The sequence below is a fragment of the Tenrec ecaudatus genome, chromosome 2, assembly GCF_050624435.1.
Source record: "Tenrec ecaudatus isolate mTenEca1 chromosome 2, mTenEca1.hap1, whole genome shotgun sequence".
Lineage (NCBI taxonomy): Eukaryota > Metazoa > Chordata > Mammalia > Afrosoricida > Tenrecidae > Tenrec > Tenrec ecaudatus.
The window spans coordinates 185,592,017-185,664,105 of NC_134531.1; the positions used below are offsets into that span (position 1 = coordinate 185,592,017).

A 72,089-nucleotide genomic window follows, 5' to 3' on the forward strand; every position below is an offset into this window, starting at 1 on the left:
AAGCACACAGAGGCAGTTCTACCCTGTCTTATAGGGTCCCTATGAGTTAGCATCAACTCCCTGACAGTGAATATGAGTTTGAGTTCTGTTATCATTCTGTCTGAATCTGGATTCTCTAGGGAAGGAAAATTAGTGAAGTTTATATGTATGTGTGTAGACAGACATATACGGATGTATTTCTCTAAAGGAAATGGCTCACATGCACAGAGATACTGGCAAGCTTTAAGTTTATGGGTCAGTTATCCATCTGGATGCTTCTCCTGACTCACATAGCTACAAAGGCTGAAACACCCGAGATTGGCAAGTCAGACACAGATTGTGGAGGCAAATGAATCCAGGGTGAGCAGGTAAGACATCAGGTTGCTGACTCACAGGCTATAGAAGCTAATGCTTCCCAGAATCAGCAGGCAGCATGGCAGGCTGTTGGCTCAAGCCAAAGAGGCAGAGGTCTGAGTGGGAGCCCGATGCAGGTTCCATATCCAGCAGAAATCAACAGAGCATCCACATATATTGGAAACATGTCACACCCTTGAGGAATCTCCCCTTCAGTTGATTGTCTGCTCATAGCAGATCTCATCCTGGAAGTGGTTACATTATATCAGATCTCATCATAGGAGATGACTACATCCCAAATACCAAACCAGTCCCAGTCAGGTTGACATACAACCCTAGTCATTAGCTATCATTTCCATTTTCTAGCTACATAACTTTGGAAAGTGACTGTGGCAGTTACATCTCCTGTCAACTTGAGTGAAGGGGTGGAGTTAAGCCTATCAATCAGATCTTGGCTTGATTGTGCCTCCTGGTGGGTGTGACCTTCTCATACAAATTCTGGGACTTCTTTTCTTCCTCCCTGGAGGTGTGACACACTCTCTTTCTCTGCTTTGAGTTCCTGTTAATGAGCCACATGGAGCTATGCTGATGGCAGCCAGAGCCCTGGAGCTGGAGAAGCCACGTGGAGACCCACACCAGTGCTGAGATGCTCCCACCACCATTGGATCCTCAAGACTTTCCAACCACTGGTATGTGATCTTCCTGCTTTCTGCATCATTGCAGGTGCTGTGTGAGTCTGTAGAAGAAATTAGACTACAGTTGGACCTATGGGCTAATATCGGACTTATGGGCTAATACCAAACTTAAGAACTTGATCTGGACTGGGCTGGGATGTTTTCTTAATATAGAATTACCCATTGATATAAAACTCTCTCCTACACGCATGTGTCTCTGGATTTGTTTCTCTAGTCTACCCACACTAACACAGTGACTTAACCATTTAAATTCTCACTCTCTCATTGGTAAAATTGAAATAATATCGTACAAAGTTCCTACTACAGTTTCCAGTATTCTGAAATAAGTTAGCTATAGATAATAGTAATTAGGACACAGAGAACAAAGGAACCGAAAGAAATTAGAGATTGTATTAAATTCCTGTGTAGCAAACTCGGTATACAGGGGAAAGCATAAATATAGCTACTTTTAGTATTTCAAGAAGCTGACTGGAATTCCACATCTACTTTCCCCTAAGAACACCAGCAGGTGTCAAGACCTTCCTTGTTAGTAGTCCTGGACATTCCTTGGCTCATTACCATTGGCTTATAGACAATCCTCACACCCTCATAAGGTATCTACCTTTTCCTGTGATAAAAGATCAGAATAGACACAGACACACACATACACAGGAGAAGGTATACATGAACCAAAACAACACTAAAACTGAGTTACCAAGAAATTTGAAGGACAACTACCTGGCATACTAACTGGAAGAGAATCACATTTATGTCTCTTCCAAAAAGGTGACTTAACAAAATGTGGAAATTATTGAAAGATAAATTTTGCTGAAGAATGGTTGCAGCAATGCGTTGAAAGGGAGCTGCCAGGAAAATCATGCAAGATTCAGAAGAGAATGTGGAACAAAGGTGTCATTACTGATGCAAGGTGGATCCGCCGAAAGCAGAAAATACCAGAAAGTTTTTTACTTCTGTTTTAGTAACTGTGCAAAGACATTCAATTGTGTGGATAACTCTGTAAAGAACGGGAATTTGAAAACACATAATCGCGGCAATATAGAACTGGTACCTGGATCAAGAGGCAATCGTTCAAACAGAACAAGGGGATAGTGCATGGTTTAAAAATCAGGAGAGACGGGTGTCAGGATTGTATCATTTCATCCTCTTTATTCAATTCATAGGATGAGCAAATAATTTGAGAAGCTGGCCCCTGTGAAGAAGAATGAGACATCAGGATTGGAGGGAGGGTCATTATCAACCGGCAGCATGCCTGTTGAAAGAGAAGAGGATTTGAGATGCTTGCCGATGAAGGGCGAAGGCTGCAGCTGTCCTTGTGGATTACAACAAAGAAAAAAAATCTAGACCAATAGACAACGTCATGATAAAAGAAAAAGACTGAAGTAAGAGTTTTCATTTTGCTTGGTTCTATTTGTTGCATTAGGTAAATCTGCTGCACAAGACCTCTCCAGAGTATTGAAAAGCAAAGATGTTACACAAAGGTGTGCCTGGCCCAAGCCATGATATTCCCTATGGCATCATATGCGTGTGAAAGCTGGACATTGAGCAAGGAAGACCGAAGGAGACCTGAGGCATTTGAAGTGTGGTGCTGGAGAAGAACATGGAAAGTTCGTGGACTGCTGAAAGGACAAACTGATGCGTGCTGGAAGAAGTGAGGCCAGAGTACTCCTTAGCGACAAGGATAACAAGACTTCATCTTAAACGCTCTGTGCATATTGTCAGGAGAGACCAGTCCCTAGAGAAGGACATCATGTGTGGTCAAGTGGAAGGGCCTCGATGTGACGACGGATTGATTCGGTGGCTGCAACAATGGGCTCGGTGTGGGAACAGCTGGAGGATGGCAGAGGACCCCACGATGCTTCCTTCAGTTGTGCATAGGGTCCCTCTGGCTTGGAATTGGCTTGACAGCACCTCACAACCACGACCGGTGCTTACGGAAGTAACAGTAAAAAAAAATCAAATGATACATTGCATTGGGCAAATCTGCTGCAAAAGGCCTTTTTAGCGTGTTAAAAAGCAAAGATGTCACTTTAAAGACTCAGTTGTGCTTGAGTCGAGCCATGGTATTTTCCAATTATCTCCTGTGTCTGCAAAATCTAAACAATGAATAAGGAAGACTAGAGAAAAATTGAAGCACGTAAATTATGGGATTGGCAAAGACTATTAAAAGTATCGGGTACTTCCAGAAGGACAAACAAATCTATCTTGGCAGAAGTAATCCAGAATGCTCGTTGGAAGCATGGATGGAAAGGCTTTGCTTCATGGACTTTGGACATGTGATCAGGAGGGACTTACTCATTGAGGAGGACATGGTGACTAGTATAGAGTTGACCCCCCAAAGGGAAAACCCCCAACGAAGTGGGTTGACACAATGGCTACAACCATGGGCGCCAACATAACAGCTGTGAGAGGGCACCAAACGAGGAAAAACACTCACTGCCATGGCGTCAACGCGGACTCCTAACAACCCTGTAGGACCGTGTAGAACCACCCCTGTGCGTTTCTGACTGGGACTTTATGGAAGTAGAAAGCCTTCTCTTTCTCCCACAGAGCGACCGGCGCTTTCAGGTTGCTGACCTTGCAGCCCCTCTTGTTAAGCACTGTGCTATCAGGATGCTGAGGATGGTGCAGGACCCATCAATACTTCATTCTGTTATACATAGGGTTGTCATGAATCAGAACTGACTCCATGGTAACTAACAACAACAACAAGCTATATTTTGTGCCGTTAGGAAAAAAATCTTGAAGCCAAGCTTAATAGCAAAGTTTTAACAAAACTTAAGTGGACATCCCAAATCATTGACATAAGTTCATGCAATGCTTCCCCACATGGAACAATATCATATATATGTAGCATATATATTATATATATTATAAAGCATATATATGTTAAGCAATATCACATATATAAAGCATTTTAATGTGGAGAAGTCCTCAAAGATGAGCCAAGAGAGGGGAAATCATCAACCTCAATGGATGAAGGCGTTGTGACTGAAGGCTATGCACCAATGGAAGAGAAGACCACAGAATCACCACTGACATGATACCTACTGGCGTTTACAAATCACACCTGGTTTGGCATTTTCGATTTTAAGGGCGCATCTTGGACTCAGTAGGCTTTCAGCGGACTGGGTGCAAAACTTTGACACAAAGATCAGCAAACTCAAAGACCTCAGCTTTCCATCAGTCTTCCAGGCAGCATCAAAGTTAATAAAGACAGTTTTATGGAACGAATCATCACCAGGGGCAAGTCTTGGATGACCAATGTTCCACAGAAAAAGGTCCAGTCCACACAGCATCTTCAGGGGGATCTAATGGGCCAGTTAAAGTTAAGGCAGACAGATCAGCTCAGTTACGGCAACTGGGTTGGGAGATCCCAAGGGGCAATGTTGATAGCTTCCCCAGAGAACAAGGACAATCACTGGAAGAAGTTTTCAAAAGCTGCCTTGGTGAAGAAAAGGCCAACTTTTTATTTTGCCATTCACCCACCTGCTCACACTTGAAAAACTTCAATGGAAACCTTACCAAACCCACCATACAACCCTGTTCTTCTCCCTTCAAACTTCTTTTAGTTCCCAAATTGCTTTCTTTTTTTAAAAAAATCATTTTATTGGGGGCTCTTGCAGATCTTATAACAATCCACACATCCATTGTGTCTGTGTCAAGTACATTTGTACATTTGTTGCCACCATCCTTGTCAAAACATTTTCTTTCTACTTCAGCCCTTGGTATCAACTTCTCTCTCCCCACCTTCTCTACCCTCTCACCCTAATGAACCTTTGATAAGTTATTAATTATTATTGTTTTTACATCTTACCCTGCCCACTGTCTCTCTTCACCCATATTTCTGTTGTTGTCACCACGAGTGGGATGAGTGGGGTGGGTTATACATAAATCCTAAAAATCAATCCCTCCTCTCTCCCCACACCTTCCCCCTACCCTCATGATATCACTATTCCCATTATTGTTCCTGAGGAGTTTATCTGTCCTGGAATTCCGTGTGTTGAGAGCTCTTATTTGTACCAGTGTACATGCTCTGGTCTAGCAACATTTACAAGGTAGAATTGGGGTCATGATGGGGTATGGGGAGGAAGCATTAAAGAACTAGAGGAATGTTATGTGTTTCATTGGTGCTATGCTGAACCCCCACTGACTCTTTCCTTCCGTGTGACCCTTCTGTGAGGTGATGTCTAATTATCTACAGATGGACTTTGGGTCTCCACCCGCATCCCCTTGTCACATCAACATGATTGTTTGCTTTGGGACTTCTGATGCCTGATACCTGATCCCATCAACACCTCATGATCACACAGGCTAGTGTGCTACTTCCATGTGGACTTTGTTTCCCTGTTACATGACTGCTTTGGGGGATTATAAAGAGACTTTTCCCCAACTTTGTCTCCCCCAAAGACATGACAAACATTAGAGGCTATTTGCCAGCTTATGGTGGGAGGTCAGATATTTAGAGACATCCTCCTGAAGGCAGTCAGTTGCCAGACTACTGTTGGGGCCCACCACAGGTAGGGCCTACTCCTTGCTGTTAAGGACAATGGGCTACTTCTCCCTAAAGGCTTGTTGTCATCAGTTTGGTCCCTGTAGGTGGGGTTTACACCCTACTGATAATGGTTTCTATAGTGAGCCAGAGTACAGGTCACCTGCTCAGTGACATTCAAAGTTAGGCAGCCATCCTGAATCTAGGATCTGCCCTTCTTGTCATATGTGTTCCTTCAATCCCTCCCATTCCTATTGTGTGTATATCCCTAGATTGTCCCCCTGTCATTGCTGTATAACCTACAGTGCAACCCCTTCCTGTGCCGTACGTCTTTACCTGTAATTAGTGGGCTTGCATGCCCCCCCCAAAGATATATCAGCCTTGGTTAGCAATGAAGAGCCCAGTTCGCCTCTAGTCGGCCCCTTCCTCTCTCCTCTGGTCCTCACTCCCCTGTTTCCCTTCCCCTTGTCCTCCTTCCCCTGCCCTTCTCTCCTGCCTCTGGTCTCCCATCTCCACGTGGGCCACCGAGTGGGGCTGAGGTGAGCATGCTACCATGAAATGTGTCTGATTCCATTATTTCAATCACTCTTTTCTCTCTCATGCTCTCTATGACTTTATTATATATATAATTTCAACCGTACAATTGTGCCTATCAAACTCATGATTAGTTGTGGGGGGCTGGCCTTTCCCCAACGCTGCTTGTTTATCTTCAAGCCTTTAAGACCCCGGAAGCTATATCTCTTAACAGCTGTGCACCATCAGCTTTCTTCACCACACTTGCTTATGCACCATTTTGCCTTCAGCGATCATGTCAGGAAGGTGAACATCACTGAATGCCAGGTTATTAGAAAACCGTGTTCTTGCATTGAGGGAATACTTGAGTAAAGTACTCAATGTCCATCTGCTACCTTAATACTTAACATACACGTATATGTACATAGACCCATGCCCCTATTATTATGTATAAATATATTTACATATGTGCGTGCCTATGTTTATACCTCTATAAATGTCCTTTGCCTCCTAGTTCCTGAAAGCACATTTCAAAGGCACTTGAATGGAGTCCCGTGACATGCTACTCAGACTGCCACTTTGATGTGGTGCAAATGGAAGAGCACAGAGTTCTTTGGAGTAGGGGTGTCGCTGTTAGGTGTTGAGACCGTTCAGGTTCACAGAGACCCTTGGGAAAGTCGAATGAAAACCACCTAGTGCGAGTCCATCCTCACAATTTTGGGTATATTTGAGCCCATGGTGGCAGTCATCGCGTGTATCCATTTTGTTAAGCGTCCTCTTCTCTTTTGTTGACCTTCTGTCCTTCCACAGAGATGAGCTGCTCCTGCCCAAAGTATGAGAAAGTCTTTCCATTGTCCATTCTAAGGCGCATGCTGGGTGTATTTCTCCCAAGGCAGATTTGTGTGTTCTTCTAGCAATCTGTGTTACCGTCAGTATTCTTCATAACCCCATAATTCAAAGGCATGAGTTCTTCTGCAGTCCTTCTGAGATGACAGAACATAGTGTGGGTGGGGCATGAGCACCTTGGCCCTTTAACAGATAGCCTCAATACAATAGATCCTTGGACTGATTGACTGTCCGTAACATTGATTGTGGATACAAGTAAAATGGAATACGGGCAAGTTATGAAGCTTTTTATTTTCTTTACATTGAGATGTAACCCTTTCCTAACCCGCTAGTCCTTGGTTTTTGTCAGTCAGTACTTTAAATCTTTCTCGCTTTTAGCAAGCAAGATGGTGTCATGTACCTATCTCTCTCCCATTGTCATCAAGTCAATGCTGACTCATAGTAACCCCATAGGGCAGGCTAGAACTGACCCTGTGAGTTGAGACTGTAACTGTTTCCTGGAATAGAAAGTGCATCTTTCTCCCGAGGAGCAGCTCAGGGTTTCAACCTGATGACCTTACAGATGGCAGCCCAACATGGAACCATTATCCCACTGGGGCTCCTTTGAAAACCAAACTCACTGCCATCGAGTCAATGCCAAGTCATAGTGACACTATAAAATTACCTCTGTAATTTTCCAAGACTGTTACTGTTTATGGGAGTGGACAGCCCAGTCTTTCTCCCAAGCAGCAGCAGATGTAGTTGTGCAAATAGCAAGTTGTAGATGAGCCTTCATCCTATCCTAACCCTCCAATTGTCCTCTTGTGGTTGTTCTGAAGTGCCATTAAGTCGTTTCTGAGCCATACCAACTCTATGCACACCGAAGGAAACACTGCCTGGTCCTGCCCATCCTCACATATGTTCTCATGTGTGAGCCCGTGTTGCAGCCACGGTGTCCATCTATCTTGTCAAGGGCCTTCCTTTTTTCACTGCCCTTCTACTACCAAGCATGATGAACTCCTCTCGGGACTGGGTTCTCTTGAAAGTATGTCCAAAGTATGCAAGACAAAGAGGGGCCATCCTTGCCTCTCAGGAGCACAAACTCTGGCCATACTTCTTCTAAGACAAACCTGATTGTCCTTCTTTTGACAATCCACAATACTTTTCAATATTCTTCACCAGCACCACAATGCAAACATGCCGATTCTACTTCAGCGTTTTTTAATCTATGCATATGAACTGGGGGAAATGCCACGGCTTGGGTCAGGCACACCTCTGTCCTCAAAAATTAACATCCTTGCTTTTGGACACTCTAAGGAGATTTTGTACCACCGATTTTGATCTCTTCACTGCTGCTTCCATCAGCATTAATTGTGGATCCAATCAACATGAAATTCTTGGAGACTTCAATCTTTTCTCCATATATCAGCATCTTACCTATTGGCCCATTTGGGAGGATTTGGGTTTCCTTTACCTTGAGTTGTAATCCATATTGAGAGCTACAATCCTTGATCTTCATCGGCAAGCACTTCAAGTCCTCCTCATTGTCAGTAAGCCAAGGTTGTGTCATCTGCATATTGCAAGCTGTTAATAAATCTTCCTCCAATCCTGATGCTGCATTCTTCTGCATATAATCTAGTTTCTCTGATGGTTTGTTCCACATACAGACTGAATAAGAATGGTGAGCTCTGACACACACCTTTCCTGATTTTAAATCACGTAGTATGCCTTGATTCATGTACAGGTTCTGGATGAACACAATGAAGTCGGTCTTCTTGGATTCCGATTATTCTCAAGGCCGCCCATAGTTTGTTAAGATCCCCATAGTAGAATGCCTTGGCATAATCAATGAAACACAAGTAAACATCTTTCTGGTATTCTCTATTTTGAGGAAAAATCCATCTGACATCAGACTCTTCTGAATCTGGCCTGAACCTCTGACAGCTCCCTATCCATCTAAATGCTACAACTGTTGTTGCATGATCTTCAGCAAAAATTTACTTGTATGTAATTTCCATGATACTGTTCTATAACTTGAGCATTCTACTGGGTCACCTTTCTTTCGAACAGGTACAAATATGGATCCTTTGCAGCCAGTTGGCTAAGTAGCTGTCTTCCAAATGTCCTAACAGAGATGAGTGTTTCCAGGGTGCTGAAACATTTCAGTTGGTATTCCATCAATCCTGGAACATAGTTTTTGGCTAATGCAGCTTGAACACTTTCCTTCAGTACAATTGGTTCTTACTCATATGCTACCTCCTGCAAGGGTGGGAGGTCAACTAATGATTTTTGGTACCGTGACTCTGTGTATTATTTCCATCTTCTTCTGCGGCTTCCTGCATCCGTCAATATTTTGTCCATATGATTTTTCAATATTGTAACTCAAGGCTTGAAATTTTTCTTGAGTGCTTTCATTTTAAGATGTGCTGTGTGCTTCCTCTTTGGTTTTCCAGTGCCAGGACTGGGCTCTTGTCATTATAATGCTGGACGTTGTCTTCTCAAGAAATTTTCTATTCTTCTCTTTTACTTCATCCTTTCTTTCATGTTTCCTAGCTTAGCATTTTTCCTATGATTAGCAGCAAGTTTCAGAGTATCCACCTCTGGTACCCACTATGATCCTTTCTTTACTTCTTGTCTTTTTATGACCCTCTGCTTTCTTCATGAATAATGTTCTTGATGCCATCTGATAGCTCATCAGGTCTTGTCTCATCGGTGTTCAACACAGCAAATCTGTTCTTGAGATGTTCTTGAAATTCAGGTAGAATATACTCAAGGTTGTATTTTGGCTCTTGTGGACCTGTTTTAATTTTCTTCACCTTCAGCCCGAACTTACATATACACATTCGATGGTACAAGTTCCAGGCAAGTTTCAAGTCTGTGGGTCAGATGTTTGACTGGGGTTTCATAGCTGCAGGGTAATGAAGCCACGATCTGCCTCGCACAGTCCAGTTCCTTAGCTTACCTGTACAGCACACAGATTGAATAAGTATGGTGAGAGAGTACAACACTGATGCACACCTTTCCAGATTTTAAGACACACAGTATGCTCTTGCTCTCTTCAAGCTGATGTTATCATTGCCAGGAACTGAGTACAGGATATACTAAGGGGTACTCCCCCAAAAAAACTTCAGAATTCCCAACCCCCACCAAAACTATGTACTTGAATTTTTTTACAAAAACAACCTTATTACCCTCAAAATACTCTCCATTACACTTAATGCATTTGTGAAATGTGTGATTCCATTCTTGGAAACATTTTTCAAACTCATCTGTTTGGATGGCTGACAGCACCTCCCTCATTTTTTTCTTCACCTCTTTTACATTGTCAAATTGCTGTTCTTTCATATGCTCTGCATTCACTGAAACAAAAAAAAAAAAGGTTGCATGGAGCAAGGTCGGGTGTGTAAGATGTGTGGGGCATGGGAGGCATGCTGTTTTTTGCCCAAAACTGGCGTGCTGAGATGGCTGTGTGAGCAGGTGCATTATCATGGTGACAAAACCAGTCCCCAGTCTGCCCCAAATCAGGCCTTTTTTGGCACACATTGTTACTCAATCTTTTCAGAACCTCTAAATAGAGAGCTTGATTAACAGTCTGACCTGGTGGAATGAACACCAAATGCACTGTCCCCATCACATCATATAAACCAAATGAGCATTGTCTGGTTCTTTGATTTCACTTGCCAAGCTTTTTTTTTGGAGGGGGGGGGTCACGATGATGATGGCATCTTCCCCTGCCTTAGTTAATGTTTGCTTTGGGGGTCATAAGAATAACACCATGTCTCCTCACCAGTAATGAACTTGGGGGAAATGTCTGAGTCTCTTTGGAGCTGTTCTTTCAGAGCACAACATGTTTGCACTCAGTGATCTTTTTCCTGGTCAGTCAGATCCTGAGACACAATTTTCACAGCAACCATTCTCATTCCCAAATCTTGTATTACAATTCGCTGAACTGAACCCAAGATAGTCTAAATAACTCCCTATCTCTTCAATGGTCCTTCATCGATCTTTGAGCACAAGTGCACGGATTTTGTTGGTGTTTTCACCCATTCAGGAAGTTGGTGGACATCCAGAATGAGGTTTGTGATCCAGTGACACGTCACCTCTTTTGTAACACGTAACCCACTCATACACTTGAGGTGTTTCCCATGGCGCTGTCCTTGTAAGCTGTGTTCAACATCACAACAGTTTCTGCCGTATTTTTCCTGAGTAGGAAACAAAGTTTCACAGCCACATGCTGTTATATTAAATCAATTATCACAAAAAATGAGGTTAAAGCAAAAGTACTTTTACAAAAAATTCACTGTGACCAGAGAGAAACTTCCCAGGTGATGCTAATGGGTGCACCAACTCAGAGTGAGTTGTTCAATGCTTGCTTGGCTAGCAGGAAAAATGCATACTACGAAAGTTCCGCCTAGCGGAGCTGTTCCCTGATTTGGGGGGGAGGATAACCCCTCATATTATTTCTTACTACTGCATGTGATGCTACAATGATCTTAAAAGTTCTAACTGAAAATAATTTCCACTGTTTTGTGTGTAGAAATTAGCATTTCACTAAGAATTTTAGAATGAACCAGAAAAGAGGTAAGAAAAACCATCTGCCTAAAATATAATATTTTGATGCATAGTTTGCTTGTCTTTGTTTTCAACATTTATCTAGAGGGAAAATGTAAGGGAGGGGACTAAAAATCAGAGTGGTGAGAAGGCGGAGCCTTGCTGTCCCACACCTCTGTGACATCAGAAGCCATGCTGGAGGGATGCTTGGTGACCGCAGGTAGAGGAAGAGAAGGCCACCCCTCAGCCTACAAGGTGGGGGTGCCCCATTTGCCCCAAGGCAGCCTAAGTAAGGCCATGGTGATCCAACAGGTGGGCAGCAGGACACGGCTGGCAGCCAACCTGCTAGAAAGGAGAAGAGATAGCCACTGTGAGGACAAAAAGCAGGTGAGGCTCCCTTAGCTCCTCCCAGTCTGGGCTCCCTTAGCTCCTCCCAGTCTGGGCTCCCTTGCCTCCTCCCAGTCTGGGCTCCCTTGCCTCCTCCCAGTCTGGGCTCCCTTGCCTCCTCCCAGTCTGGGCTCCCTTAGCTCCTCCCAGTCTGGGCTCCCTTGCCTCCTCCCAGTCTGGGCTCTCTTAGCTCCTCCCAGTCTGGGCTCCCTTAGCTCCTCCCAGTCTGGGCTTCCTTAACTCCTCCAGACAGAAGGGGAAGCTCCACCTCAGTGATGGGCCTTCAACCCAACTCTCCCTGCAACCCAGCTGTGAAGGCCAGTAGAGAGGCTGAAACAATGACTAGTAGTTCTGTCTCATTGTTGCCAGTGAATAGACATGCTCCAGAAGGGCAGGCTTTTTTGCTCCATTTCCTGTTCTCAGATGGTATTGGTACATAATGTTCAATGCAAGAATAAACTTTAAAAAAAAACAGGAGAATATGCCCAAATGGCAGAACTCGCGTCAAAGAGGAAACTATGAATACTTATGTGCACAGCATGGTACTTTCCATCCAACCCCTCTTCTACCACTGACAACATTCCTGAGAGGCAGCTACTATCAACCTCTTTCACATGTGGGTAAACTGAGGTTCAGGAAGGCAAAAATGGCTTGTTGAAGGCCATGTAGCTGGGAGGATTTGCCAGAGGCAGGATTGGAAAATAGGGCCATCGGATTCCAGAACCTTTAGCCAGGGTCAGTTACTGACTGCCCTCATCTGCCTCCCGGGGGAGAGTGAGAGAGTGATGAATACAAGGCTGTGAAGACCACTACCCTTGCTCATGTGGAAAAGGGGGTGATTTTCAACTGAGAACAATAAGAAGCCATTGAAGCAGTTTAGCCTGGGTAGCAAATGGCATATCTACAGATGCTTTTTTTAAAGATCTGTTGACTTGTTCATTCTGACGTGTTGGGCCTATAGCACAGTAGGAGCTTTGAGGGCCAGACATCACACTGCAGCTTTTCCTAAAAAGGGTCACATGGCTATCTAACTCCATAAATTTTAGGGGGAAATATATTTAAATGGTTCCATGGTCCTTCCATTTGGAAAACAATGCATATCCTAGCCCCTTCTTGGAGACTGACATTCACATTTATACAACAAAGGCTCTGAGAAGTCTTGTAGCAAGGAAACCCATTTATCTTTGTACCACTGAATCTCTGTCTTAGGCTGGGTTCTCTAGAGAAGCAAAACCAGTGAAGCATATTATGTGTATATATAGGAAGAAAATTATATCAAGAAAATGGGCCACATAGTTGTTGAAGTGGGCAAGTTCACATGCAGGCAGGTTCCAAGTCTGAGGGTCATATATTTGACTGGATATTTTTCCAGACGCATATAGCTGCAGGGGCTGATGAACCCAAGATTGTCAGGAATACCACAAGCTGGTGGCTGCAAAGGCAATTTAACTCAAGATCAATAGTTCAGGCTTCTGATTGCAGAGGGAATTAATCTAAGGAAGGAATCAATCCAATGGCTGGCTGCTGACAATTCCCAAGACTGGTAGGCCATATGCAGGCCATTGGCTCAAGTCCACAGAACCAAAGGTTGATGAGCCAAATACAGGATACAGACCCAGCCAAAAGCAAGCCAACTTTGCCACAGGGTCCACTTATACTGTAACAAGCCAAACCCCCCAGGAAAGTTCTTTTCAATTGATTATAGCAGGCCTGTGATCTGAGTAAGGGCATTTCCTCCCCTCTAGTCTCTTTGCAACTGATAGGCTGTTCATCTCATAGGCTGTTCATCATTACGGATGCAATTGCATTGTGCTCAGTCACATCATGGGGAATTACTAAATCCCAACTGCCAGATCCCTGAGAATCCTAACCCAGTCGAGCTAACACAAAACCTATTATAATCTCCCAAATTATTCAGCCACAGAGCCCCTATTTTCCCTTTTCAAAAGATCTCTCAAGATATTTCAAAATTTATTTCACAGATGAAGAAACTGAGGCTTAGAGAAAGAAAAAGAATGATCCTCCCACAAGTCACAAGATAGCACCAGCAATGGTCAAAAATCTAATTCACATTCTTCCTTTCATCGCACATAGCGCATAGCACAGAATGGGCATGGAGCCCAAAATGAAAACTCAGTGATATTACTGATGAAAAGAAAACAAAAAGCTAGGCAGTACGTTGATAGACAAGGGATTAAATAATTGAAGACAAACCAGACTTCGGAATATTCATCAGTCATTAGAAGGAACAAACTGGCCCTGTGTCTCTGACATGAAAAGGTTGTCAGGAGACAGTGGTTTTCAAAGTCCTTATCCTCAGTTGATCTTTGACAAAGGGTCACGACATATGAAATGGAGACGAGATAGTCTCTTTAACAAACAGTGCTGCCAAAACTGGATATCCATCTGCAGAATAATGAAACAGGACTAAGATCTCACATCAGATACAAAAACAAACTCAAGGTGAATTAAACACCTGTTGTTGCTAGATGCCATCCAGTTAATTCCAACTCAGTAACTCGATGCACCGCAGAATGGAACACTGCCCAGCCCTGTGCGGGCTCCCAATTGTTCTTCCCTTTGAGCCCGTTGCTGCTGCCACTGTCCCAATCCTTCTTCGCTGCCCTTCAACATGTCCAAAGGATATGAGGTGAAATATCACCAACCATGTCTCGAAGGAGCACTCTTGCCACCCTTCTTCCAAGACAGATTTGTTTATCCATTTGGCATCCCATGATACTTTCAATATTCTCCTCCAACATCATCATTCAAACACTCGGATTCTTCTTCAGTCTTCCTGATCCCATATCCAACTTTCACGTGCATATGAGGTGACTGAAACTGTGTCTTGAGTCCAGCGCACCTTATTCCTCAAAGCAACCTCCTTACTTTTCAGATAGGAGCTGGAAACACAGGGAATTCAGGACAGATAAATCCCTCAGGACCAGTGGCAAGAGTGGTGATACCGGGAGGGTGGAGCGAAGGTTGGGTAGCAAGGGGAACCGATGACAAGGATCTACATATAACCTTCTCTCTGGGGGACGGACAACAGAAAAAAATGAGTGAAGGGAGATGTCGGGCAATGTAAGATATGACAAAATAATAATTTATAAATTATCAAGGGTTCATGAGGGAGAGGAAAGTGGGGAGGGAGGGGGGAAAATGAGGAACTGATACCAAGGACTTAAGTAGAAAGCAAATGTTCTGAGAATGATGATGGCAACAAATGTGCAAACGTGCAGGACACAATGGATGTATGTATGGATTGTGAGAAGCATTGTACGAGCCCCCAATAAAATGATTTTAATAAAAAACAACTTTAACGAAGTCTTGCATAGCAGTTTTACCCAATGCAATGAGTCACTTTATCTCTTGACTTTCACGAGCATTGATTGGGATCCAAGCCAGACAAAATTCTTGACAACTTCAATCTTTTCTCCATTTCTCATGATGTTCCCCAATAGTTCAGTCGTGAAGATTTTCGTCTTCTTTACATTGAGCTGTAGTCCAAACTGAAGGCTGCGGGCTTTTATCTTCAGCAGTAAGTGCTTTAAGTCCTCTTCGCTTTCAGTGGACAAAGTTGGGTTATCTACATGTGGCAGGTTAAGTCTTCCTGCTATCCTGATGCCACTTCGTCTTCATTTTATTCAGCTTCTCTGATTATGTTTGTTGCACAGATTGTGTAAGTATGCTGAAAGGATACAACCCTGATGCACACCTTCTCGATTTTAAACCATGTAGTAGTATTCCCTCGTTCTACTTGCACAATTGCTTCCTGATCTAAGTACAAGGTCCACATGAGCACAATGTCTTGTTCTGGAATTACCGTTCTTCTCAAGTCTATCCACAGTTTGTTATGATCTACACAGTTAAATGTGTTGGCATAGTCAATGAGACACAAGTAAACATCTTTCTGGTGTTCCCTGATTTAAAACCCATTTGACATCAGCAATGACACCCCTAGCTTCACATCCTCCTCTGAATACAGCGTGGACCTCTGGGAGCTTGCTGCCCCTGTAGCGCTACAACCATTGTGGGATGATCTTCAGCAAAATCTTACTTGTATATGATATTAATGATATTGCTCTATAATTTGAGCATTCTGTGGGGTTACCTTTCTTTGGAATGGTAAAAATATGTATCTCTGCCATCGGTTAGCCAAACAACTGTCTTCCAAATTTCTGGACATAGATGAGTAAATGCACCCAGTGCTTCATCAGCTTGTTGAAATGTTTCATTTGATATCCCATCGATTTATGAAAGCTTGTTTTTGGCTAATACTTTCAATGCAGTTTGAACTTATTACTTGGTTCTTACTCATAAGTTATCTCCTGAAATAGTAGAGTGTTGACTGATTCTTCTGGTACAGGGGCTCTGTATATTCATTCCATCTTCTTTTTATGCTTCTTGCATCATTCAATATTTTGCCCATAGAATCCTTCAGTAGTGCAACTTGAGGCTTGATTTTTTTTTTCAATTAATTCTTTTGGTTTAAGATATGCTGACTGTGTTTTTCCTTTTTGGTTTTCTAACTTTAGGCTGTTAACATTCCATTATAATGTTTTTACTTTGTCTTCTGAAAATCACTTTGCCCTTTTCTTTCTTATCATTTTAATGACCTTTGGCTTTCTTCATGAATAATGTTCTTGACATCATCCCACAGTTCATCAGGTCTTCTGTCATAAGTGTTCAATGTAGCATTGTAAAACCTAGGGCTGTGGAAATTATCAATGGAAAAATAATGACAAATATAGAATCCCTGCTACATGGCAAAAATACACTACCAATGATAACTGAAAACAAATAAACACCAGAAGACAAGCTACATAATGGAGACCTGCTAAAAATTAGACACTACGTGCATCGAAATATTTCACCAAAAGAGTACAAAAAGAACCTATAGATTGGGAAGAAAATTTTGGCAATGGCATATTGTACGAGCCACTAATCTCTAAAATGTATAGAAAATGTCAACACCTTAAGAAAAAGACAAGACTCTAACAAGATGGCAAACTAAGCAGACACACTCCACAGACTCTACAACAAAGACACAAAGACCAACTGAAACACATTTAGATGATAATCTTAGAAACCTGAATTTTACTGGAAAGGATAGAAAAGTAGATTGAATGTTGTGGTAGTTGGATGATTTCATGTCAAAGAGACTCTTCTTGCTTAGGTTGTAATCAAACCCGCCAATCAAGTAAAAGCTTGATGACAACTTTTTGGGAGTGTAGCCTTATTATGAGAGTGAGGGATTCTGGGAACAGCCTCTTTCTCTGCCACTTTGTCTTCCTCCTTGCTGGGACTTCACTGGGACTCTGTATGGCCCCATGTGGGTCACCCCACCCTGAGAGCAGTCGACACCCTGCTTTGTTTAAACCAAAGTTAGACCCACGTAGCTCTGCACCCACCAGTCAGTGATCTTCCTGCATTCTACATCACCAGCCTGCAGCTCTGTGAGTCTGAAGCCCAACTACCACTGGATCTATGGACGTGAGTTGGACTGGGCTGGAGTGCCTTCTTGATGCAAAATTGCTTTTTAATATAAAGTTCTTTCTTCTACATGGATGAGTGTCCTTGGATTTATTTCTCTAGACAAGTCAGCCTAAGCCAAGAAGTTTAACAAAAGTGGTAAACAAATGGGTGCATTTTCAGCTAGTCTATATTTTGATCAGTATTGTTCAAGACAGCTGTCTGATAACACAAATGGCTTGCAAAGATGTAAGGAGAAAGCAACTGTGCTCGCACAGGTAAGTCATACCCATACCTCCTACAGCCCCACCTACTGGTCAAGGGCAACTATCCACTCTTTATTACCTGATTGGTAGACAATCAGCAGACAATATCAGCAAAACCCAGCCACATGTGCTGCATACCAGAGAACAATTCTGCCACACCCACAAGGAGATAGGTGGTGAGTGGCTAAGAACACACCAACATACAGCCATACAGTCATCAAATAAATACAACAACACTACAATGCCGTGAACATAGATCACTTTAGTTCACACAGGGAAACAAAACAAAGTACCTCAAACAGGTGACCAAAAGACAAAGCCAGAAGAGTTTCCTGAGGAAGAAATGGTGTTCAAACGAAGTGGCAAAGAGTTCAAAAGAATGATACTTAAGTACTTTCAATGGATAGGGATAAGGTTGAGAAAATTACAGATTCAACCAAGGAAAGGACAAGGGGGACATGTTAGAAGAATTCAGGAAAGCACTACAAGAACAGTATGTCAAAATAAATGAAAACTTAGAAACTATACAAGAATAGCACATAAAAATCCAGAAGATTAATACCATGATTTCTGAGAGATATAATATAATTAGAGGATTGGAAAGGTACCTTAGGGAGTTTGAAAACAAACCTCTCAATGCTAATCTACTTGAGGTATGATTTTTAAAAATCCAAAGAAAGTCTAAGAATTAATGTGGGACATCATCAAGAAGCATAACACATGCAATTGGAATACTAGAACAGTAAGAGACCAAAAAAGCACAGCTAAAATTGTCAAAAATTCGTGGAAGAAAATTTCCCTGGTATCCTGGAATGCATCCCCTAATATGTATTCAAGAGGCTAAACAAGCCCAAACAGGAAATGTAGCAAAAGAAAATCACCAAGACATATTACAATCAAACTTTCCAAAACGAAAGACAAGAAAATAATCCTGAGTAAAGAGAAATCAATAATACTAGCTTCTAATTTTCAGCAGAAACCGCACAGGCAAGAAGACAATGGGATGCCATATATAAAACTCTGAAAGGGAAAAAGAATTCCAATTAAAAATTACACATTCAGAAAAATCATTCTCCAAATGTGATGGCAAAATTAGGACACTCCCAGATAAGCATAAATTTGTAAAAGCCAGACCAACGTCATACTAAAGGGACTTCTTCAAGCAGAAAACAAACAACAGCAGATAACAACTTGATATTAATATACATGACATCGCCCAGTAGTCAACTCAGATATGAACGTATCTAAAGTAAAGCAAACCTCACTACCATCACGTCAGTATTGACTCATATTGACCCTATGGGAAAGCTGTATCTTCCTCCCTCAGAGTAGCTGGTGGTTTTGAACTGGTGACCTTGTGGTAGCAACTCAACACATATGCCACCAGGTCTTCAAAACAAACCTACAATATTGAAAATATGAAACCAGAGATATAATTTTGTAACAAAACAATTACAAAGTAAAAATAATTACAAAGTAAAAAACACTACTTCTCTATCAGTTTGCTGTACTGTGGTGGCTTGTGTATTGAAGACACATTGAAACAACTAAGCCGATGGACCATACAAACACCAGTCTCAAGGCTAAGACCAGAAGAACTAGATGGTGCCCAGCTACCTTTACCTACTAAAAGGGATCATATAGAAGATCCTGGATTAAGTGAAAGAAAATCTTTAACAAAATCCAAAATCATGCTTTGAAACTGATTTGGGTAGCAATTGTACAATACTGCTTGACATGATTGAACAACGTGAATAGTATGATGTCTAGATTAGCTTCTAATAAAATGGTTTGTGGATAAAAATCAAAATCATAAAAAATACTAAACTTAATTATCAGCTAGAAACTGGTGAAACCCCTAAGACTAGGCCCCTTAGGCAATCAATGTTCAGCCCAACAACAGACAAGTTTATAAAGGTAACATTAACGCTAGAGAAGGATGCATCAATTAGAATATTCAACCCTTGTAGCTCAAAGGGGCAACATTCACACAAGGACAAAGTCAAGAAAGAAGCAGGAATTAAAACAAGAAGGTTGGGGAGGAAGTGGAATAAGTGATGGTGCATTGAGGAAACTGCAATGGAGTTGAAACGAAACCTGGACAAACTGTTGAATGCAAAACTGATAGTCTGCTCTGTAAAGTTTCATGTAATTCACAATAAAAGTTTTTCAATTAAAAATGTGGGTGACATGAACAGGCACTTCACCAAAGAACACCCTCGGGAAGCCAATAAACACATGAAAAATGTGAATGATCATTAGTCATTGAAGAGAAGTGCAGATCAAAACAGCAATGAGACAGCTCACTGCAGCACTAATCAGAGCTCTTTCTTCTTGTTTGTTTTAATGTTGGTGAGGGTATGGAGAGACTATAACCTCCTTACGCTATTAGTGGACTATAAATAGTGTAACCACTGTGGAAAATCCCTAAATTATTGGAAGTACAAATGCTATATAAACTAGCAATCGCACTACTAAGTATGTATGTTAGAGAAATAAGAGCTATGACATGAACAGATACATGCACACCCATGTTCACCTCTTCTGACATCCACTTTGATTTTTTCCTTCTTTCCTGGCCCTTTGCTTTCTTCAGGAGTGGTGTTCGCCATGGCCTCCCACAGCTCATCAGGTCTTCTGTCCTTACTCTTCAATGCATCAAATCTGTTCTTGAAATGTTTTCCAAATTCAGGGGGGATATTTTGACTCTCGTGGACTTGTTTTAATTTTCTTCGCCTTCAACCTGAACTTAATATGAGAAATTGATGGTCTGTTCCACGATCTGCCCCTGGCCTTCATTTAGCTGCTGATATTGAACTTCTCCATTATCTCTTCCCACATATTAGTCTATCTGATTTCTGTATCTCCTATCTGGAGATAGTCCCTTTTTATGTTGTTAGAAAAAGGTATTTGCTATAAACAAGCCACTGGTGTTACAAAATTCTTTTTTGTTTGAGATGAACTTGTTTGTCACTAAAGATTCCAAATCCATTTCAATCTTCCCTTTCTTCTTCATTTTTTTTAAGCCATTTAAACCACTCTTTAGGTCTGAGGGATAAGAAATCTGGAGGGAATTTGGGGGGGCGTTTAAACAAGCATAATGTGTAGATATGTGTGGATATAGAAATGTGTGTATAGATATGTGTATCTGTTGCAACACAGCCATCTCAATAAATGAAATCAACAAAATCCTGTTAAACATTCTGTTTTGTTTTATTTTCCACCACCCCTTCCCTCCTCTCTCCCTATTCTCACTCTCTTCCCTGGCCTCCTTATAGTATTTAAAATCGTGTCTATTGGTGTATAAACCACATCTCTTCTTTGTTTTTCCCTATAACAATAGTGACATTAAATATTTATCTTTGTAAGAGTGGTTGAGTTTGCTAAGCATAACGTTCTCAAGTTTTGTCCATGTCTTGCAGTGCTTAAGAGTTGTCATTGATTTTTACTGTCTAGCAAAATTCGATCAAGTGATCTCCAGCTTCGTTTCTATCCCCCAAAACCTATTTTCCAATTATTGCCCTTTCTCTTTGTTCCAACTTTTGCATTCCAATCACCAATAATTATCAATGCTTCTTGATTACATGTTTGATCAATTTCAGACTGAAGAGGTTGGTAAAATTCTTCACTTTCTGCATCATTGGTTTCACTGGTTGGGGCATAACTTTGAAGAATAATTACATTGATGGGATTTCCTTGCATGCAGACAGATATTATCCTATCATGGGCAGCATTGTGCTTCAAGGTCTATCTTGATATGCTTGTTTTGATGATGAATGCCATGCCATTCCTCTTTAATCTGTCGGTTCTGACATAGTAAAGCATGTGGTTGTCTGATTCAAATGGTCATACCAGTCCATGTCAGCTCACTAATACCTAGGATTTGTATCTTGTACATTCCATTTCATGTTTGACAACTTTCAATTTTCCCACATTCATACTTCATTCATTCCAACTTCCAATTATTAATTGACTTTTTCAGCTCTTTGTTCTAATTATGAGTCATGCTCCATGAGCAAATGAAAGTCTCACAGGCTTTGCTCCATCCACATCATGATGGTCAACTACTTTGAGAAGGCAGCGCTTCCTCAATCATACTTTGAGTGCCTTCAGACCTGAGGGGCCTACGTCAGGCACTCTCTAACAGTGTGGTGTTTCTGGTCATTAATATTTCAGCAATTGACCAGTTTTCAGTGGCTAATTCCTCTTAAGTGGACAACCTATTTCTTCTTTGTAGTTGCTTCTTAATCTGAAGCTCTGAATTCACTTTGGTTGACCCTGCTGGTATATGAAACATCAGTGATGTAGCTTCCAGTATCACAGCCCCACAAGCCACCACGGTACAACAAACTGACAGACATGTAGTGGTTCTTACACACACACACACACACACACACACACACACACACGAGACCTGGTGGCATAGTTACTTGCAACTTGGGCTGCTAGTCTCAAGGTCAGCAGTTTGAAACCACCAGCCACTCCTCAAGAGAAAAAGGAGGTGTTCTACTCCAGGAAAGAGTTGTGATCTCGGAAACCACGGGGCACAGTTCTACTGTGTCCTATAGGATCTCTATATGTTGGAACCGACTCAATGGAGTTGAGTATGAATGAGATGTGTGTGTGTGTGTGTGTGTTTATCTTGTGAAAGAAGCAAGTTTTTAAAAAATAATTGTCTTAATTTCAATATTAGGAAGCAAAAATAGAACAAAGGAAAAACAGCTAAAAAGATTGATAGTACCAGCATTAATAAAGATGTGAAACAGCTAGACCTCTCTTGCATTGTTGGCAGAAATTTAAAAAATGGTAGAAACGCTTTGGAAAAGAATTAAGAAGTTTCTTATAAAGCTAAACCAACCTTTACCACATGACCTATCAGTTCATTTCTGGATATTAACCTAAGAGAAGTGAGACTATTCATCTGCAGGTACTTTGGACATGTTATCAGAAGACTAGTCCCTGGAGAAAGACATCACACATAGTAAAGTAGAAAGGCAGCCAAAAAGAGGGTGGCCCTGGACAAGACAGACGGACACAAAGGCTGTGACCATGGCCTCAAGCATAACAGTTTTGAGGATGGCACAGTACTGGGCGGTGTTTTGTTCGGTTGTACATAAGGTCACTGTGAGCTGGAAACGACTAGGCAATACCTACCAGCAACAACAGCCACATAAAGACTTTTATTAAAAACTTTCGTGGTAACAAAATATTTATATTTTAACAATCTTCATGTGTACAGTTTTGTGGCATTGAATATGTTCATCATGTTTCAACCACCGCCACTCCTCAGTTTTCCCTGCACTCTTATCGCCCAGAGCTTGCCCCGCATGTGCTCAAGGCAGCTGTATTCACAATAGCCAAGTTCATCCTGGAGGCTGGAGGCAACCCAAAAGCCCATCAACAGGTAAACAGATGAATGGTGGTACACTCCCGCAATAATAAAGCTGTTCTGCAGTACAAACGAGCGCACCAAAGTATAGAGTCAGCTTAAAAACATTTTGTGGAGAAAAAAGAAGCCAAACATAAAAGGGTATATACTGCTGATTCAATTCCTATAATGTTACACAAGAGGCAGGACACCCCATAGTAAGAGACAGCGGCTCTGTAGGTCCCTCTACTGGGGTGGGCAGGCGGGGAATGGACTGCAATGTGCAAAGACGGTCTAGGTCTTGACTGGCGTGGAACTCCTCCAGTGAGGACGTACACATATGCAAAAACTCATCAAGCCACGCTTCCACTGTGCGTTTCCTGTCTGTCAATCATACTGCAGTGAGGCTGAGGCTCTAAAACATGAGTTCCCACCACAAGGTGTCAATGCAAGGCGAGAAGCGAGAACACAAGAGGCTCTTCCTTCTTGTGCGGGTGGAAGGAGGAAATCGCACCCTACATGGCAGCGGATTGATTGCTGTGCTATCTATGTGTGCCCGGAGGTGGGGGGGGAGTATGCAGATGTGATTTTAAAGAGCCCTGGTAGCGTAGTGGTTACACACTGGCTGCTACCCACAAGGTGGGCAGTTTGAAACCACTGGCAGCTCCATGGGAGAAAGCCTTATCTTTCTGCTCCCGTTAAGAACCCTACTCTCAGAAACCCACGGGGCAGGTCTATCCTACCCTCCAGGAGCTGGCATCAACTTGATGACAGGTTTGTTTGTCTTTTTCACACGTGATTCTGAGGACTACAAAAAGTGAATCTCTAAAAAACCACCTTACAGCCTGCTCTGCTTGTCCCCAGGTGAGGTGAGCAGAGAGAGTCTGCCCTCCAGGACTTCACTCTGTTCCCCCTCTCTCTCTCTCTGCCCCCAGTCGCTGTTGGCATTGCTGGCGTTGGTGCTGTACTTGGGCACATGGATATCAGGTGAACATTCTGGAGTCCCTGAGAGGGAGGGACTGAGGCCACACCGAGCGGGGAAGGGTATTTTAGAGATGGCTGAAAGCCAAGGCAGCCTCCATACACTGCCTTCTCCTTCTCCTCTTCATTCCATTGGGATGATCCCCCACGCTTATTACTGCGCTCACTCATATTCCCTGATTGAGAGGAGATGCTTGTGCCTCTTTCAGGAAGAAGCTGGGAGGTGTCAGAAAGGATCAGCGAATGTCACTACTCTCCGAATGCTGTGGCTACCAAGGTAACATGGACAGGAAGGTGCTAGAGGGGACAAGTATGGGCTGAGGAAATCTGAGATGGCTTCCCAGAGGAGGTGTCATTGGTGAGCCGGGTCTTGAAGGATAAGTAGGAGCTGGTCAGTTAGAGAAAGTGGATGAATACATGTACAGAGGCCCAGGGGACTCCTCAAGGCTAGTGGCACTGTTCACTCCTGAGGAAGCTCAAAATGCACCTTCGATGTCTGCCTTTCAGGGGCTTGAATACCAGGCAAATGACAGCTCAGAAGTGCCGGCCAAGTTCATCAAGCACTGGCTGAAGGATAACTTGCATATTCTCTTGGAGAAGCTGGAGGAAGAGCTGCGTGAGCTAGAGCAGTGGGTCCGGGACCTGGAGGGGTGGCTGGATGTGCTGCTGGGAGAGGCTTACCTGGAGGAGTCCTGCTCCACCCTCAAACGGCACTTGTAAGGGCCTGGAGCTGGGCCCTGGAGCAGAGGCGACAAGAGACAGGAGCTCCTCTAATTAGGTAGGCAATCAGATATGGTTGTGCCAATCAGGAAAATAAAGTCGCTGGGAAAGTACGGTAGGTCTGCTGTCGGTACCACTGCTGATTCTTAAACATGATTCACACAGCTGCAGGAGGCCCAAGTCCTGCCCGCACCGACCCTCGAACAAAACTTCCTGCCTCACCTTGGGAAAAGCACAGTTTCAAGGTCCATCTTCACCAGTTACCAGCTCTGAAACTACGGGCAAATTTCCTGAACTGCTCTGGGACTCGATACCCTCATTGGAAAACATCCGAGAAGTAAACTTTGCCTCCTAGGGCGCAGCTGTGCACATTCACACCCTGTGTCAGGCATCCACCCAAAACGCACTGCCATCTCACAGCGACCCGACAGGACAGGATGGTTTCAAACTGCTGACCTTGAGATTAACAGCCCGACACAGCTCACTGCACCTCCAGGGCTCTGTCTGGCACATAGAACCAACAAAAGCCCCGTGCCTTCAGGTTGACCCCATGATGTCAGAGTAGCACTGTGCTCCACAGTTTGCAGTGGCTGATTTTCCAGAGGGAGATCACCAGGCCTTTCTTCCAGGGTGCTGTTGGGGGGACCCAAACCTCCAACAGTTCAGTTAGCAGCTGAGCACATAAGCTGCTCGTATCTCTCAGGGGTTCCATCTAGTAGGTCCCTAATAAGAGACCTAATAATAATAATAATTCCTTTTCTCTCTTCCCTGGAAGTTAACAGGACCCTGGTTGTAAACAGGAGGGTTATTCATGGGCCTGATAACCAACAGGTCATCAGTTCAAAATCCCCAGCCTCTCCCTGGGAGAAAGACGAGACTTTCTACTCCCATAAAGAGTTACAGTCTCAGAAACCCACCTGGGAAGTTCTACGCTGTCCAATGGAGACAGAGTGTGTGGCAACTCAGCATTCTGACATTGCTGGCGGAAGTAAGCTGGGAAGACTCCTGAGCAGGAAGCTTTGGCAAGAGTTAGCAAACTCACAAAGGCATTTACCCTTTGACCCAGAATGCACTTCAGGGAATTTAGCCCACATGGGCTTACACGTGTATGAAATTACACAGGTGCAAGGTCACTCTCCCTAGCTCCTTCTGAATAGCAGAAGAGTGGAAACAACTCAAATGGTATCCCTAGGTCATTGGTTAAATAAATGGGGGTGCATCTAAACAATGGGGGCTCACGCAGCTATCTGTAAAAGAGAATGAAGAAAGCTTCCATCTGCTGGTAGGAAACTCTGAAAGACACGTTGCCAAATGTAAACAGCAGGGGGTGGAGAGAAAGGGGAAACGGAATAAAAGTCTGTCATTTGTTGTTGTTGTTGTTGTTGTTGTTGTTGTTGTTGATACCACAATGACGATGATGATGATGACAAACAAGCCTGAAAACAAACTGTGGGCACATGCAACACTGGAATGACAGGGTTGAGAGTGGGCAGGTGAGGGACAAGAGGAGAGGGAAACAGTTCACTGTTTATTTTATCTATTTTCTTGCCTTTAAACTATGTAACAACGTCATGCCTTCTAATACTTTAAAAAAATAAATCTATTTTTGAACAAGCAAAAATAGCAAAGTTTCTATAACAGAACCATGATGACTTTAACTTTTTCAAAAATTATGCCCAGAGAAAACTCCTCTTCCAATTAATTTGTTCGGAATCAACAACAATGATTTTATCTACACAGTGTCCCCTTTGTCCTTTCTCTCCGGGAAACTTGGAGTTCAGTGGTTCTGATTATAGAAATTACACAACCTTCCGATTTTTTTATTATTTATTCTCCCCTTTCTATGATCTTTTCGCTTTAATAACATTATCATACATGGACCATTTATTAGAGTCACTTCCTGGCTTTGCAAAATTCCAGTTAAAATAAACTCTGAGATGATCTGATTTACAGGAGCGGCACAGTGATCAGCTTGCAGGAAAGAAGTTTCCTATTGTGAAGGTTTGTCGAGAGGTTAGAACCAGAATTTTTTTTTTTCTGTCTTGCAATGACGTCGAGAAGAGTTCTATAAGATGCAGCTGAGTGCAATGTTCTTGTATTTATATTTACATGTTACACACATTGTAGCTGCACACGTGAAACCACGTAATACGTATGTGCTCTGAGGTGTTTTTTAAGAGATTTCAGGGGTAACTTTTGTGGGAAATTGAGGACCTGGAAGAGAGTTATGAGGCCAATTCTCTATGCGCATAATTAAGAGTCTGGAAGGCCGACTCTGGAGGAGGAAGGCCTTCACAGTCGTAAGTTAGAGATGACTCCCAGTCACAGTCTGACTACTAATCATCCCCACAATATCCCCCCATAATAGTGCTACTACGTTTGGGTTTTGTTTTTGTTTTTAATTAAAAGATCATTTTATTGCAGACTCTCACAGCTGTTATAACAATCCATACTTCAATCGTATCAAGCATATTTGTACATATATTGCCATCATCATTTTCTAAACATTTACTTTGTATTGAGCCCCTGGTATCAGAATCGTGCTACTTTAAAGATGCCCCTCACAAGCATACGGCTGCTCTCCATGCACCTCAATCTACCTGCCTCTGACAACAAACAAACTCTATTGTTTTCCTCACTCAAAGGGCAGTGGACTCCCCTCTGCCTGCCCCCATTACTGGTCTCTGGTTGCTCCCCTAATGAGATTCTCAGATGAAGACACTGCCCACCTTGTGATGTGTGTGATTGGCAGGGCCAGCAGGACCTAAGTCTGTTGGAGAATACATTCCCTCTCTTTCTCGCTCCTGACTTCTGGAAAGGTGAGCACCCTGCACACTTTGCCTATTTTCCCTCAATGGCACAGCCACTCCTTAGGACCCTTTCACTCGTGAGGCTGGACCTCACACCTTTGATGCTAACATTGTCGATGATAAATAACTTGAACCCAAATTTAGCCTGAGCACACTAGACTTTAACCCCATCCCCAGCGCATCTGTATCTGTAATACATAGCTGGCTGTTGGTAGCAGTTGGCTCCGACTCATGGCAACCCGTGTACACAGAATGAGATGTTGCTTGTAATACGCCATCCTCGGGATTGTTGGGATGCTTGGGTCGATTTGGAGCCCCGCTCACTAGGAGTCAAAATCTACTCAATGGCAGTGAGTTTACTTTGTCTAGTTGCCCACTTCTGCTAGCTGCCAGTTCACATTTTCCAGGTCAAATTTGCTGGGTTGAGAGGGTACGAAGGAGCTGGAGATAGGGTTGGTCATCTCATTAGCTGGAGCTTCCTAGGCCATACCACGCTTCATGTCCTACTTACCTTTGGGTCGGCGAACTGGGGCAACCCTCTTAGATCCAAATCATGGGAGTCATGCTCAAAGGTCAGATCCCAGGATTGTGACAAGAAGCTGAGGGCGGATGAGATGGGAGTGCCCAACCACCAGAGTTACACAAACGAATGGGTCAGCCTGGTCAAGGACAAGATGAACCACTCGAGCGATGGCAGAATGTTTCACTCCCGTCCTTCAAGTCCTGGTCTGAAAGACACCACGTGACACACTTAAAAAGAAGAGTATGACCACTTTTAAAAACGTCTAAGGCTGTTAGAGTTTGAATGAGGTTAGCAAAGTGTTTCCTAGTTGAGTTATTAGAGGGCCTGTTTTCATATATATGTATTGGCAGAGTAGACTTCCCTTTGGGGAAGAAAATGTCTTTTGCTTGAAAAGGCAAATGCTCATGGGCCCTTTGCTTCATCCAGAAAGATTTATTGGGCTAAGCACGTGTCAGACACAAGACGTTTACAGGCTAGTAGGGTAAGCAAAAAGTGAATAAGCAGGAAGACTAGGAGACAATGTAATTTCAGAGTCAGAAAAGGAAGAGTGGAAAATGAGGAAAGCAATTAACAAGTTTCCCAGGCAAGAGATAGAGCTTGGCACAGAGTGGAGGCCTGGAAGCCAGGCAGAATCATGAGACAATTTGGAAGCCCCAAATCCATTTGCCAGGACCCCATGTGGATTAAGCCTCTGGTGACTCACCTTTGACCAAAGACCGGGTACATGAGCACCCTTGCTATCAGAGTGCATTGGAGAGTGAATTATTACAGAGGTAGATGGATTAAAATTTAACACCTTATCATTTGGTCTCTGTCTTGGCCCATTTTAACTTTGTTCTAGTTTTTATGGTTTTATACTTTCTTTTGTTTTATTTTGTCTTGTTGGGGTTTTGGGTTTGGTTTGGTTTGCTTTGCTTTTGTTTCATATGTTTTTCTGCATGTAAAATCCAGAACAGGTCAATCTATAGACAGTAACTGGATTACTGGTTCCTTAGGGGTGTGACAGGGGAGGTTGGGGGAAATGGGGAGCTAATGACAATGAGTACAAGACAGAAGGAACTGTTCTAAAGTGATGGTGGTGATATTGCACAACTCTTTAACTCGATTGAACGATTTAATTGTACAATATGTGAATTATATGTCAATAAAAAATTTTTTTTACAGAGAGAGAGTTTGAAAATAGAATCAACAGGGCCTGCCAGTGGATGGGACTGGGGAGGCAGGTTTCGGCAGCTATTGGCCAGACCTCAGAACATCCTCTCTTTCCAGTAAAAAAGTTGAGCCATGACTTCGAGTCTTGATCCCTGTAGACCAGCGGTATTCTCTATTGAGAAGTCCTCACTTTATGGTTAAGTAATCACATGCCAATTAAATTTATTATGCAATAAATATTCATTACAGGCTACTGCACATAAGATACTGTGGTGGTTAATTTTATAAACCAGTTTGGTTGGCTAGGCTGTGGTGCCTTGCTGTCTGGTCAAACACTAGCCTGGGAGGTGCTATGAAGGTATTGACATGGAATTAGTAGTCCATCCGTTGACCGTACATGAAGCAGCTCACCTGCATCAGTGAGTGGGCCGCATCCTGTCGGTTGAAGACCTTCATGGACAAACAACTGGGGTTTCCCAAGGAGAAGGCATTCTGCCTCAAGACTTGAGACTGTAACATAGACAAGACTTCCAGAATTTCCAGACTATTACCTCACTTACAGATCCTAGACGTGCCAGCCCCCACAATCACATGAGCCAATTCCCAAATATAAATCTTTCTCTCTTTATAAATACGGGGTCCCTGAATGGTTAACATGCTCAGCTGCTACCAAGCTTCCTGGTTCTGCTTCTCTAGGAAACCTTGACACAAACAGCTACAGGTGCAGAGAAGTTGAGGTCCCCTCCCTGCCCCTCCAAGAGCTCGTCTGTCCTCCAGCCAGCAAGAAGCAAGGATGGGACATCTTCCTGTTTTCCAAGTCATTGGGAGAGATGCCAAAGGCAACTAATTAATTGACGAATGAATTGTATTACTGTGTCTTGGCCTCACCAAGGGTTCATGGAGGGGGAGACATTTGAGTTGAAACTAACACAACAATTTTCATAGAGGGAGGTTGAGTTTTAGCTAGAGAAAAAAACCTTTTGGTTTAAATGCTGGAACTTAAAAGAGAGCCGGGGTATGTTCTGATGTGAGTGGGAGAGTAATTATGCAAGGAGAGGAAGAGGGTCCTCCCTGCTGGGGTCACATCTGAGGTGGGGGTGCTGCACCCTGGTGTCAAACTAGGGGCCAATGCCTAGCTCTCGGAGAAGACAGAGCTTCCTGGTGGTTTGATGAGAACTGGGTTAAAGAAAAGTGACCCTGGGAAGCCTAGTTCGGGGCTCCTTTGATCTGTCCCAGACCGGAAGGTCCTTTTCCCGTATGCCTGTCATATTTTTTGATGATGCCAAATAAAGATGTGGCTTTAAGCTGTTCCCTTAATTCACAAATTTGTTCAACAAAAAGTTGTGTAATGCACTAAATCCAATTTGGTTCAAATCTGCTTGTCATGAGGATAATTGAGGGTGGTGGATGGAGCCAGAGATGCCGCCTGCCCCAGGCTCCCCATTTCCTGCTGTTGTGACATTCTCCTGAGGAAGTACAGCCCCTGCCTCTGGGCAAGGAAAGACAGAGCAGGAGAGCTTAATTCCCACTCTGGGCTGACCTTCTGAGAAGAGGGGCTGTGCCCTTGGCAGAAGGATAGGGGTCTCCTGAGAGGTCAAGCCCTTGCCTATCTTGGAGCTGGATCGACTCCTCTGTTGTTGGGGATTGCTCCCACCTTCTTGGAAGACAGATGTACGAGAACCGTGGCATGGGTAAGGAATATTGAATATACCATGAGGGGCAAGAATGGGCAAGTCAGTCTTAGAGACACACTCATCCAACCAGAATGCTTCTTAGAGGTAAAGAGAGTGAGAGTTAGACTCTCACTATCTGTCACGAAAGACATCGTCTTTGGTCAACTAGAAGGTCAGGGAGGGAAACCCTGAGCAAGATGGGCTGATGAGATGGATGCATCAACTAGACTAAAACTCATCAACCACGGGGAGGATGGGGCAGGTCCAGGCGGCACTGTGCTCGGTTGTGCACACAGGGGCGGTGAGTCCAAGCTGCCTGAACAACCACAGATGGCTTTCTTGGGGAGGCTGCGGCAGTAGTAAAAGGGTGATAACCCAGCCAAAAGCACTGCCAAGAGTCTATTTTGATTCTGACTTGATATGGGACAAGGCAGAATGGCTCCACGGGGTCCCAGAGGATGCAAAGCTGCACAGGAGATAACAGACACAGCTTCTAGGGAGCGGCTGGAGGGTTCGCGCCTCGGGCCCGTCCCTAACAGCCTCACACGTAACCCCTAGTGCCGGGAACACATGGTTGCTGGAACACATTGTTGCTTAGTAAAAGGCACTTCCATGTGTTATGGCAGCAAATTACTCCAAACGAGTGGGTTACAACAGAAAGGTATTCTCACAGTCTTAGAAGTGACAAAGTCCCAAATCCAGGCGCCAAGAGAGGTGCCGCTTCTGAAGGCTCTAGAGCAGGACCAGCTCCGTGCCCTCTCCTCGCCTGTGGTTGTCAGTAGCCCTTGCTCTTCCTTGCCTTTGTCACTCCATCTCTGTCTCTGTCATCACACAGCCAGCTTCACCCGGTATGTCCTCATCTCTTCTTACAGGACACCGGTTACAATGAATTCACGGCCCACCCTACTCCAGCGTGACCTGCAATGACCCCATGCTTTTTCCAAATAAAGGCCACAGTCTGAGGTCCTGGCTGAACTGGATTTAGGGGGAGGGGACCCACTCTTCAACCCAGGGCAGGTAGCACTGCAGAGGCCCAGGGTCACCCAGCTTCTGTCACAGCTGCAGGCGACATTGGAGCTCGGCCTCCCTCTCTTCATCTCTCAACTCAGCTTCTGACTTGGCGCCATGCTCAGCGAGGTTATCCTCACAGTGGGGGCAAAATGGTTTCAGGAGCCCCAGGCTGTAGCCTGTCCTCTCGACCTCCCGGGCAGAAATGCAATACATCTTTGCAGCAGCTGTGTCCCAGTCCCAGTGAGGCAATTCCAAACCACGGTGACCCCACGTGCATCAGGATAGAACTGTGTTCTGTAGAGCGCTCAGTAGCTGGTTTGTAGTTGGGTTTTTGTTGGTGGTGGTTGGTTGGTTTGGTTGGGAGGTAGGGGTGGGGGCTGGGAAGTAGATTGCCAGGCCTTTCTTACAAGGTAGCTCCATGTGGACTCAATCGCCCAGCCTTTCAGCTAGCAGCAGAGCATGGTAACCATGTGCACACACACCCCCCCCCCCCCCCCAGGACTCCTAGCTATGAGCGAAGAAGCCTTGTATCTTTCCGGTTTGGGTTATATGTCCATGCCGGGACTAATCCTCATTGCTAAGGGATGTGATATTCGGATCAGTCGGATCTAGATCACACACCACACCATCTGGAGAAAATAGAAACACCCCACCCCATCCAGGAACCGTGGACTGAGTTCCTTCAGGCGTGGTGGTCCCCATAGGAAGCTGGGTGCTGTGGCAGGACATGGGGACATGGGTTCTGGAAAAAGAGTGATACTGTATCATGTGATACTGATGCTTTAATTTCCGCCATGCTATATAACAAGGCATAAAACGTTTTCCATAGCTTTTTCTACATTGCAAATCAATGTAAAGACTATCAAAATCCTCACAACTGGACCAAGAGTCACAGTATGATAAACAGAGAGAAGATGAAGTTGTCAATAATTTCCTCTTGCGACAGGATAGCTGCTCATTGACAGCACTGGAGACAGAGTGTGTCTGGTACACACACACACTCACACACACACACCAGGGCAAAACATGAAGGGGGCACAGCAAGGGGAGCAAAGCATGAAGCCCCTGATGAATCCTGGAAACAACTTCAGACACGGAGGGCAGGGCTTGGCACCTCATCAGATTCAGTCAGAAAACATACATAAGGGTCAGCACACAGACCCTCCCCCACCCTTTATTTTTCTTCTTCTTCTTCTTCTTCTTCTTCTTCTTCTTCTTCTTCTTCTTCTATTCCCCCCATGTCTATCTATATAAGATAGGCAAGATAAACAATCCCAAGAAGAAAACAATGGGGTCAACATTTCCGGGGGACATGGGAGAGGGGAGGTGGGGGAAAGGAAGAGGGAAGCCAATTAACTCAGGGACAAGGACCAACAAGAGATCTAAAATCAATGGCGAGAAAGGTGAAGAATGCCTGGTGGGGTTTGATCAAGTGCATTGTAGCCAAGAGGAAGTACTGAGAGCCAAAATGATAGTCAAACATGATAGTGGGGCAGGAGGAAAGTAAAAGGAAATAGAGAAAAGAAGTAGGAGGCAAAAGACATTTATAAAGGTACAAATATAGACAAGTGAGATAGTTTACTGTGCCAGCGTGGCTGATAAACACAAGTAGGATTAATTGAAGGGTGGAGAGATAAATGGCTCAGTGAGCCTTGCCTTTCTTGTCTCTCGCTCTTTGATCATCAGACCAGTGTGTGGCTGCCTTGCTTTTTCTGTGCCTCAATTTAGAGGCTACACTACCTGTGGGACACCTAGCCAGTGGACTGTGTCGCTGTAAGTTGAGGTCCCTTTAAGTCTGCATGATTGGAATGTACATCTCTGGAGCTGGGGACCGACTGTTGGTGACCTGGCTGACAGTTGGTGACCTGCCTTGCTGTTTGCTGCCTGTGTATATATAGCCTAGCTCTCTCTACAGAAGACAGACTGGCGGCCCTCAAGCTTAAAGGACTGCCAGTGTCTCACAACTCTTTCACGGGAGTGAGTTGCACTGAGCCATTTGTACTGCTTTATAATTTAACAGTTCATTTCTTGTATTATATATCTATCACTGTATATAATTTAACAGTCCATTTCTTGTGTTATAGATCTATCTTTATATATATATAATTACTAGCAATCTGGTTTTGTCTCTCTAGAGAACCCTGTCTAACACAAGTATATCTGTAAATATATTAATATATTATTATAGGGATATAGGTCTATGTACATATATTTTATGCTAAGTATCAAGGTAGCAGAAGGACATTGGGCATCTACCCAAGTCCTCCTTCAATGCAAGAACACTTTGTTCTAATGACCTGGCATCCTGTGACACTTCCTGACATGATCGCTGAAAACAAAATGGGTGCATAAGCAAATATGGTTAAGAAAGCTTATGGTGCCTGGCTATTAGAAGATATAGCATCTGGGGTCTTGAAGGCTTGAAGTTAAACAAGCGGCCGTCTAGCAGGGAAACAACAAAGCCCACGTGGAAGAGGCACACAGCCTGTGTGATCCTGAGGTGTCAAAAGGGTCAGGTATCAGGCATCAAAGATCCAAAACAAAAAATCTACTGATTTGAAAACAGGGAGTCAGAGTGTAGAACCAAAGCCCATCTGTAGATAATTGTACATCTCCTTACAGAAGGGTCACAAGGAAGGGATGAGCCAGCCAAGATGCAGTATATCACCCATGAAACATACAACATTCCTCTAGTTCTTTAATGCTCCCCCCACCCTCACCCTGCTATCATGACCCCAGTTCTACCTTACAAATCCAACTAGACCAGAGCATGCACAGTGGAACAGGTAAGAGCTGTAAACACACAGAATCCAGGACAGATAAAGCCCTCAAGAACAGTAATGGGAGTAGCAATACCATGAGGGGAGGGAGAGGCAGAGAAAGAGGGAACCAATCACAATGATCCACCTATAACCCCACCCCCACCCTTTTGGGGGAAAAACAACAGAAATGTAGATGAAGGGAGATAGTGGATGGGTGTAGGATAAGAAAATAATAATAATTTATAATTTATCAAGGTTTCACAAGGGTGGGAGGATGGGTGAAGAAGGGAAAAAAGAGGAGCTGATACCAAGATTTCAAGTAGAAAAAAAATGTTTTAAAATGATGATGGTCACATATGAAAAATGTGCTTGATACAATTGATATATGGATTATTATAAGAACTGTAAGAGCACCCAATAAAATGATTTATGAAAAAACAAAGAATTATAGTTTTGGAAACTTACAGGGGCAGTTCTACCCAATCCTGTAAAGTCATTACTAAAAAACAAGTAGTAATGATAATTTCCTCTCGCTTGGATCCACAATCAATGCTCATGGAGCTGAGATTTGAAAGACCAGTGGTGTAGCTTCAAGCATCACAACACGCAATCCATCACAGTATGAAAAACTGACAGACTGTGTCGAAAATCCATGCCTGCATTTGGGTTGCCTGCTCCTGGGCAAGTCTCTCTCTCTCTCTCTCTCTCTCTCTCTCTCTCTCTCTCTCTCTCTCTCTCTCTCTCTCTCTCTCTCTCTCTCTCTCTCTCTCTCTCGCGCGCGCGCTTGCTCTCGCGCTCTCCCTCCCTCTCTCTCTCAGTCTCCTTCCAGTCTCCTTCCCCTTCTTGCCCTTATTCCTTGAAGATCTCCAAGCGCCACTGATCTTGCCCCATTTGGGTTCGCTTTCTTCTATGCCTAATGTGCTCTCTCACCTCTCAAAATGTGATGGGCTTAAAATACACCCTATATTGATACAGTCTCATTAACACAGAAAACCCTGTTCCCAAATTGGATTGCGTTCACAAGCATAGGGGTTAGGATTTACATTTATTTTGGGAAATAGAATTCAATTCATACAAAACCAAAAGCAAACCCACTGCCCTCAAGTCCGTTCTAGCTTACAGGGACTGTCGGACAGTACTGCCCCATGGGTTGCGGGAGGACCCCTGGTGATGTAGTGGTTACATGTTGGGCTGACCCATCAGTGACAGTCTCAGAGACCCACAGCAGGGTCGCTATGGGTCAGCACTGACTCCATGGCAGTGAGTCTGGGGTTACTGGGCCTGTCACCTTTCTCCTACAGAGGGACTAGTGGGTGTACGCCCCTGACCTACCAGTGGCTACCCCACCTCGCCATCATAGCTCCCAGTGACTCCTAACACCCATAAAGTGAATTTATGGCATTGGAGGTCACTCCTACATGTAGACATACCCCCAAAGAACTGCCCGTGGAGACTCAAATGGAGACTTGTCTACCAAGGTGGGGGTGCAGCCTTCGTCACAATAGCCAGAAGGTGGAACCACCCATGTGTCCACCAACAGCCGAGGGAGATAAACAAAGTGTGGTATTCAGCACACAAGGCATTCCTCCGCCCTACGGGACATGGAGTCCTGATACGGCATACGTGAGCCCTGGGAACTCTGAGGGAAACAAGTAAGGCCAAAAGAGCAAACAATGCTGCGATTCCACGTCCAGGTGGTACCTAGGACAGGCTAATGCATGCAGACTGAAAGTAGAACAGACTTTTCCAGGTGCTGGACCCAACGTCTACTGCCCTGGGGCCCATTCCAGCTGCCACTGACCCTAGAGGACAGAGCGCCACTGCTCCACTGGAGATGCGAGCCTGCGAATCTTCATGGAAGTCCAGTGCCTCATCTTGCTCCTGCCTCGTCTTTCTCCCATAGGGTGGCTGATGGGTTTGAACTGCTGGCTCTTCAGGAGCTGGAAGAAGCCGGAAGCAGCGTGGTAGTGGTGGTGGTTGCTGTTAGGTGGCATCGAGTCGACTGGAACCCATAGCGACCCTGTGTACATCAGAAACGCCGCCCGGTCCTGCGCCGTCCTCACAACGGCTCCTGTGCCTGAACCTGCGGATGCAGCTGCTGTGTCCGTCCATCTTGTTGAGGGTCTTCCTCTCCTTAGCTGCCCCTCCACTCTACCACGTCTGTCTGTTTGTCCACTCTGGTGGCTTGTGTGTTACTGTGATGCTGGCAGCTCTGTCGCTGGTGTTTCAAATGTCAGCAGGGCCACCACCCAAAGGGAACAGGTTGCAGTGGAGCTTCCAGACTGAGAACAGACATCGAAGAAGGACTCGCCTCACACTGCCTAGGAAGAAGCCGCTGTAAACTGCATGCCGCTGCTTAATCGGTTTTCCTGTTTTGCGACAAGGCAAAGTTTTGGAAAGGCCCGGTGGTGATGGCAGTGTGCACTGGTGACGGTGATGAATGCTCCTGGAGTCTACACTGAGAGGTGGCTAGCATGGCAGATTGTGTGCCGCATAGCTCTGAGCACAATTTTATTTTTCAAAAGGGTCTTGTGCCTGCAGACATCCTGGGCCTGCTCTGGAGATGGAGCACCTGGCAGGGGTCACGTGGCTCTGGCAGTGACCCTCAGTGCTTGACAGACATCCTGATTAACCATCAGAGCACCCCTAGGCGCCTGGTGCGCTCAGCGTCGCCCTGTACTCTAAGGAAGTGGGGACACTGGGAGCACCAGCACCCCAGGGTCACACAGCAAACAGCGGAGCTAGGATGCAAACCCAGGCAGGCAAATGCCAGGGCCATGGGCTCCAACCCCACCCCAGGCTCCTTCCGGATTAAATGAGGTAATGCACATGCAAACGCTATGTAAATTGTAACACACTATATAAATGTCACTCGTTATTACTTCTCTCCTCCCGCCCTGGTCATTAAAGTCATGAGGGACCTAATGAATCTACCGTTCAGATAGTTTCTCACACTCTAGACTCGGTCCCTCAGCCCGTGCCCGCTCCCAGGCTGCCCTATGTCGCCGAGCTACACCTGCAGACCCATCTGATACTTTTCATGCTAGGGTTCAGGCGAAGCCTGTCCTCGAGCGTGGCCGATATTGCTCCAGAGCAGAGTTCAGCCAAGAATTGATCAGTAAGAGGTGATCCGGCTGAGCCCTCTGACTCAGGGGGGTCATTCTAGCATGCAGGAACGCACTCATCCACTCAGCAACAACCAGTGGCCCCGAGGCTGAGCGGGGGGCTCATTGGACACTAGAAATATTTTGGAGAGCGGGCCACAAGGCGTCTGCGCTTGCAGAGTGTCCGATGCGGTGGGGAGACAGACGGAACGGAGTCTGAAGCCCAGATCCCAGGACCTGGAGAAGGAATCCAGCAGCCTGGGCCTGCTCGCTGGGGTGACTGAGATGGGAGTGTGAGAAAGCATGCAGGTAGAGCAGGTGGCACACACGCGGAACCCAAATCCTGTTAGTTCTTGTCACCAGTGAATGCTGCCCCACTGTGCCCTGACCCAGAGCTTAACGCTCAATGCCACCACTTCCTCATTCCTGCCACAAGACATACTCCATTGCTCTTGCTTTGTTGATCATGTGAAAACACATAGAAGACAGATAGTGGATGGATGGATCGATAAAGTTAATATTGGGTTGCCTCCGATCCATAAATCCGATGTGCAACAAACCCAAGCGTTGTCCATGCAAGGGTAGGGAAGGAACTGGTGGCACACTGTGATCAATGTACTACGTCAAATGGAAACTGTCCAATGGAAACCTAACTTGCTATATAAACTTACTAAAAACCCAGTAAACTAATATGTGAAACAAAATAGAGCCCCGTCCTGGATCACCCTCACAATCACAACCAAGTTCAAGTCCATTGTTGGGGCTATTGCGCAGGTCCCTCGCCTTCGCGGACCCTCTCCTTCACTAAGGATGACGCTCTCCTGCAGCCATGGATACCTCCATGGTGCATCCAAAGGTAGAGAGGCAAAGAATGTTCTGCTGGCATCCATCAGGTAGGTTTGCACTAATTTTTGGAAAGCAGATTGCCAGGCCTTTCCCCCTAATGTGTCTAAGTCTCGAAATCCCACGGAAGCTTGCTTCCCCCTCCTAGCTACCCCACACGCCAGAGAAGAACTACACTCGTGGGTTTCCAGGACTGTCCACCTTTGTGGCAGCGGAAAGCCTCATCGTTCTGCCAAAGAGCAGCTGGTGGGTTCGAATTGCTGACCTTTCCGTTGGCAGCCTAGCACATAACTATGTCACCAGGCTCCTTGACACCACCACCTAAAAAAAAAACACCCAGACAGGCTTTTCACAAAAGGTCACATCTAAATGGTCAATTAGCCATTTATGAAAGACTAATTAAAACTACAATGAAGTATCACTACTCTCCCCCAGAATGTCTAGATTTGTTTTAATTGACGCCAAGGGTTGGCAAGATTACAGAGCTACTAGGACTCTCGTATTTCTGTGGGAATGTAAATTGGTACAACTGCTTGGAAAGCTGTGGCCTCCTAGCAAGGTGGCAGACCAGGCAAACAGGCTGCACCAACCTCTACAACAGAGTCAGGGAGACCACGTGAAAACTGTTGGCAGTACCTACTGAACCTGCACCTACACAGGTCTTAGGACTCAAGCCCCACTGCTGGGGAAATAGTTACCAAACAAGTTCTATTTTTTAATAAATCATTTTATTGGGGCTCTTACAGTCCTTGTAACAATCTACACATGAATTGTATCAATTCATTTGATTTATACTTATGTTGCCATCATCATTTACAAAATATTTTCTTTCTACTTGAACCCCTGGTATCAACTCCTCTCTTTTCCCCTCCCTCCCCTACCTTCCCACCCTCGTGAACCCTTGGTAATTTATAAATTATTTTCAATTTCATATTTCAAATCATCTGCTGTCTCCCTTCACCCACATTTCTGTTGTTCTTTCCCCAGAAGAGGCAGAGGTGGGTTGTACGTTGATCATTGCTATGGTTCCCCCTGCTCCCCAACCTTCCCCCACCTTCATGGTATTGCTACACTCATTGTTAGTTCTAAGGGGCTTATCTATCCTGGAGTCTATGTCCAGAGCTCTTATCTGCACCAGTGTACATGCTCTGGTCTAGCCAGATTTGTAAGACAGAACTGGGGTCATGATAGTGGGTGGTGGGGAGGGGGAGAAAGCATTAAAGAACTAGAGCCGTGGTTCTCAACCTGTGGGTCATGACCCCTTTGGGGGTTGAATGACCCTTTCACAGGGTTCACCAGATTCATAACACTAGCATGATGACAGTTATGAAGTACAAATGGTGATAATTTTATGATTGGCAGTCACCACAACATGAGGAACTGTATGAAAGGGTCATGGACAGCATGAGGAAGGTTGAGAACCACGGAACAAGAGGAATGTTGTGTGTTTTGTCAGTGCTATACTGCACCCTGCCTGGCTCCTCCCTTCCTTGTGACCCTTCTGTGACGGGACGTACAATTGTCTATAGATGGGCTTTGGGTCTCAGTTCCAACTCCTTCATTCACATAGAAATGGTTGTTTGTAGTAGTAGGGGAACAGGACACTAACCCACCCAAGGGGAGAGTACTGTTTATATTTCCACTGGGAAAAGGAACCATACTTCCACCCGGTGCTCCGAGATGTGAATGAAACATACCGGAATGAAGCATGGAGCCAGTAGAGAGGTCTGAGGAGCCGGGCCCAATCCCAGCTACATGAACAGCCGCCTCTCCCCCCAGAAGAATTTACTTCAGAGGACAGCACTGAAACTATAGCTCAGGGAGAGGGACATGTCTGATCAGAGCACACAGGAGAAAATGAAGAGGGAGGAAGAGAGAGTGGAGCACACCCTGGCCCACCAAGTCCTGAGGACGATATCCCTGCTCAGAGCAGCCAATGCACAGAGAGGGCCATATGGCCGACCCCACTATAAGACACGACACCCCTAACTGACCCACTAGCCCTACAGGGGACAACACTGGAGACACAGTGTGGGAGTTGCTCCTGATCGGACACTAAGGGCATGCAACAAAACAGCAAGGGGAGCAGAGCAAGAAAGTCCAAGGGGATACCAAAAATAGACTTTGGGTCAGGGCGTGGCGCCCCATCAGACTGGACCAGAAAACACTCCTAAAGGTCAACAAACAGACCTTGAACTATTTACAGGCTTTTCTCTTTTTTTGTCATTGACTTTTCGTTGTTGGTTTCTTTTCTTTTGTTGTTTCTTTTGCTTTGTCTTGTTTTTGTGCATATTATTATTATCAATATCTATAACAACCAAAACATATTAATTAAATATTACAAAAGTGTCACGCTCGGCGTTATAGGGCTAGATAAGATAGGCAGGATAAACCATCTTGAGGAGAAAACAATGAGAGCTCATGGGAGAAGGGGAGGATGGGGAAAGAAAGTGGTGTTAACAAACCCAGAAAAAAAGGAACAGCTAGTGATCCAGAATCAAGGAGGGTGCAAGAGGCCTGGTAGGGTTTAATCAAAGCCAATGTAACCGAGAGGAATTACTGAAACCCAAATGAAGGCTGAGCATGATAGTAGGACAAAAGGAAAGTAAAGGGAAATAGAGGAAAGAACTAGGAGGCAAAGAGCATTTATAGAGGTCTAAATATAGGCAAGTACATATGTAAATATACTTATATATGATGATGGGGAAATAGATCTATGTGCATATATGTATACGTTTAGTAATAAGATAGCAGATGGACATTGGGTCTCCACTCAAGTACTCTCAATGCAAGAAGATTTTGTTCTATTAAACTGGCATTCCATGATGCTCACCTTCCCGACACGATCACTGAAGACAAAGCGAGTGCATAAGCAAATGTGGTGAAGAAAGCTGGTGGTGCCCAGCTATCAAAAGATGTAGCATCTGGTGTCTTAAAAGCTTGAAGATAAACAAGCAGCCATCTAGCCCAGAAGCAACAAAGCCCACACGGAAGAAGTACAGCAGCCTGTGTGATCACGAGGTATCTATGGGATCAGGTATCAGGCATCAAAGAACAAAAATTCATATCATTGTCAGTGAGTGAGGGGGAGTGTGGACTGGGGAACCAAAGCCCATCTGTAGTCAACTGGGTATTCCCTTACAGAAGGGTTTCAGGGAGGAGACGAGCCAGTCAGGGTGCAGTGTAGCACCAATGAAACATACAACTTTCCTCTAATTCTTAAATGGTTCCTCCCGCCACTATCATGACCCAAATTCTACCTTACAAATCCAGCTAGACAAGAATATGTACACTGGCACAGATAGGGACTGGAAACACAGGGAATCCAGGACAGATGAATCCCTCAGGACCAGTGGTGAGAGTGGCGATACTGGGAGGGTGGAGGGAAGGTGGGATAGAAGGGGGAACAGATTACAAAGATCTACATGAAACCCCCTCCCTGGGGGACAAACAACAGAAAAGTGGGTGAAGGGAGATGTCATACAGTGTAAGACATGGAAAAATAATAATAATTTATAAATTATCAGGGTTCATGAGGGAGGAGGGGCAGGGAGGGAGGGGGAAAATGAGGAGCTGATACCAAGGGCTCAAGCAGAAAGCAAATGTTTTGAGAATGATAATAGCAACAAATGTACAAATGTGATTGACACAATAGATAGATGTATGGGTTGTGGTAAGAGTTGTATGAGCCCGCAGTAAAATGATTTTTTAAAAAAAGAAATAGTTGTTTGTTTGAGGTCTTCTGATGCCTGATACCTGATCCCATAGACACCTTGTGGTTACTTGGATTGGTGTGCTTCTTCCTTGTGTGCTTTATTGTTTCCCTGATAGATGGCTGCTTGTTTAACTTCAAGCCTTTAAGACCCCAGACACTATATCTTCTAATAGCCAGGCACCATCAGCTTTCTTCACCACATTTGCTTACGCACCCACTTTGTCTTCAGTGATCATGTCAGGATGATGAGCATCATGGAATGCCTGGTCATTAGAACAAAGTGTTCTTGTGTTGAGGGAGTACTTGAGTAGAAGCTCAAAGTCCATCTGCTACCTTAATACTTAACCTATAAATATATGTACATAAGCCTATATCCTTATTATTATATATTTACCTATGTACTTGCCTATGTTTACACCTCTACAAATGTCTTTTGCCTTCTAGCGCTTTGCTCCATTTTCTTTTACTTTCCTCCTGTCCCACTGTCATGCTAGATCTTCATTCAGCTCTCTGTGCTTCCTCTGGGCTACACTGCACTTGATTGAACTCCACCAGGTATTTTATGCCTTCCTCCCCATCGATTTTAGATCTCTTGTTGTTCCCTTGTACCTGGGTTTGTTGGTTCCCCACTCCTTTTCCCTTACCTCCTCCTGTCCCCTGGCCCCCCAGAACTGTCAGTCCCATTGTTTTCTCCTTGGGATTGTTTATCCTGCGTAACTTATATTGATAGGCATGGGGAGAAAGGAGAGAAAAATGCCTATGAATAGTTCTACGTCTGTCTGCTGACCCTTATGAATGTTCTCTGATCAGGTCTGATGCAGTGCCAAGCCCTGGCCTCCAAGTCCAAAGTCTCTTTTCAGAATTCCTTGGGGGCTTCTCTGTTGCACACCCTCCATGTATGCCCTGGTGTTTGGGGAGGAGGGGTGTCAGACTGGGCACAATTCCAGTGCTGTGTTTCTAACATTAACCCCATAGCACTGTGGATCAGTAAGGGGATGTTGTGTCTTGTGGTGGGGCCGATACTATGGTCCTCTCTGTGAATTGGATGTCCCAAGCAGTATTGTTGTCCTTAAAGCTTGGTGGGCCAGGATATCTCTCTCTCTCTCTCTCTCTCTCTCTCTCTCTCTCTCTCTCTCACTCACTCTCTCTCTCTCTCCTTCTTATCTTCAGTGCTGTCCTCTGAGGTACATTCTTCTGGGGAGGAGGGTCAACATAGCTGGGAGAGAAACCAGCCTGGACTCACATACCTCTCTGTTAGTTCACTGCTTCCTGCCAGTATGTTACCCTCAAGGCTGGGTGCACCAGGTTGAGGTATGGTTCCCCCCTCTCTTTCAACAGACAAGTTCTATAAGTGAAACAATAACACTACAGAGATACACCCACCTTAGAAGGAATGATGTTACATTGTGGGCATTACAATCAATGACATGAAACAAAATGTATGTTAATTGGTGAATAGAAAACTGATCTTGTCTGTAAACCTTCCCCTAGATCACAATAAAAAGGTAGATTTTTAAAATTATTCATAAACGTTAAGAAACAGAAACAGTGCAAAAGTCCACTGACAGGTAAAATAAATTAAAATAAAGTTAACATTCATACAATGGAACATTGTTCAGCAATGAAAAAGAATAAGCTACTAACACACACAAAACCATGATGAGACTCAATAGATAAAACACTGAATGGAACAGCTCAGACACAGAGAGTGTATTATGCAGGATGCCATTCACATGAAATTCAAAGCATGCAAAATGTATCTGATAACAGAAGTCAGGAATGGTGGTTAATTGGGGGGGAGGTTGTGATTAAGAGAGGGTACATAAAAGGTCTTGGAGTACTGGTAATATACTGTGACTTGATCTGAATGATAGGGTACCTAGATGGGTTTGCTTTGTAAAAATCTATCACACTATCTACTCAAGATTTATTCACTTAACTGCACAACTCTTTCGTTTCACTTTATGTGTGTCAAATTTCCATTTCAAAACTTATCAAATTAGAGCCCATGAATCATCTCAAGGTACAAGACATACATGGCAAAATTATGTCGGGTCAAGTCTACCAATTCCCAGCAGCAGTGGATACAAGTTCTGTTCCAACCAAGCCCTTCCAAACATTAACACAATCATCTTCAAAGACATTCTTCAGAGACATGTTAGCTTGATGTTGTGCCACAGGTGAGCAAAGAGTTGTCAGGTACAGTAGATTCAGAGAAGTTTCATATGTTCTCTGTGCTCCCTCCTTGCCCCAACCAAGGCAGTGGGACCAGAGAGGAAGGGGTCCATCTGAGATGTGTTTTATAGGAAGGATCTATAGGGCCACAACCTCCCTGTCAGTTTGCCATATTGTGGTGACTTGCATCTTGCTATGGTAGAAGGGTGACAGGTTTCAGGAGAGCTTCCAGGGTAAGACCTATTAGGTAGAAAGGCTTAGCAATCACCTTTGGAAAATTAGCTGTTGAAAACCCAATAGATGACAATTGCATACTGTCCATCAAGACACATGGCATAGGGGACGAACCCTGGGCAAAGAATTGAGGAGTCTTGGTTCCAATGCCAGCTCTACTGCTGTCTCTTGATGACCGCGGGTACCTGTTTCCTACTCAGAAACTGAGGGGTCGGATTAGCAGGTTTCTAAGGCCTTTTTCCGTGTCATTAGGCCGTGGCCACATATGAGTCTGTGGGTCTATGTAAAGTCATTTTAAGCGCTCAGTGAGGCACAGCGACATTTCGTGTGTGAGTTAGGGAACACGTTGCTTGCCACCGTTCTGCAGGAGGGGAGCGTGTTTGTTGGGCGAGGTGAGTCTCCGGGAGCACCTGCGTATTCAAGGAACTCTCCTATTTGAGAAAACAAAACCACGTGGCTTCCTTCTCCCAGAGGGCAGAGGAGAGAGGGGAAACAGTCCACAGAGCCCCACAAGATGGCAGCAAGCCCCGGGGCCTCTAATGCGGCCATTGCCCCTACCCTCGCCTGTCCTCAGGACATACTCAGGGCAGGTTTGTGGGTGTGTGGACTGGTGAAAACACTGAGCTTCCTGCACAGAGACCTCTGGGCCATTCCCAAGGCAGCTTATGGGAACACAGAGGCCAGGAGCAGGAGAAAAAGCGAATATTACCAAAGGAACCACAAGAGTAAGCCCTCACCCCTCCGGCCAAGGATTGAACCCAATCTCCGGGGAACAGGTGAGCCCTGGTGACAAAGAGCCATTTCTCTGCTGCCGGCAGGGAAGTGGTGTTTCAGCCAGACCTCTCACAAGATACCTGGTTCAATTCCCAATCAATGCACCGCATGCACAGCCACCACCCAGCCGCCAGAGAAGGCTTCTGTGTGTTGCTAGGAATGGAGGCCTGGTAGTATAGCGGGTTACACATTAAGATGCTAACAGCAAGGTCAGCGGTTTAAACCCATCAGATACTCCAAGGGAGAAAGAGGAGGCATTCTGCTCCTGTAAAGATGTAAGGGCTCAGAAGCCCACAGAGGTGTAAGGTATGTATGGGGTGGCTCTGAGTGGGAGTCGACTGGATGACTGAGTTTAGGATCCTGAGCCAGTTTCATCAGCGCTCTTGGGTGAAGACAGACACAGCCTACTTCCAAAAGCAAACAAGAGTCATCTCTACAGCTGACCATGGGGTGGTCCGGAATGGGGCAGCATGGGATTGACTCCCTTGTGCATGGGGGTCACTAGGATGTGGACCCCAATCCATAACAGCTAACCATAACATGCTGATAATAGCTCTATACTGCCCTCTACCGGCACGAAATAGCCTGAGGGACAGGCAGGGCCTGCTTGTCTCCCTCCTGCTTTTTTAACTGAAGCCCCTGCAGTGGGGCGGGCTCTGCAGCTGCTGTCTCCCCACCCCACGGCTGCCATCTTGACCCGGAGATGTTTGCGGACCCCTCACCATGGTCAGGTGAGTCGTTGGTGGGGCGGCAGCGGGTGCTCTGTAACTGTTACATCGGAAGGTGAGGCCTGGCCCTCTCCGCCCACCAGACAGACTGCCCCCCCCCCCACCGCCGGAACCCATTGACCCCTCTATTGGCTGAACGCCCAATTGAATCCATAACTTTACCATTTTTCAAAGGCACCTAGCTCTGAAGGGGGAAAGGGAGCTTTCAGTAACCCCTACTCGGTAGCCAAGAATTAGCAAGGAAAACACGGCTTCCCGCTTTATAACTGACGCCTCTGCCAAGTGGCGCAGGTACATCGCAGTCTGAACACATGTCTTGGGGGAATCAGGAAACGTATCCTCTTGAGCCATGTGCTTCCTGTCGCCTGCAGGACCTGGGAGGTGGCGCCTGGATGTTAATTTTCTTAATACTAAACCACTTCTTTTTTCAAAATGAAAAATGACTTGTTAGACCCCTCCAGGGTCACTTTTTCCCCCTCCCAGAGCAGCGCAGTTAAGTAAACAAACGTGAGATGTAAAATGAAAACAGCCCCTCCCCTCGACCGGAGCACCTGCAGAACTCACCGGCTCACATTTCCAAACCCTGTCTGAAGTGGCCCTAGGATTGTTTCCATTACAAATCACTAGTTCTCTTGAAAGTAAGGCAAAAGCCAAATTAGTCAGATTACATCAGGATAGATTTCCCTGTAGCATAAGTTCTTTGGAAACACCTGCCTGACATATTTCAGAGTGTGCAGAGGCAAGCAGGGTCCGAGGCAGTTCCCAGGCTTGTCAAAGTCTCAACAGGAACGGGGCTTTGGGTTCACCCAAGGAAGCCTGGGTGGAATGCAGGTTGCCACAGGCTGTCCTTCTGGCACCGTTGAGCCCACATCGTGTAACCACCCCTGGTCTCTGCAGCGCTTGGTGGTGTCACCATGGCTTGGGACCTTCTGCCACCTCTATCTGAATCTCCTGTGGGCAGCAGAGGAGGCCAGGGGCGCTTGAAGGGCCTGGATGGCGTTAGCATTGACCTTGCTGTGGAGGTCGCTGGGTGGTGCACCTAGGGTCACCACAAATCAGAAGCAACTCCCCAGCAATCGCCGCCACCAACAGCCAGGATGGCACTTTGAACCTGCCCTGCAGCATTGCAGCAAACAGCCCTGGCCATCTGCTTTTCTCCACATGACTCAAACCCACTGTCATCGAGTCAGTACTGCCCCTGTGGGAACAGAACACCCCATCTTCCTCTTGAAAACATTACACCCAGGAAACCCCTTTAGGGCGGCTCTTGTCTATAGCACAGGGGGTTACCATGAGGGAAAATCAAGGCTATGGTCATGAGGTGTGAGTTTGGGTCTTCGCACTGTGAGAAATGTCACAGTCAGACAATAGGGTCAAGCCCAGGGTAGAAGAGAGCAGCAGAGTCCCCCGTGCTTAACTAGGACAGAGGTACCCTCATCTCTCCCTCACTCTGCCCTCAACTGCTTCCTTCCATTCTCGACTTGATTGCTTATTGGTTATAATTCGGTGGTCATTGGAAACTCACATTTTCAAGTGATCTATGTTGCTTAGAAAGTGTCCGGTCAAGTGGGTTAAATAAATCATGGTGTATTGGACAGGGTCCTCTAGAGAGACAAACCAGATTGCTAGTAATTATATATAAATATATTTATAAAGATAGATATATAATTCAAGAAATAAACCATTAAATAATATACAGATAGATACTACAAGAAATTAACAGTTAAATTATAAAGCAGTGAGACACTAGCAGTCCTTCAAGTTTTGAGAGCTGCCAGGTGCCAGTCCCCTTCTGTAGAGAGAGCTGGGCTATATATATCCAGGCAGCAAACAGCAAGGCAGATCCCCAACTGTCATCAACTGTTGGTCCCCAGCTCCAGAGATGAACATTCCAATCGTGTGGGCTTAAAGGGACCTCAACTTACAGCGACACAGTCCATAGGCTAGGCATCCCACAGGTAGTGTGCCCCTTTAAACTGAGGCACAGAACAACCAAGGTGAGGCTCACCTAGCCATTTATCCCTCTGCCCTTCAGTTAATCCTACTTGTGTTTATCGGCCAGGCTGGCACAATAAACTATAGCACATGGTAAATCCATAATAAATTATGGCAAATCCTTCCAACCCAAAAGTTGGGAGACACTCAAAATAAGAGCAGGGAGGAGCTGCCTCCTTAAAGCTGAGGTGACCATCACAATGTGGATGGATCAAGGCTTTCGGGACCTTCATTTGCTAATGGGCATGACTCAAAAGAAGAAGAACCGCTGATGCTGTTATTGTTGTTGACTCTGACCCATAGCAACCCTGTGCACAACAGAGCGAAGCACTGCCCAGTCCTGCACCATCCTCACAATTGTTCCTTTGCCTGACCCATTGATGTAGGCACTGTGTCGATCCATCTCCCCGAGGGCCTTCCCTTTTCACCATCCCTCCGCATTACCAAACATGATGTCCTTCTCGAGGGACTGTCTCTCCTGACAGCATGTCCAAAGAATTCAAGATGACGTCTTGCCATCCTTGCCTCTAAGGAGCACTCTGGCCTAACTTCTTACAACACAGATCAGTTTGTCCTTCTAGCAGTCCATGGTACTTTCAATATTCTTCCCCAGTACCATTCAAATGCATCGATTCTTCTAAAGTCCTCCTTATTCAACATTCAACTTTCACATGCATATGATGTCAATACCTGAGTTATTCACATTGTACAGAATAAATCCTTTCTTGGCTGGATGCTATTTACACAAACAATGGGAGTTAGTTGTCAGGGAAAACTTCGAAGATACACTGAGAATGTTAGGGTATTAGTCCGGGTAGCCTAGAGAAACAAATCCAGGGAGATTCATATGTGTATAAGAGAGAGTTTTACATCAAAGAGTGCATAAAGAAAATATCCTAGCCCAGTCTAGCTGAAATTCATAAGTCCAATATGAATTAGCCCATATGTCCAATACCAATCTATTATAAATTCCTCTTCAGACTCACGCAACACATGCAATGATGCCAAATGCAGGAAGATCACAGGCCAGTGGGTGGAAGGTCTTGTGGATCCAGTGGAAGTGGAAGCATCTCAGCACTGATAGGGGTCTCCATGTGACTCCTTCGGCTCCAGGGCTCTAGTGTAGCTCCATATGTCTTGTCAACAGGAATGATTTACCGGGAGTGTCTCTCTGTCCCACCTCCAGTGAGCTATTTATCTCCTTAGCACCTCCAAATGAGGTCAAGCTGCCACCTGATTGACAGGCTAAATGCCATCCCTTCACTCTTAATAGTCTCAGATTGATAACAGATTATGTAACTACCACAGTTAATAACATATTTGCCCAAATAATATATATCTTATTATAACATATGGGCCATTAATATAGTAAGTCAATGATTGTCTGCCTACTGACAGTTCAATACTAGTGGTATAGCTGTTTTATACGTCTTCAAACACCATGAGTTTTCCATCTGAAGTCCTCAGGTTACAGGTGTGTCTGAGGTAGAGTCCAGTTCACCTAGTGGAGTTTCAGCATCAGAGCTCTCTGTTGTGGCCTTTGGAGCATGTTGTGTGCCCCATAGATCCAGGATTCAATGCCCAAAGTTCTATGGCACTCACTCTGAGTCCTCAGGGTGTGTCCAGAAGAATGGGCCAATATGGCTTACTCGGTGCCTATTGAATTTTTTCTTTAGTCCTTTCAGTTTCAGCTATGCTGAGCCTAGTCTTCCATTTTGGTTTTTGAATTCTAGGTCCCTGAACATTTTGTTACAATATTCAGCTTTGTCTTCTCAAGCGGCTGTTCAAAATTTTCTATTTGGTTCCTTGACTTCATCCTCTCTTTCATTTCCTTTCGCTACTCTACAACTGAGAGCAAATGTTAGAGTCCCTTCTGACATACCTTTGGTCTTCTCTTTCCTTCCTGTCTTTTGAATGACCTTTTGCTTTCTTCATGAATGAAGGTCTTGATGTCCTCCCACAGCTCATCAGATCTCCTGTCATTAGTGTTTAATGCAGGAAATTTGTTCTTGAAACGATCTCAGAATTCATGTGGGATAGACTCAAGGTCATATTTTGACTCCTGTGGACTTATTTTAATTTTCTTCAGCTCAGACTTACAACTGAACAATTGATGGTCTGTTCCACAGTTGGCCCCTGGTCTGGTTTTAGCTGCTGATATTGAGCTTCTCCATCGAGTCTACCCAAAGATGTAGTCAATTTGACTTCTGTGTGTTCCATCTGGGTAAGTCTGTGTGTGTAGTTGCCTTTTATGTTATTGAAAAAGGTTTATGCAACTGCTATAGATAAGAGCCCAAAACACAGGGAATCCAGGATAGATAAACCCCTCAGGGCCAAGGAGGGTAGAGATACCAGGAGGATTAGGGGACGGTGGGGGAAGGAGGAGGAATTGATCACATGAATCAATCTAGAACCCCCTCCCAGGGGGACAAATATCGGAAAAGTGGGTGAGGGACGACAAGGACATTGTAAGATATGGAAAAAAATAATCTATAACTTATCAAGGATTAGTGAGGCAGGGCGGGCAGGGGAAGGAAGGGAAGAAATTGGGAGCTGATATCAGGGGCTCAAGTGGGAAGAGAGTGCTTTGAAAATGATGATGGCAGCATCTGTGCAAATGTGCTTGACACACTGGAGGAATGTATGGATTGTGATAAAAGATATAAAAGCCTCCAATAAAAGTATTTTTAAAAAGAAAAACAAAAAGGTTTGTGCTATGAACAAGTCGTTGGTCTTGAAAAATTCTTTCACGTTCTCCTGCTTCATTTCTATCACCAAGTCCATATTTTCCAACTACTGTGCCTTCTTTGGTTCCGTTGGTTCCAACTTTTGCATTCCAAGAACCTCATCTTGATTCACTGCATCTTGATTGCATGTTTGATCAATTTTGACAGTTGTTGGTAGAATTCTTCTATGTCTTTGGTTTATAAAACTGAATTATATTTGTACAGATTGGATTTCCTTGAAGTCAGATTGATATAATCCTATCACAGAGAGCATTGTATTTCATGATGGATTTAGCAAGATCTTCTCTGACAATGCATAACAACCGATTCCCCTTGATTGTGTGACTCTCGGCATAGTAAATCATTTGATTTTCTGATTCAAAATGGTCAGTACTAGTCCATTTCAGGTCACGAATGTCTAGAATATGAATCTTCATGCATTCAATTCCATTTTTTACCCTTTCCAATTTTCCTAAACTCATACTTTGCACCTTACAAGTTCCAATCATTAGAAGATTTTTGCAGCTCTTTCTCTTTACTTTGAGTGGTGCCCCATCAGAGAATGAAGATCCAGAAGAGTCCACTCCCACAGGATTTGCCCAACTCACGTCATCATGGTTGAGACCCCACCAAGAAATCATCTCCTCTTCAGTCACAGTTTGAGTGCCGATCTGTTGGAAGTATCTCCAATAATGTTCGGCTTCCTTCGTTTAGGGTGTCAGTGTTTGAAAATGCTTCTAAGCTATTCTTAAGGTTTTCAGCAGCTTCTTCCTCTGACGTGGGAGGCTGAGTGCTTCTTCATTGTCTGTTCTGAGTCTAGAAGCTCCACTAAAACCTGTTCACTTCAGTGACATAGCTTCCAGCAACCCACAAATCACCACAGTATGACAAACTGACAGACAACTGGTGGAGAAACAATGCACACGGCCATTAAAAATCAGAATGTACAAAGTATGAACCTAGGAAAATTGGAAGTCATCAAAAATGAAATGGAACACACACAAATCTATATCCTAGGTCTCAGTGAGCTGGCATGGACTGGTGTTGCCATTTTGAATCAGACAGCTGTATGGTTTTCTATGTTAGGAGTGACGAATTCAAGAAGAACTTGTCGCCATCTAAAAGGACACTGTACTATCTTAAAGTAGCATGTTGTCAGTCCCAGGATAATATCTATGTGCCTATAGAGAAGGACACTTAATAAAACGACTATTCAAATTTGAAATACCATGTTGTCAATGATAGGAAAATAGATAATTCAACTACAGTTGAAGAAGTACATTGACAGGGACTGGCAGAGATTAAAGCTGGATTCAGAAGAGGACTTGGCAGAAAGGTTATCATTGCTGATGTCAGGGGGATCCTGGGGGAAAGCAGAGAACACCAGAAGGATGTTTGCTTGTGTTTTGTTGACTCTTCAAAGGCAGTCAACTGTGTGGATCACAACAAACTGTGGATGAGGACAATGGGGATTCCAGCACACTTCTTCATGCTCACGTGGAACCTGTACATGGGCCAAGAGGCAGTCTTTAAAAAAACAAACACAGTGGAATGGGGGTGTTGGGAAAGGGAGAGCGAGAGGAGAACTCATTCTGGGGCCCAATCATTGAAGGCGATGTTCCTGCTCAGAGCAGCTCATTCCCAGAGATGACTGCAGAGCCCACTGGAGACATGGCGTCTTCACCCTAGATGACAGCACAGCAGAGAATAGTCCTGAAGATACAGCTTAGGGAGAACAGTCGGTCTGACCCACACACATGGGGGCAAATCAAGAGGGGAGCACAACAGACCAGTAATGGGGGCAAAGCCACAAAATCCCCAACGTATCACGATCATTGACTTCTGACTCGGGAGGCAGCAGTTGGCATCCCATATGAACTGGTCGGGGGTTACTCACCAGCGGGCCACACTGAAAGTCTAAGGGTATAATGACTGCCAGAATAGCAACGGGATGTTTAATATGCTCTCCTTTTGGACACGAATGCTGAAGACTAAAAGGGTGTATATGAGTTATTACGTAAGCGGGACCTGAGATATGCAGCTCTGGAAGAAAGCCACACTGGACTGCTGGTTTATAACATGTCTTTTTTCTCTCTGTTTAACAGAGAGAAATTCACCTGCTCTGTGTCAATAACCCTATGAGTTTTGTGACTATCTGTGTGGGTTTTTTGTTTGTTTGCTTTGGTTGGTTCTGGTTTTGGGTATTTATCTATATATGGTAGACGGGATAGGCAATCTTACGGAGAAAGCAACTGGCCCGAAGGTTCCTGGGGGCATGGGAAGGGATGGGGAGAGGTGAGTGGGGAGCCAACAATACTTACAGGGAACAGCAAGTGTTCTAAAATTGATGGTGAGGAGGATGTAGCTTTTCTGGTCATGTTTGATCCATCAAGTTGTATCTGAGAGAAATTACTGAGAGGAGCATGATGGGTAAATGATAGTGGGGCAGAAGGAAAAAAAGGAGAGAAAGAGGAAAATATATATGTAAACATATATAGGTGTACTTGTATATATATATATATATATATATACACACACACACACACACACACACAAAGGCAACAGGGAAGCAGAGGGACTTTTGAGCCTCTGCTTAACTCTTACTTCACTTTAAGAACGGTGTGTTCTAAAATGTGACATTGTATCATATTCACCTATCTGATATGGTCACTGAAGATAAAATGGGTGCATAAGCAAATTTGAAGAAAGCTGATGGTACCCGACTATCAAAAGATATAGCATCTAGGGTCTTAAAAACGTATAGTGAAACATATAGCCATTTAGCTCAGAAGCAACAAAGCCCACATGGAAGAAGCACACCAGCCAGTGTGATCATGAGGGGTGGACAGGAAGAGCTATCAGAAGTTCAATCACAAGCAACCTAAAACAAGTTCAAAAACAAGCAACCAAACTGATGTGAAGGGGTGTGACTTTGTGGAGACTCAAAACCCGCCTGAAAAATCATTGCACAATCCCTCACAGAGGGCCATATGGGAGGGATGCTAAATCCAGGATGCAGTATGGCACTGATGAACCTCATAACTTTCCTCTAGTTCTTTAATATTCCCTCCCCCTTGCTATTTTGCTATTATGGCTTTTACTTGTCTTACCTAATTAATCACATTAGATTTTTGTATTTCATTGGTATGTTTAAGATGGTTTGCTATATGAAAGCCAACGTGAGCTGAAGGACTTCCAGTATATTGACTGTTCCATGAACATGAGTTGAACTGAGCCCTCTGTGGACTAATTAGCTGGTATACTCCTTCTCGCTGTATAAACCTATCCTCCTATATATAACATCATAAGTGTTCTGGCTTTGTTTCACTAGAGAACCCTGCCTAACACAGGCTGTATTCTCTGACCATACTTATTCAGTGTGCATGCTGAGCAAATCATTCAAGAAGCTGGACTCTGTGAAGAACTTGGCATCAGGACTGAAGGAAGGTTTGTTAACATCCTATGATATGCAAATGACACAACGGTGCTTAAGGAGGATTTGTAGCACTTGCTGATGAAGATCAGGGACTGCAACCTCAGTTCGAATTACAATTCAGTGTAGAGAAGACCAAAATCTTCAGAACTTGACCATGATAATGTGGAGAAAAGATGGAAAGTTGTTGAGGATTTTATTTAACCTGAATCCACAATCAATGTTCATGGAAGCAGCAGTCTAGAGATCAAACAACATACTGCATTGGCCAAATGTGCCACATAAAACTCTTTAAAGTGTTGAAAAGCAAGGAATTCACTTAGAGTCTGACTCATGCCATGGGGTTTTCAATTGCCTCGTGTGTGTGTGTGTGTGTGTGTGTGTGTGTGTGTGTGTGAGTCGAACAATGAATTAGGAAGAGTGAAGAGGAAACGATGCATATGAATGATGGTGTTGGTGAAGAATATTGAAAACACTGCAGCCTGCACGGAGAACAAACATGCATGTCTTGGAAAACGTACAGCCAAAAATATTCCTTAGAAGTGAGGATGTCAAGACTTCATCTCCCATACTTTGGGCACATGCTATCAGAAGAGGCATCCTGCTTGGTGAGGGAAAGAAGGTCAGTGAAAAGGAGGAAGACCAGCAATGAGGCGGATTGACACCGTGGCTACAACAATGGCTTTAGGCAAAACAATAACTGTGAGGCGGTGAAAGGCGAGGCTCTGTTTCATTCTGTGCGCACAGGGTCTCTGAGTTTGAATCGACTCATCAGCACCTAGCAACAACACACATGCAACCAGTAAATGGAATAAGGAAGGACACCAGAGGTTCTAGAGGAAAGACATCTGAAATATACTGGGGGGGGGGGGGGAAGACAACTTACAAAGCAATATAGATTTAAATGAGCCTTTTTATTACATAATAGGGAAAAACAAGGGGTGTGGGTGTGTGTATGTGTATGTGTGTGTGTGTGTGTGTGTGCGCGTGTGCGTGTGATAGACCAAGCACAGTTGGGTCAATTCCATTCTGACTCAGAGCAACATAGAGGACTGCAGAATCTCTCATGCGGGATTATCTTTCGGAGAGCAGACTGCCACACCTTTCTCCCAAACGATCCCCAGTAGGTTCAAATCACTGACCTTACAGTTGCGTGCTTTACCCATTGTGCACCATGAGAATGAAGACATGTAATACTTGTGTAAAGAGAAATACCTAAAATAAAAATATTTCTCATGTACGGTTAGGCGTGCGAGGAGAGGGCCCACACTGCAGCAGGGTGAAGAGCCCACTACTCCTTGTGCGAAACTACCATGACTTTACGGTATTGCTGGACTCGGACGGATTGTCCTGCACCCTGACTGGCCCACATACAACCAGCAAGACATACACATTGGCGAGAACACAGGCCATGGCAACTGCAGGTGCGGGGATGTCACTAGACCTCGTGGAGTAGGGAGGGGCACCCACTCTAGAGTCAACAGCCAGGGTTCAGACCCTGGCTATCACTCACGTGCAGTGTGCGTCCCGCCTTCTTCGGTCTCCCTGTGCCTCCATCTTCTCAGCTATCGCGTGGTCGTGATAGGAGGAGTTGCCACACAGGCTGGTTGTGGGAGGAGAATTGTGAAAGCGCTTAGCACGGGGCCTGGCACCCGGCAAACATGCTAAAACATGAGTTGTTATCACCCAGCACATGTTGTTGGGTGCCATGGGGTCGATTGATGACGGGAACCAGGTTGTTCTTGGCTCTCATATTAATGGAAGCAGTTGGCCAGAGCTTTTGCCCGGATGGTTTCCAAGTGCCAGCCTTTCAATTAGTAGCCCAGCCTTAACCACTGTGCCACCAAAGCTCCATCTAGCACTTGGAAAGGGGCTTTCTCTTTCATGTCTGCAGGCTCTAATAATGATCATGAATAAACACACATTTCTATAGTACCTGTACATGATCTCCGTACTCACCTGATAGGGTCCATCCAGTTCAACGGGCTTTGTGGAAGAATATCCCCAGCCCCTCTCTCTCCCCACCCCCCAAATCAGGATGTCAATTCTGCTCATTGTCAGAGCAGAGCCCCACCAGCGGGCTGAGTGTGAAGAGGGCAGTTCTAGGTTCTTACCGAGCCATTAGCAAGCACCTCCTGCCGAAGCCAGAGGCCCGAGGGCTACACACACAAGACTCCAGGCAGCTTCAAGGCAGGTGTTCTCGCAAAGGACCAGAGCAAGCAGCAAGGCCAGAGGAAGGTGCTGAGCCAGGACCCCAAAGCCAAGGAAAGCGGGTCACCTGTGGTCAGAGAAACCAAGACCCTGAGCTTTGCAGAGAGGAGAATGGGAAGGGCATGAGGTGCTCCCTCCAGCCACGGCCCCTGGCTTGACGGGGCTAGTGTTGCACTGGCCGCCAGAGTCTGCTCAAAGCCAGGCGGATTATTGAACTTGAGAGCAAATGTAGATGGTTGTCAAAAGTAACACATGCCAGCTCCCAGCTGCCATCCACCCGGCAGGACCTGTGACTGTTCAAGCCAGGGCCCTGGATTCCTTTGTCTCCTGCATCACGGCCCAAATCATCAGCATAATTCCCCCAGTGGGGTTTTTATGACTGGTGGTGATGTCAGGAGGCAGAGAAAACACAGCTGGTCCTGCATGCAGTTTACAGGGAGGGCACTGGGAGAATGTGTCCCCCACCTCCCCAACACCAGCTCTGGCAGCTGCTCAGGGCCCCTCCCAGGGCCGAGGGTCCCCATTACCTCTCAGGGAAGGACACACGTGGCTCAAACCAAGCAGACATTTCTTACGTGGAAAAAAAAAAGTAGCTTTTTTTTTTTTTTTAAGTTCTGGCATCTGCTCTGAGGTGGTTGGGTCCACCCCCTCCTCCCACCATCCAGCAAGTCATCCTTACCTAGTGCCAACTTTACCTATGAAATACCACTTGCAAATTCATCCCCACCCCATGCTTTCATTGTTGCTATTAGTTACCATCATGTATATTCCACCTCATGGCGATGCTGGGTCCTGCTCCTCAGAACACTGCGCAGTCCTGCATGGTCCCTAGGATCCTTTCCAGGTTGGGTTGCTGTGGGCCAGAACGTGTTCATGGGCTGTATTTTCAAAGTAGATCACCAGGCCTTTCTTCCTAGCTTGTCTTAGTCTGGAAGCTCCATTGAATTTGTCCAGCATCACAACAACACGCAAGTATTCACTGACATAGTGTAGGTGGCTGTCCAGGAGGGCCATTGGCTGGGAATCAAACCCAGGTCTCTTGTGTGGTGAGAATTCTACTGAACTACTATTGCCTCCTGCCTTCAGCCTTCACTCCCCACAAGCCAGATTCTACCCAGAAGTCAAGGATTCTTTCAAAGACAAATCTGGTTAAAACCCCTTCAGTGATAGATAAGGAGGATGTAGCAAAGTGTGGCGAAGAAATCAGATAGTGCCCAGCTATCAGAATAGTGTCTGGAGTCTTAAAACAAGCAGCCATCTAAGTGAGGTGACAGCTAAATCCACAAGGAAGAAGCATCCCAAGCGGAATGAGCCAAGGATTGTAAATAACAAAACCCAAGATCAGAGGAGGGAAATGTATTAGAGCAGCGGTTCTCAACCTGTGGGTCACGACCCCTTTGGGGGTCAAACAAGCCTTTCACAGGGGTCGCCTAGGACCATCAGAAAACACATATTTCTGATGGTCTTAGGAACCAAGACACTGCTCCTCTATTCATTTCCAGGCGAGTCCACCCACATTCTGATCTGGTGAGAAAGAAGCTGTCTCAACCTTCACACTGACATTGGCTTTTTACACATACTGTCGCAACATGGAGCAATGTAGCTTACTGTTGTTAAATTAAGACTGCTACCCATGCTACACTATGCTTCTAGACAAAATTTCATTTATTTGTAATTAGAAATAAATATTTCACAATATACAATTACATATTGTTTTGTGATTAATCACTACGCTTTAATTATGTTCAATTTTTTACAATGAAAATTCATCCTGCATATCATAGATTTACATTATGATTCATAACAGTGGCAAAATTACAGTTATGAAGTAGCAAGAAAAATAATTTTATATTTGGGGGTCATCACAACATGAGGAACTGTATTAAAAGGTCTCAGCATTAGGAAAATTGAGAACCATTGTATTAGAGCTTAAATTCTTAGCACTTTTTAAAAATAATTTTATTGGGGCTCATACAACTCTTATTACAATCCATACATACATCAATCGAGTAAAGCACATCTGTACATTCATTTCCCTCATCATTCTCAAAACTCACTTTCCGCTTGGGTTCCTGGAATCAGCTCCTCACTTTCCTTTTTCACCTTCCCCTCCCTCCCCGCTCCCCCCGTCCTTCCTGAACCCTTAATAATTTACAAATTATTATTTTATCTTATCTTACATTGCCCAGCATCTCCCTTCACCCTCTTTTCTGTTGTTTGTCCCCCTGGGAGGGGGTTAAATGTCGGTGACTGTGTTGACAATGAAAGCCTGCCCAAAATCCATTTACAGAGACCCCTCCCTCCCCCCATGGGGAATAAGCCTCTATTGAATATCCTTGGATCATTGACTAGGGATGTGAAATGCCCTGCCAACAGACAGAGTATATCAGAAGTCAATTATTGCAGATAAGGTTGGGCTAAAATTTAACATCTTATCATTTGCTTTCCCTTCTAATCAATTCTTAATTTGTTCTAGCTTTTACTATTTCTACTTTGTTTAGGATTGAAAAACAAATGTAACTAATGCCATTGAACAACTTATATAGAAATTGTTCAGCGAAAACCTAATATATTACAATAACTTCCACTGAGATCATAAGAAATATTCATTAATTAGTTAATTAATTAAAATAAAGCACTAATAATAAGGGGGGGAACTCACTGATTCATTGTTGCTGCCAGGATAGCCTACTTTTCTTTTTAAATTATCCTTATTGCCTTTACCTGGCCAACCCCTCGTCCCCAACATCCATCTGGAAGCAAAGAGCCACTTCTTAGCCCTTTGGCTTCAGTGATTGGTCCAGAGATGGACACATGGCACTACACAGCCAATCAGAGAACTTTCATAGGATTGTCATCTGGAACTGGCAAGGAAGTTCCTTGAGTCTGAGCTGCTGGTGACCATGTTCCTTTCCATGTAGGAAAAAAAATATAACTGGGGATTGGTGAGAACGAGAAAAGCAGAAACCAGACACAGTCAAGTCCTGGTGTTTCTGTACCTTTACCCTCAATCCTTTGCGCTGACCCAGCATCTCCCAATAAATCCCATACTTTAAGACTCACTTCATTTGGTTGCCACTTACAACTGAAACAGTCCAGACTAACCAAGCAGACAGGCAGACAGACCCTACATCATCGTCTGCCTTCCCTCCTGCTTAACATGCTCTTACTTCAAAAGTATGTCACAGCAACACTGACAAGTTTGCTCCTCCCTGCACAAGGATTGGGGCTCCCTGGTTACAAGTGACTGATTTTCTGAGCTCTGCGGTACTGGTTTATCACCTGCTTCTGGGACTGCTCTTTGCACACACCTCCATGTCTGCCCTAGGCCTTCTCTGCTCAGCTCAGTGGTTATCAAACTCTTCTCTGAGCACTTAGCCTGAACTATCAGCCTCTCCCTCTTCCCGCTCCGACCTGCAGACCCGCTTCCCCACCTCCTCAATATTCCTGTGGCCTTCATCGACTTCTTCCCTCCTGGGGGTTCTTACAGAACCCAGACCTGTCTCCCCCTTCTCAGAATTCCAGCAACACCCAGACTCACCTCTCATCTCCTCAGGGTTTCCACAGACCCCCACCCACCCACCCACCACCACCTCCCAGACTCAGCTCCTCTCTTAGCTGAATGTCATATTGAATTTCTAACTTAGCTGTTTATAGACTGTGAGCACCTTTAGGGAAGAACCCATGCGTACGTCACATTAGTCTGCCTGGGGATGTGCAGTGATCTGCCAGCACATTGGTTGCCCACCTGTTGGCCTGAAGTCTGAAGTCCAGATCCGTGCTGCCTGAGGTAAGCCCTCACTCCTCACTCACTGCCATCCGGTCAAACTGACAGTGACTCTACAGGACAAAGTAGAGCTGTCCCTATGGATTGCTGAGACTGTGCATCTGTATAAAGCCTCATTTTTCTCCCTCAGGGCAGCTGGTGGTTTTGAACTCCTGATCTTGTGGTTAGCAGTCCAATAAATTAGCCAATTGCCATCCAAGTGATTCCCAAGTGTCAGAGTAGAATTGTGTTCCCTAGAATTGTCAATGTCTCTGTTTGGGGAAGTGAATCAACACACTTTTCTTCCAAGTAGCCTCTGAGTGAACTGTTAGGCTAGAATGTCCAACCTGCAGCCTTTCCATTAGCAGCTGAGAGTTTAGCTGTTTGCACCCCCCAGAGACTCCATTGCAGAATCATGCCCTTCAAAACTCACTTCATGTCTGAGCGCTGTCCTCTGTTCAGAAAGCTCTTTCACGGGCATGCCTTCCTCTGAGTCCTGCAATAGCCCCACAGGCAGCCGTCCTAGCCTCTCTCTTTCAGAACACTGGCTCTCACGGAAATGGAGAGCTGGGCCACGCACACAGCTAACCGGTGACGGGACAGGCCATGGAACACAGACCCATTGGCTTTGAAGCCAGTGGGTTCTCAGCTCGTGATGAGAAGCTGAGCCCTTCTTAGACTGACTGCTCTTGAGAGTCGAGAAGACTGTTGACTTCATCTCACAGGGACGAAAAACCCTCACAACCAGGTGATCAACTCTACTCAGTTTTCTGGGAAATGTCCCATTTCCAAACCAACAATCCCACATCCCAAGAACCAATATCATGTTGGTCACCACATGTGTTAGTCTGCGTGGACTACAGAAACAAATTCATAGATGCACTCATATGTGTGTAAGAGAGAGTTTTCTATAAAGGGTAGTTGTACATTAAGAAAGCATTCCAACCCAGTCAGGTCCAATATTAGCCCATATGTCCAAAACCAATCTATAAAATCTGCTTCAGACTCACGAAACACATGCAATGATGCCAAATTCAGGATAATCACAGGCCAGTGGGTCAAAGTCTTTGGATCCAGTGGCGTTGTAAGCATCTCAGTGCTGGCAGGGGTCTCCACGTGGCTTCTCCAGTTCCCAGTGTGCGGGGTCTATCAACGTAGTGCCATGTGTCTTTTCAGTAGAGGGTCTTTCGGGGAGTCAGGGTTGTCAGTAGAGAGTCCCCAAGGGAGTGAACAGACAGAGAATTGCTTCCACCTCCAAGGAGGAAATTCAGGAATTCCCAGAATTCTCAGGAGAAGGCCATGCCCACCCAGAGACCTCATTGGCTATGATCTGATTGACAGACTAGGCAAGTCCCAAATTGACATCAGATTATGTAACTACCACACCACACCTCAAATCAACATCATGATGCAGGTACCCAGCTTCCCATCTTACAGATGAGGTAACTTGAGACTCAGAAAGGGGAGTGGCATACGAGTAAATGTGGCCAAGCCAAGATATAAACCAATGTCCACTTGACTCTAGAACATTCACCAGCTTTCAAAGCAACAGCCATCCAATCAGTCCGTTGCCCAGAAAGGAGCAGCAAAACGGAGGCATCATAACCACAAAGGAATACTGGGTCACAAACACAGCCTTCACTGCCCTCAAGTCCGTCAGGTCTCATAGAGGTCCTATGGGACAAGGTAGATCTGCCCGCTGTGGTTGACAGGGGAAATTTACACTTCTTTACAGGGGCAGAAAGCCTCGCCTTCCTCCCTCAGTGTGGCTTGTGGTTTCTAACTGCTGGCCTGGCGGTTGCTTAGCAACCCCGCATGTGCTATGGCACCAGGGCTTCCACAACACTACTGCCTAAAAAGGCAAACAGTGACTCTAACCATCATGTTCACTGGGTCTCTATATCTCTTCAGATCCTAAACCCTTTCATGACCAAATTGTTTTCTGCTTCACACGTTTTTGTTGATACCATGCATCTTAAATGATGGAAGGCATGCTGATATCAAGGAAACAGCCCTTTTGAAGGTCGTATGGATTGTGATACAATTATGTGGGACACATATGTCCCAAATGGACTCTGGTGAGAGGACTGATGGGGTGAGGCCCATTTCTTCAGGATCACGCGATTTGCATAGGTCTCCACCAAGTGGTGGCACACACTGCAACTGTCATGGCAGCTTCCCAAGAACGTGGAGAGGTTGAAAATGTGGTGGGCAGCATATGTCCCACGGGTCGTGGAAGCGTTAACTACAGTTGTGTTTCCACAGGGCTTCCAGATCAACTAGTGGAACAACAAGCTTGACAGATGTTTTTCCCACTGAATTGGCCAAGGATTTGACTGTAACTGTGTCTCTCTACCCATTGCCAAAACAACAGGCCAATTAATCCAATTCCATTGGCCAATACAGTGGAAAGAGAAAATAAACAAGGCCCGTTGTTTGAGAGCGATGACCCGGTTGAAGACTGAATCTGGCTGGTTATTTTACTACGTTGACCAGTACATTCGATTGTATCGGGTCCCCTTGAGGCCCTGGCAGACCCAGCCTGAATTAGTTGAATTAACCAGTTTTGTTGGCAAGGTCCACATGTGGGCCCGTCTCCTCAACTTTGAAAGACTAAATCAAATTAATGAGGGGCGTTGTACAGCTTCCGTGTTATATAATGACTCCCCATGTTACATGCTTGCTGGAAATCATTATTTTCAAAGGCCTCGGAGTTGCATTATGTAAGAGGCACTAGCTCATGCATTATGAGCAGACCAAGGCTAAAATGACATTTAAGATATTGCACAAGTTTTAAAACTAGTAGCTCTACAAATAAACAGTGATTTTTAGAAGAGGGGAAAAGAATTTTAAAACCCAATAAAGGCGCGACAGGGGCTGAGTGAGATGAAAAGAGGAAGTTGAAAGCTGTGTAGAGCCATCTTGTGATGCCTTCAGAAGACTCACCTCCTGAAGGATTCCCCAGAGAAAGAAGGGGTGCACTCTCAGACACACCAGCCAGCAACCAGCCTCCCTCCCTCCCGGCCCCGCCCATCGCCACCACTAGAGGACTTGATGTCAAAGGAAAAGGGAGCCAGCAAGGAGTGAACCAGTGGTCCTTTCCTTCTCTGGTCTTTAAGCAGACTCAGCCCACACACCGAGCACTGTTCATTCAGAAACTAGGAGCTTTGTGGCAGGAAATCATCTTCTTCTCTGCTTGCCACTGTCCAGATGGCACCAGCTTACCCATTGGAATAGCCAGCAATGGGCAGCACGATGTTCCAGACTCCATTCTAAGCCTCTTACGTACATCATCTTCACCAAACTCAGTACGTTGTGGTGTTCCAACCAAACCGAATATACAAACCAAAACTAAGCGTAGACAGACAATAAGGTATACTTAGCTTAAGCTTAGATAGGCAATGAGAGGGAAGTCAGTAAAACTGGATGACTGAGTTTGAGGGAGCACGGTGCTGGTCCCGGGAGTCTCTGCATCACAGTCTTGGGGGACAGCAAAGTTAAATGGCATCACATAGCTCACAAAGACAAAGTCCTACATCCTACTTTGGCGAATAGCAACTGGGGTCGTAATAGCTCTTGAACCACTGTCTAAGGTGCAACTACTATTCTCCCCCTGTCCAGAGTGGGGCAAAAGGTAAAGAAAACTGAAAGTGCATGGAACCAAATTAGTCCAGTGGGTTAACAGACCGCTTAACATCAGTCTCTATGACCTGGAGACCAGAGGAACTAGATGGTCCCCAGCTACCACTACCAACTTCTTTGAAAGGGAAGACATTAGAAGATCCTAGATAGAATGGGAGGAAAATGTGAAACAATACTCAAAATCTTTTAAAAGACCAGAATTACTGGTCTGATAAAGACTGGTAGAAATCACAAGACAAAGGTCCTTAGTCACCCTTCAGGGCTGGAAGGGAATACACCCTCATTTTCAGCTAAATAATAGACACGTCTATAAGGTGAACCACAACATTAGAGAGGCATGCACACCAAAAAATAATCAACCATGTGAGATCAAGAAATCATTAAATATCCCTTGGGTATATACCACATACCCACGGAAAAAGATCAAATGGTTTGAAAAGGAAAATTGGAAACAGGAAATGCAGAAGGAAGTAGGATAACTAATGTTACATTGTGGGGATGGCAATCAATGAGATGGAACAAAATGTGTATGAACTGCTAGATGAAAAACTGATCCGCTGTGTACACGTCATCCAATACACAATGAAGTTTTTAAAATAATGTAAAATTGAAGTACAGAGGGTACAGTATCTCACAGTTCTCATGGTACTCCAGTTGGGAATCAGGCCAGAGGTCTGATTCTAGAGAGACTCTCTATGGTTCCCTCTATGTAGCTGGTCTCAACCTACCAGATTTTCTAATGTTGGTACCATATTTCAACTCCCAATAATTGTTTGGGGTTCTGCTTATTTCGGAGGCCCTAGCTAGAGTCTTAGGAGACCCGATGATGAAAAGGCCACGTGTTTGGCTGCCTGCCTTTTGGTTACACGGGAAAAGGCCTGGTGATTTGTTTCTGTAAAGATCACAGCCTAGAAAACCCTTTCAGGAAGTTCTACAATGTCACCTGGGTTGTCACAGCACCTAACAACAGCAGTGGCTGGAACCCAGGGGTCCCTGGACGTGTTAGTCTGGGTAGACTAGGGAAACAAATGCATAGAAACCCATATGTGTATAAGAGAGAGTTTTATATAAAGGGTAATTGTACATTAAGAAAACATCCCAAGGGCATTTATAGAGATATAAATACAGGCATGCTCATATGTAAATATATTTTATATGACGATGAAGAAATAGATTTATGTGCATATATTTATAGATTAAGTATTAAGGTAGCTGATGGATATTGGGCCTCTACTCAAGTACTCCCTCAACTTTGTTCTATTAAACTGACATTCCATGATGCTAACTTTCCTAACGTGATTGCTGAAGACAAAGCAGGTGCATACGGAAATGTGATGAAGAAATCTGATGATGCCCAACTATCAAAGGATATAGCATCTGGGTCTTAAAGGCTTGAAGATAAACAAGTGGCCATCTAGCTGAGAAGCAGCAAAGCCCACATGGAAGAAGCACACCAGCCTGTGTGATCATGAGTTGTTGAAGGGATCAGGTATCAGGCATCAAAGAACAAAAAAATCATATCATTGTGAATGAGGGGGAATGCAGAGGAGAGAGCCAGAGCCCATCTGTACGCAACTGGACATCCCCTTACAGCAGGGTTGTGAGGAAGAGACAAGTCAGTCAGGGTATAATATAGCACCGATGAAGCATTCAACTTTCCTCTAGCTCTTTAATGCTTCCTCCCCTTCCCCCGCCCCCACTATCATGATCCCAATTCTACTTTACAAATCTGGCTAGACCAGAGGATGTACACTGGTACAGATAAGAGCTGGAAACACAAGGAATCCAGGACAGATAAATCCCACAAGACCAATACTGAGAGCAGATACCAGGAGGGTAAGAAAAAGGTGGAGTAGAAAGGGGGAACTGATCACAGTGATCTACATATAACCCCCTCCCTTGGGGACGGACAACAGAAAAGTGGGTGGAGGGAGACATCAGACAGTATAAGACATGGAAAAAAATAATTTATAAATCATCAAGAGTTCATGAGGGAGGGAGAGTGGGGGAAGGAGGAGAAAAAAATGAGGAGCTGATACCAAGGGCTCAACAAATGTACAAAAGAGCTTGACACAATGGATGTATGTATGGATTGTGATAAGAGTTATATGAGCCCCCAATAAAATGATTTATTTAAAAATAAAAACAAAGCATCCCAACCCAGTCCTGCCCAAGCCCATAAGTCCAATATTAGCCAATATGTCTGAAACCAATCTATAAAGTCCTCTTCAGACTTACGAAACACATGCAATGACACCAAATGCAGAACTATCACAGGCCAGTGTGTAGAGTCTTTGGATCCAGTGGCGTTGTAAGTATCTCAGCGCTGGCAGGAGTCTTCACGTGGCCGCTCCAGCACTGAGGGCTGCATCCGGGTAGGTCCATGTGGCTTCTCCTCAGGGATGTCTTGCAGGGAGTCAGCAGAGAGAGATGGAGTCTCCCACCTCCAAGAAGGAATACCGGATTTCCCAGAATTCTCAGGAGAAGACCATGCCCACACAGAGGCCTGATTGGCTATGATCTGATTGACAGGATAGACTCCACCTCTACACTCTTAATGCTCACATCGACAAACAATTATATAACTTTCTACACTGGATGATGCACACAATTAATATGCTTCATTGCTAACCTTTGGGTTATTTACCCTTTGGCCCCTCAGAAGAAACACCTATACCAAAAATGCAACGGTTGAAAACTATGGAGCCCTGGTGACACACCTGGGGTCACCTGGGTCTAAGGTGGAGATGAGGCCCAGTGTGCAAGGATAGTCACCAGGGAGTGGATCTGTGGAGAGTTGGGGCTGGAGGTAAAAGATGTTGCACACACCCAAGAACCTGTAAATAATCCACCAGCTCAGGCATGTGAAGCTGCATCTCTGGCCTTTCAAGAGAAGCGCTAAGATAAAACACCCCCTGGATTTGGATAACAAATAAGAGAAAACCTGATTCAAAGTGACTAAAGACAATTGGTCTCTCTGTTCACATGCGGTCACGTCCAGGGAGCTAGGGACCACTTTGAGTTCAATGCTCTGAGGCCGGCTGCCTGTGTACCAGTCACCCCAGGTATCAGCTTCTTCCCAAGGTAGGGTCCCCTTGTGGTTTTAAGACACCACCAGCATCTTCAATTTGTCTAGGTGGAGAGAGAAGCAGGCTCCTGCAACCCTCTCCAAACAGTGAGAATGTCTCTTTTTCCAGAAGGTTCTCTCCCCACTGACCGAAACTCATCCTGGCCCCAACCCAAAGAGAACTCCCAGGAATACTGTCTCGGTCACGGTGCCCAGTGGTCTGGCCAACCCTGAAGTAGTTGCTATTCTACTGTGTAACCTGATGTAACGCAATGCAACCATTTCCATAATGTAATGTAATCAATTCATTGAGAAGAGGATTTCCTTTGGGTGTGTTCTACCCTCAGACTATAAATAGATATTTTCGGCAAACTCAATCTCTTCATCCTGTACTCCTCCCATTGCCTGACCTACAGATCTTAAAATGAAAGCCTGAGGATGTTTCTAGCCTGTCACCTAACCTATGGATTCTGGACTTGGACATGTCAGCCTCTACAATCATACAAAATACACACACACACACGGAGGTTGAGTCAAAAAGTACTGCTAGTGGGGTTCTAGTTCATAGATACATGGCATTCCTTCAAGCAAAAGGTGTTCAAATATGTCTCTGTGATCAGCGGATGGCTACAGGTAATATACTTGTCTTAGTATTGCCAGGGTGCCTTCCACCCAAAGTTTGAAGACTCAATAAAAAAGAGTGGGTTTTGTGTTGTTATTGTTGTTGTTTTTATTTCAAAGGGGTCATCTTGATATGTTTTCTCAAAGAACCCGGGATAATCACAGAGGGTTATTACGAAAATTGAAAATAGCTTTGGTGAGAAAAAGACCAAGAAATCTGCCCCTAGGAGGGTTTTTCCCCACTCAGGACAAGGTACCTGCTCATTCTTTGAGGGTAGCAGGGCTGTCCTATGGACATTTTATTGGAAACTTTACCCCACCCACCCTTCAGCCCAGATCCTGCCACCTCAGACTTCTGTTTGCTCGAAAAATGCAGAGAACACTTAAAAGGAGCATGATTGGAGGATGCCCAAACTTCTCATTAGACGGGATGTATATCGAAGGGCACAGAATCCTTGGAGGAAGGGCTTAGAGAGACAGATGGAAACACTGTCTTCAGGAGGGTAGAGATCTAGATGGAGGCTATGTCAAAAAACAAGAGCGTCATATTTTTTATATTTTTGCTTAGTAAAGGTTACTGTTTCATTATTCTTGTGCATATATACAAGAGGCTGCAAACATTTCAGGGGAAATTAGAATTAAAAGACTGTAGAATTTTTCCCCCAAAGAACTTTTAAAAGCCTTCTCATATAATCATTGGTTCTGTTTCTCTAGGAACCTGGCTGAAATGAAGAGTTTCAGCTTTGGAAGCATTCATGGCAGCCCATCCTTGGGCAAACACCTCCATCTCCTGGCGGTCATCAGCACCATTGGCATTGCCGATCCTCTGCCCTCAAGTGGTATTTGATCAGCAGACGTTACTAAAGGGGCTCAAGGAGCATCTCAAAGGATGAGCTGAGTGTTCACATGAGACACCCCTAGGGATTCTCAAAAATAGCCAAGGAAGACTTGAGGGAGCCCAGCGTGTGACTCAACCCAGATGTCTCCATTGTGTGAATACAGTTAAAGTCTGGGAAGTTGAACACATTTGCACCATGAAACTAGAGTCTCGGAGGAAATTGGGTGGCATTTGCTTTGATGGTATTTTGTGGCGTCAACTGCAGCTCTACCTGACCCTCCACTCTCTCCCCGACATCTAGGTCCCCTCTGGCCCTTTGCAACGGAGTCATGAGTAACAGGACTCTGTCGGCACAAGCTGTTCCAGATGGGTCAATTATCCTCCCTTCCCAGTCAGAAAGAAGAGCGCTCAGTCACCAATCAACTCAATGGACTCATTATCTTGTGCGGCCCAAATAGTGACAAAGGATGTTCACTTAAGCAATCAAGTTTCCGGTCTGGCTCCAATCATTCCAATAACCCCATTTCTTCTCCTTTAGCCTCGTAGTCCTCTGCTTGACTCAGACCAGAGAATGTTTATCAGGGACCTATGACGGCTAGAAAGGGGCCCTGGTCCCTACAACAGGTGCCAGGCTACCTGGTTCCCCACCACTTATCTGTCAGTTTGTCAAAAATGGTAGTGTGGTGTTAGAAGCTCGGCCACCAGACTTCAAATACCAACAGAGGCGTCCATGCTAGACAGGATTCAGCAGAGCTCTGAGACCAGAAAGAAAGGTCTGATGAAGTGACTTCATCAAATACCAGTGAAAACCTCATCAATCATAGCACCATACAGTGCTGGACAATAAGCCTCCTGGGTTGGAAGATATTCACAATACAGGGGGGCAGGGTCCAAAAAGCTCATGGACATGGTATTAAAAGATAGGGATTTCTCCCAAAGGACTGGGCAGTTTTGTTCAGTTGGACATGGGGTTGCTTTAAATTGGAGGCAACTCAATAGCACCTAACAGCATCCACCTCTCTCTCTCTCACCAGTGCCCCCGCATACAACTCAGAAAGCAGCCAAGAGCCTTTCCTGCAGGCTTTGAAAGACTTCACAACATCTTGATGGCCAAGGAACTCAGGGCTCACACCCCTTAAAATTCATCCGCAGAGCTGCCTTCAGCTGTTCCCAACGTCCCATCCACTCTTGTATTAGCCCATACCCAATGATGCCAGGGACAAAGGCCTGGCCACTTTACTCAATCCAGGATACCTCTGAAGAGTCATCTCCACTCCAGGGTCTCCCCAAAGGATATGCTCAGTTCTTGGCTGCAACCCCATCACAGTTCAACTTCCTCATCTGTCAACCCTTGCCAGCCTCTCTCCACACAGGTGTTGTTTCTTAGAAGGCTCCCTAACAAACCACTTCCCAAAGGCAGCCTACAGTCAACAGTGGCTGGTTAGCAACAAGCGACAGGCAATGCAACCATAAGCATTGGTACTGCTGAGGTACACAGCATCCTTCCTAGATCACTTCAGAAGGATTCAAATTGGAAACTCCAATAAGTGAACTGGACTTTACCTCAAACTCACTTCTAACAGAATGGAAATACTCCCTTGAACTTGAAGTTGAAATGCCCTAGTGGAAGAAGCAGCAGATTACGATTGAGGACTTGGTGGTCATTGGTCTCTGGATGGATCCAGACTTCTGAAAGTGCCTAACAAATGGCAATCTGGGACCAATGGGAATGTGCTGTTTTCAAGCTCTCTCTACCTTGATGTGACATGAGTTAGTCTACCGGGCATGGTTTCACCCTTGCAAATGAATGTTACTAAATGTATTGTCAAATCCCCAGCCCTCACAGCATGTGTAACCAGTGTCCAGTCACCCACGTTGTGAAGATCGACAAGCTAACAGTTCGTGTATCAGAGTATGATGAGAAGTCCTACACATGTATAAAATCCTGTGCTCAACAGTACTTCATCGTTGACTAAAATAATGTTACTGCCAGTAAAGTTGCCTTAAACTTCATGGAGAAGATCTGTGATGCACTATAATAAAATAACAATGATGTCTCCAAGAGAGGACCAGGGCCTTTAGAAACAATAGTCCTATGAACGAAGGTCGAGCCCTCACTTGATCCTAACCCTACTATGAGAACAATTCGTTCTTATGACATGGTCCTGCCTGATAACTCACCCTCATGAACAGATGGCTGAAGTCATGGATGCCAAGCAAGGTCTAGTGAAGAACTCAGATGGGGCCTGTCTCTCATGAAAAATAGCATCTAGAGTCTTAAAGGCTTCACTCAAAACAAGCAACTATCTAAGTGAGGAGTCAGCTAAATCCACATGGAGGAAGCACACCAACCTGTGTGATTCAAGGGTTGTAACTAATAAGATCTGAACCTGGAGGAGGAAATGGTACCAAGGCCTAAATTCTAAAGTTTACAGAAAACTATGGATGATCGTGGTAGCCCAGGTGGATTGAGTCTCTGGCAAATCCCCAGTTCAAATAGGGCCGGAACATGACCAGGCCTAACAGCAGACAAGAGCGCTGTAAGGGGGACTGCAGCCGTTGGACTGAGACTGGAATGTAGCACCTCGTCATTGGAGCTCCCTCCTGACCCACTGCAAATGGAGTCTAACATTTTAATGTTCTCTGCTTTCTCCTAGTTTGAGATCTTTACCTGTTTTTAATTGGTCATTTTTTTCTGGGTCCCTGTTTGTTGTTTGCCATTGTTTTGTATGTTTACCTGTTTAGGGAAAGTGGGATGGGTGGAATATGAAGATATTGACTGGGGGCATGGAGGGAGGGTAAGAGAAATGGGGGATCAACATCCATGGACACAGGAAGGAAGAAAGGCTTCTAAAGTTGATTGTGGCAATGAATGCCCAACCCTTCTTGAAATGATTGAACTGCTGAATTGTGTGATATGTTCATTGTAGTTGAATGATTTTTTTAAATAAATAAAAAACCTTCTGAGAAACAAACATCAGGGGAAGGGGGAGAAACGCAGCATGTGCCAAGGGCAAAGTTCAGAGGGTTCAGAGGGTTAGGAAGGAAGAAGGCAGGGGAACAGGAGATAAGTGGTACACTGAGGGGATGGGAATGAATGAGTTGAAAGAAACGTGTGTAAATTGATGAATGTAAAACAGATAATCTATTGAAACCTTCATTCAATTCGCAATAAAAAGTTTGAAAGGAAAAAACTCAAAATCCCATTTGAGCTTTATGACCCTCCAGTGAAGTGGCTATCATTAAAGTCATTACACAGAAGGTAGAGAAGAATCAATTAAAACAAACAAAACCAAATGCACAGCCGGAGAGTCCATTCCAGCTCTGAGCCGGAGTAAGACTGCCCCCGGGGTTTCTGAGACCCACCGCTTTACCGGAGGAGAAAGTCTCAGCGTTCTGCCATGGAGCGGCTGGGGCTTGGGGACTGCTGACCTTGTGGTGGTCAAGAGGAGACTTTTCTTAAAGAGAACAAGTCTGACGTCAGTCTCAGTTTCCTAGTGCTGCTGAAGCACAAATACCACAAGTGGGTAGTTTTGGAGTTGTTTTATTTTGTTTTTTGGGAGTTTTTTTATGTTTTTAATTGTTTCTTAATCATTTTATTGGGGACTTGTACAACTCTTATCACCATCCATCCATCCATCCATTGTGTCAAGCACATTCGTACATTTGTTGCCATCATCATT

At 44.8% G+C, this 72,089-nt stretch overlaps 1 protein-coding gene across 1 annotated transcript; it reads left to right on the top strand.

The window, feature by feature from the left end:
- Nucleotides 1-11,703: 11,703 nt before the first annotated feature.
- Nucleotides 11,704-24,603, top strand: SMIM23 (small integral membrane protein 23). Its single transcript, XM_075542724.1, has 5 exons — nucleotides 11,704-11,793; nucleotides 22,774-22,938; nucleotides 23,838-23,889; nucleotides 24,093-24,160; nucleotides 24,391-24,603. Exons 1-5 carry the CDS (start codon nucleotides 11,704-11,706, stop codon nucleotides 24,601-24,603), a joined length of 588 nt encoding a protein of 195 aa, XP_075398839.1.
- The last annotated feature ends 47,486 nt before the right edge of the window (nucleotides 24,604-72,089 follow it).

What these genes read in the sequence shown, in the direction of transcription:
- SMIM23 (XM_075542724.1), top strand. Translation starts at nt 11,704, where the DNA reads ATGGTGATCCAACAGGTGGGCAGCAGGACACGGCTGGCAGCCAACCTG. An exon ending in ACCCAAAAGCCCATCAACAG is followed by an intron (nt 22,939 to 23,837) that starts GTAAACAGATGA and finishes CTCTGCCCCCAG; the next exon opens with TCGCTGTTGGCATTGCTGGC. An exon ending in CTTGGGCACATGGATATCAG is followed by an intron (nt 23,890 to 24,092) that starts GTGAACATTCTG and finishes TGCCTCTTTCAG; the next exon opens with GAAGAAGCTGGGAGGTGTCA.